This window comes from Salmo trutta, unplaced genomic scaffold (assembly GCF_901001165.1).
Source record: "Salmo trutta unplaced genomic scaffold, fSalTru1.1, whole genome shotgun sequence".
Taxonomy (NCBI): Eukaryota; Metazoa; Chordata; class Actinopteri; order Salmoniformes; family Salmonidae; genus Salmo; species Salmo trutta.
This window is the reverse complement of record NW_021822773.1, coordinates 85,372-139,798: the sequence shown is the minus strand read 5'-3', so window position 1 is coordinate 139,798 and position 54,427 is coordinate 85,372. Positions and strand designations below refer to the sequence as shown.

The 54,427-nt window shown below is 46.1% G+C and overlaps 2 protein-coding genes and 1 long non-coding RNA gene across 3 annotated transcripts; 1 reads left to right on the top strand and 2 right to left on the bottom strand.

The window, feature by feature from the left end:
• Positions 1-6,538: 6,538 nt before the first annotated feature.
• LOC115184291 (alpha-1,3/1,6-mannosyltransferase ALG2) lies at positions 6,539-9,559 on the bottom strand. Its single transcript, XM_029745324.1, has 5 exons — positions 9,457-9,559; positions 8,887-9,058; positions 8,653-8,790; positions 8,323-8,490; positions 6,539-8,151 (listed from the first exon to the last, which is right to left on the bottom strand). Exons 2-5 carry the CDS (start codon positions 9,055-9,057, stop codon positions 7,405-7,407), a joined length of 1,224 nt encoding a protein of 407 aa, XP_029601184.1. The 5' UTR covers position 9,058; positions 9,457-9,559; the 3' UTR covers positions 6,539-7,404.
• A 336-nt stretch (positions 9,560-9,895) lies between these two features.
• Positions 9,896-22,171, top strand: LOC115184289 (protein transport protein Sec61 subunit beta). Its single transcript, XM_029745322.1, has 4 exons — positions 9,896-10,038; positions 10,687-10,784; positions 12,920-13,027; positions 21,607-22,171. Exons 1-4 carry the CDS (start codon positions 10,036-10,038, stop codon positions 21,692-21,694), a joined length of 297 nt encoding a protein of 98 aa, XP_029601182.1. The 5' UTR covers positions 9,896-10,035; the 3' UTR covers positions 21,695-22,171.
• Positions 21,344-21,570, bottom strand: LOC115184290 (uncharacterized). The gene is made up of 2 exons (XR_003874262.1): positions 21,531-21,570; positions 21,344-21,491 (listed from the first exon to the last, which is right to left on the bottom strand). It is a non-coding gene; the product is annotated as an uncharacterized LOC115184290 (long non-coding RNA).
• Positions 22,172-54,427: the final 32,256 nt, after the last annotated feature.

The window sequence follows — 54,427 nt, the reverse complement described above, 5'->3', positions numbered from 1 at the left end:
TCATCATTACCCTCCTACCTCCATCCCTACCCTCCTCCCCTCTCCCTTCTCTCCCCTGTTCTGCCTGCCACTCTGGGAGACAGCCTGTGAGTGGAGACCACCAGTAGGACACCCAGAACACGTCAAGATTCAAGACTAGATAAATATGACCAGTTCTATTCACAGTAAAGATAACTCCTATTCTACAATACAGTATTACATCTGTCTCACTGTCTCTCTGTCTACGCCATCTTTTCAGCAGCAGCCCCTACAGCCTACTGTAGACTGGGTAGAATTAGTCCTATAATGTCTCTCCTTGCAGAGCCATAAACATAGAGTTTTATTGAGGCTATCTATAACACACCACTATCAGACATTGTTGATAGCTTTATTAAAACCTCCCAGAGATGGTTATTTTATGTCACTGGACTAAATCACTTTTACACAAAGTTTGTGTGTGTGTGCATGAAGGTGCACATGTGTGTTTGTGCGTGTATCACTCTGAAGGCTCTGCAGAGTTAACAGTTACGAGGTACAGTATATGCTAATATATTTGAATACTTTATAGAAGCAGTAAAATCAGAAATCCATAATTTGTTAACGTGTTCCAAGTAAAACAGCGCTGAAAGACGTCCCATGAATATCAATGCAGATTTGCTTTGTTTAAACAATCTATCAATGACACTCTACAGGCCTACAGCGTTCTCTCTTCTCTGCATTAACCCTTTACACTGACGATGACAGTACTCATCCCAACAAGGGACATTTGGAGGACAGTTACCATAACTACCAACATCCTAGACCAGTGGTTCCTAACCTCTTTACGTTACTGTACCACCAACTGAATTTAGCTCTGCCCAGAGTAGCCCAGAAGTACCCTCCATTTGCATTTTACCAGTAAGCCTATGTTCTCATGAGTCTTCAAGTACACCCTGTGGATAGGCCAAGTACCCCCAGGTCCTAACCAGAGGTCCTAGTACCCCCTGTGGATAGGCCAAGTACCCCCCGGTCCTAACCAGGGTCCTAGTACCCCCTGTGGATAGGCCAACCCCCAGGTCCTAACCAGGGGTCCTAGTACCCCCTGTGGATAGGCCAAGTACCCCCAGGTCCTAACCAGGGGTCCTAGTACCCCCTGTGGACAGGCCAAGTACCCCCAGGTCCTAACCAGGGGTCCTAGTATCCCCCTGTGGACAGGCCAAGTACCCCCAGGTCCTAACCAGGGGTCCTAGTACCCCCTGTGGATAGGCCAAGTACCCCCAGGTCCTAACCAGGTGTCCTAGTACCCCCTGTGGATAGGCCAAGTACCCCCAGGTCCTAACCAGGGGTCCTAGTACCCCCTGTGGATAGGCCAAGTACCCCCAGGTCCTAACCAGGGGTCCTAGTACCCCCTGTGGATAGGCCAAGTACCCCCAGGTCCTAACCAGGGGTCCTAGTATCCCCCTGTGGACAGGCCAAGTACCCCCAGGTCCTAACCAGGGGTCCTAGTACCCCCCTGTGGATAGGCCAAGTACCCCCAGGTCCTAACCAGGGGTCCTAGTACCCCCTGTGGATAGGCCAAGTACCCCCAGGTCCTAACCAGGGGTCCTAGTACCCCCTGTGGATAGGCCAAGTACCCCCAGGTCCTAACCAGGGGTCCTAGTACCCCCTGTGGATAGGCCAAGTACCCCCAGGTCCTAACCAGGGGTCCTAGTACCCCTGGTTGGGAACCACTGTCCTAGACAATAGACAAATTCAGCTGACTTTTGATAAGTGCACATTCCCTCTCTGAGTTGGATCAATCCTCATGACTTGTCTTCACTCTGGGTTGGAGGTGATGGTGAGATGTATAGGTGTGTGTTCTCTCAGGGCTCCAGCCCAGCAGTCTGTGACCAGGTGAAGGCTTGTAGTGATTAACTTGTTTGTGATTCCCTCATCATCTCCATTTAGCCCATGATTAACACCCAATCAGAAAGCATGATTAACACCCAATCAGAAAGCATGATTAACATCCAATAAGAGAGCAGGTTTAAAAAAACAGAGTTCATCTTTAATGTTGTAATAATAAGGGTACACGCTCCCAAACTGCCAACAAAACAGATATACACACAAACTGATACATCTCACCTCCCCTTCCCCCCAGCACACATTCACATCGATAAAAACCCAGCACACATACGCACACACACCTATACATCTCTCCACCAACACCCCAATCTCTCCTGGTGTCTGTGTGTGGAATTAGAGCCTATTTAAAACCAACCCCGCGGTCTCATTAATGAATTAAGCCTGAGTGCCGGTGGCTCCTGGGCAGTGGTTATCACTGCAGCTCAGGACACATCGTGTCCCAATAACACAATTACACTACCCCCCCACAGGGCTCAGAGGAGGAGGGAGGGGAGGTGGGAAGGGATGAGGGGGGACTGACTGACTTGACAGCTTTTTTATTTATTTAACCAGGTAGGCAAGTTGAGAACAAGTTCTCATTTACAATTGCGACCTGGCCAAGATAAAGCAAAGCAGTTCGACAACATACAACAACACAGAATTACACATGGAGTAAAACAAACATACAGTCAATAATACAGCAGAAAAATAAGTCTTTATACAATGTGAGCAAATGAGGTGAGATAAGGGAGGTAAAGGCAAAAAAGGCCATGGTGGCAAAGTAAATACAATATAGCAAGTAAAACACTGGAATGGTAGATTTGCAGTGGAAGAAAGTGCAAAGTAGAAATAGAAATAATGGGGTGCATCTTGTAGATGACCTGGAGCCAGTGGGTTTGGCAACGAGTATGAAGCGAGGGCCAGCCAACGAGAGTGTACAGGTCGCAGTGGTGGGTAGTATATGGGGCTTTGGTGACAAAACGGATGGCACTGTGATAGACAACATCCAATTTATTGAGTAGGGTATTGGAGGCTATTTTGTAAATGACATCGCCGAAGTCGAGGATCGGTAGGATGGTCAGTTTTACTAGGGTATGCTTGGCAGCATGAGTGAAGGATGCTTTGTTGCGAAATAGGAAGCCAATTCTAGATTTAACTTTGGATTGGAGATGTTTGATGTGAGTCTGGAAGGAGAGTTTACAGTCTAACCAGACACCTAGGTATTTGTAGTTGTCCACCTATTCTAAGTCAGAACCGTCCAGAGTAGTGATGCTGGACGGGCGGACAGGTGCAGGCAGCGATTGGTTGAAGAGCATGCATTTAGTTTTACTTGTATTTAAGAGCAGTTGGAGGCCACGGAAGGAGAGTTGTATGGCATTGAAGCTCGTCTGGAGGGTTGTTAACACAGTGTTCAAAGAAGGGCCAGAAGTATACAGAATGGTGTTGTCTGCGTAGAGGTGGATCAGAGACTCACCAGCAGCAAGAGCGACATCATTGATGTATACAGAGAAAAGAGTTGGCCCAAGAATTGAACCCTGTGGCACCCCCATAGAGACTGCCAGAGGCACGGACAACAGGCCATCCGATTTGACACATTGAACTCTATCAGAGAAGTAGTTGGTGAACCAGGCGAGGTAATCATTTGAGAAACCAAGGCTATTGAGTCTGCCGATGAGGATGTGGTGATTGACAGAGTCGAAAGCCTTGGCCAGGTCAATGAATGCGACTGCACAGTATTGTTTCTTATCGATGGCGGTTACGATATCGTTTAGGACCTTGAGCGTGGCTGAGGTGCACCCATGACCAGCTCTGAAACCAGATTGCATAGCGGAGAAGGTGCGGTGGGATTCGAAATGGTCGGTAATCTGTTTGTTGACTTGGCTTTCGAAGACCTTAGAAAGGCAGGGTAGGATAGATATAGGTCTGTAGCAGTTTGGGTCGAGTGTCCCCCCCTTTGAAGAGGGGGATGACTGCAGCTGCTTTCCAATATTTGGGAATCTCAGACGACACGAAAGAGAGGTTGAACAGGCTAGTAATAGGGGTTGCAACAATTTCGGCAGATAATTTTAGAAAGAAAGGGTCTAGATTGTCTAGCCCGGCTGATTTGTAGGGGTCCAGATTCTGCAGCTCTTTCAGAACATCAGCTGACTGGATTTGGGAGAAGGAGAAATGGGGAAGGCTTGGGCAAGTAGCTGTGGGGGGTGCAGTGCTGTTGACCGCAGTAGGGGTAGCCAGGTGGAAAGCATGGGCAGCCGTAGAAAAATGCTTATTAAAATTCTCAATTATAGTGGATTTATCGGTGGTGACAGAGTTTCCTATCCTCAGTGCAGTGGGCAGCTGGGAGGAGGTGCTCTTATTCTCCATGGACTTTACAGTGTCCCAGAACTTTTTTGAGTTTGAGATGCAGGAAGCAAATTTCTGCTTGAAAAAGATAGCCTTGGCTTTTCTAACTGCCTGTGTATATAGGTTTCGAACTTCCCTGAAAAGTTGCATATCACGGGGGCTGTTCGATGCTAATGCAGAACGCCACAGGATGTTTTTGTATTGGTTAAGGGCAGTCAGGTCTGGAGAGAACCAAGGGCTATATCTGTTCCTGGTTCTAAATTTCTTGAATTGGGCATGCTTATTTAAGATGGTGAGGAATGCATTTAAAAAAAATAAGCAGGCATCCTCTACTGACGGGATGAGGTCAATATCCATCCAGGATACCCGGGCCAGGTCGATTAGAAAGGCCTGCTCGCTGAAGTGTTTTAGGGAGCGTTTGACAGTGATGAGTGGTGGTCGTTTGACCGCAGACCCATTACGGATGCAGGCAATGAGGCAGTGATCGCTGAGATCCTGGTTGAAAACAGCAGAGGTGTATTTAGAGGGCAAGTTGGTTAGGATGATATCTATGAGTGTGCCCGTGTTTACGGCTTTGGGGTGGTACCTGGTAGGTTCATTGATAATTTGTGTGAGATTGAGGGCATCAAGCTTAGATTGTAGGATAGCTGGGGTGTTAAGCATGTCCCAGTTTAGGTCACCAAGCAGCACGTGCTCTGAAGATAGATGGGGGGCAATCAGTTCACATATGGTGTCCAGAGCACAGCTGGGGGCAGATCGAGGTCTATGGCAGGCGGCAACGAAGAGAGACTTGTTTTTAGAGAGGTGGATTTTTAAAAGTAGAAGTTCAAATTGTTTGGATAGTAGGACAAAACTCTGCAGGCTATCTCTGCAGTAGATTGCAACCCTGCCCCCTTTGGCCGTTCTGTCTTGTCTGAAAATGTTGTAGTTAGGGATGAAGATTTCAGGGTTTTTGGTGGCCTTCCTAAGCCAGGATTCAGAAACAGCTAGGAAATCCGGGTTGGCAGAGTGTGCTAAAGCAGTGAATAAAACAAACTTAGGGAGGAGGCTTCGAATGTTAACATGCATGAAACCAAGGCTATTACAGTTACAGAAGTCATCAAAAGAGTGTGCCTGGGGAATAGGAGTGGAGCTAGGCACTGCAGGGCCTGGATTCACCTCTACATCACCAGAGGTTCAGAGGAGGAGTAGGATAAGGGTACAGCTAAAAGCTATGAGGATTGGTCGTCTATGACGTCCGGAACAGAGAGTAAAAGGAGCAGGTTTCTGGGGGCGATAAAATAGCTTCAAGGTATAATGTACAGACAAAGGTAAGGTAGGATGTGAATACCGTGGAGGTAAACCTAGGCATTGAGTGATGATGAGAGAGATATTGTCTCTGGAGACATCATTGAAACCAGGTGATGTCATCGCATGTGTGGGTGGAGGAACTGAAAGGTTGGATAAGGTATAATGAGCAGGGTTAGAGGCTCTACAGTGAAATAAGCCAATAAACACTAACCAGAACAGCAATGGACAAGGCATATTGACATTAAGGAGAGGCATGCTTAGCCGAGTGATCATAAGGGTCCAGTGAGATTCAGACAGCTAGCCGGGCCATAGGTAGCAAGCTGGCAGAAGATGGAGGGAGCTCTGTTTTTAGCCACCTCGTGCGTTTCCGTCTGTAGATTAGTGGGGTTCCGTGTGGTAGAGGGGACCAGTCCAATTGGCAAAATAGTTATAGTGGCCCAAGAAAACTGTCCGATAGACCTATTCAGATAGCAGCCGATAAGACAACTAACGATTAGCGGGCCGCAGATGGGCGTTCAGGTTACGTCGCGACGGAGGGGCCAGTTGGATAAGCTTTGAGGAACAGACAGACTGTCATACAGACAGATGGGGAGACAGAAGAACAGTCCTCCTGTGTGTCCAGAAGCCTGATAGTCTCCTGCTTTAAATCACTGTGTTTATGAGCTGCGGAGAGCCCAGGTGGTGGATGGGGGGAGTCTCCCACCTCCTCAGCCCACCCTCCTCTCCCCGTGGCTCCAGTGTGTGTGTGTTCTCTCCCTGGTGGTTCCAGAGGGCCTCTTTATCTTCCCCTCCTAGCAGGGTCTCTAAATCACCGTGGTAACAGCCCTCCTCATCTCCTGCTAATTCCTCTGCTCACTGAAACATTGACTGAACACACACACGCGTATTCACAAACACGCCCCTCTACTTTTCCGCTCCTCTCCTCTCTCGGTGGCATTGCATTTGCAGTGGGTAGATACGAGTTGGATTTGGAGTGTGTGTGCGTGTGTTGGATACCTGGCCTGATACACAACAGTCTGGTACAAAAGAGAAAAAGAAAGAACTTGACAACAAAACAAGCAGACTTGGTAAACTAGATATGTGTCCTCTGTTTTATTAAGACTTGAGGAATGTCAATAAGAGCGCTTCTAGAGGCCAGTAAGACTGACCAGCAGACAGCATGACCTTCTATACTGCACACACATTCACCCACCCACCCACACACACACAGACAGACAGCATCATCTCCTAATAACCCAGAGACAGACAGCAACAGCAATGTACAGGCCAAACATTCCCTCATTGTGAAAAGTAACTAAGGTCTGAAAGGACAGAGGAAGTGGCAAACATCCTGCTGATCGATCTGTGGCTGCCAACTGGCTAATGGCGCTCGGTGGCATGCGCAAACACACAGCAGCACGTCTATCACACTACAGATCCATCCTAGTGGTTTTGAAGCTCTTGTTCATTAAGCCCTTGGTCACCCCCTCACACACACACACTTCTAGAACCAAGGGCCGGTGCTGGTATTGTTACGAGAGGCCCCGGGGCAGTATGGGTAAAGTCGTTACTCTTTTGTTAATTGGAGCTGAGATTCCATCCCTCCATTCCCTCAGCAACCTCTCCTGGGGGAACAATAAGTAATTGTCCAGAGCCCTCCTCAGTCAGCGCACCTCTACATTACACCCCCCTCCCCAGTCTGTCCTCCAGTCCTCAGTAACCGTATTTCATCCCTACATACCTAGCCCATCCACCTCTACCTGGCTACAGCTGCAGTAGGATGAAGTTGCACCAATGAGATGCTGATCTCAGGTCAGTTTTCCATTCTTTGGTTAGGATTTAGGCTGGGATTGAGAGAAGGTAAGCTGATCTAGATGTGTCTAAGGGCGACTTCTACCGAAAGCTGCTCCGCTAACGCACCCCAGCCCAGTCTCTGCCCCAGTAGAGGTGTCACTGGGTCAGCCTGAGGATGTACCCGTGCAGCTGGTCTGAGAAGGCCTCCAGGGAGAACTTCTCCTGAACCCGCCTCCTGCCGGCCTGGCCCATGTCCCTGCGGAGCTGGGGGTCTCTGAACAGCTTCTCCATGGCCAGGGAGAAGGCCTCAGCCGTGGGCTCACACAGGAAGCCCGTCTCCCCGTCACCTACACTCTCCAGAGGCCCTCCAGACCTCACAGCAATGACGGGACAGCAGCAATACATGGCCTCCACTGGCACTATCCCAAAGTGCTCTCTGCTGGGCGTGTAGAGAATGCCTGCGCTGCCCCGCAACAGCGCCACCTTCTGGCTGTCTGAGGGAGAGCGCAGGAAGGTGACAGAGTCCTCTACTCCCAGCCGTGCTGCTAGCTCCTTCAGCTCAGCGTAGTGCTGGACGTTCTCAGCAACACGGCCGTCGTACCCCCCTGCCACCACCAGGTGGAGTCCTGCCTGGTCCCCCGGGGAGAGGCGGGTCTTCAGGGAGGAGAGGCCCTCCAGGGCCAGACCCAGGCTCTTCTTCCTCTCATAGCGGTTCAGAGACAGGAAGAGGCAGGACACGCCTTCAGGGATCAAGCCCCCCAGACCCTGCTCTAGCTGCTCCTCAGGGGGCCGGTCGAAGCTGTGTGTGTTGAGGGAGGGGTAGAGGACGTCAGTCTGGACCCCATCCAGGGTACGGAACGTCTCCCTGAAGACCCCTGCGGTGAAACAACTGTTTACCAGCACCTGGGACAAGAAACAAGAAGGATCAGTCAGTGATATCTCATCAACAAGGTCAGAGGAGAGAGATCAATTGGGAAAATCAAAACTAGTTTCCATTGAAATTAAATGAATGAAACTGTTGATATTTTGTACTCTTAAGATCTAATTCTTCTTTCTCTGGTTCTATACTCTCACCGTATCAGCCATGCCAGTGGTGAGTTCCTCCAGTCTGTCTATGGGGGCGCGGTAGAGCTTTTTCAGAGCTGAGCCTCTCTGGGTCAGGAGCTGGTCTGGGAAATGACAGTAGAACAGAACCTTTTTCCTCTGACGAGACAACCTCAGGACTGGGATACACACGGACACCTGTAAGAGGAGAGACTAGGGTTGTATCTACTACAATCACAACTACAGAAAAGTCAAGGCAAAAAAGACTAGTGTGAAGGTGAGAGTCAACATGAAAAGGTAATGGACTGAGTTATGCTGAAGTGAAGAGAAAAAAATATATGTTGACGGTGTGTCACCAACCTGATCACAGAAGACCACGTCGTACTCTGCTCCACTGAGGAAGACCAGGTAGAGAGCTACGTAGATCATCCTGAGGTAGGCACACAGGGCATGCAGGTACCCAAACACACTGGTGGGCAACCAGTCACCCACACACACCTGGAGATGACAAACAGGGTCAGATAGGAAAACAGTGCGAGTGTGTTTGTGTGTGTTATAACACTGTTATTAGATTACACTGTTATTGACACCCACCACGTTCAGGTCTGGGTCCAGTGTCTCTGAGAAGCAGTGTGTGGGGTCATGGTGGGCCGTCCAGATCTGAACACTGCAGCCGCGAGAGCGTAGAGCTACAGCTGCATCCACCACCAGCCTCTCTGCACCACCTATACCCAGGTCTGGGTGGAGAAACACCACCCGCACCATCCTGGAGGAGACAGACAACATGCTTAAAGAAGCCTGATGACACTGACAGGTTGACAGGTGCGTCATCAACATGGGGCTTGTTCAGAAGGTTCAGACAGCATTAATACATTCAATACAACGTTACAGAATGGAGGACATTATTGACATGGCAGAGAGGTGGATTGTTTAGTCTACAATGCCACAACCCATAGAACGTTCTCCAGTTGAATTGGCTAAGGTCCATAACATCAGCTAACCGTGATGTTGTTGAAACAGACAATAGATATCTCTAGCCGACAGCTACACTAAACACAGTGAACATAGAGCTTATATCAACCTGAGAGTAGCTAGTATCACAGAGACCTGCTAGTATGCATTCGTTACTAATTCAGTGTGGACGTTGTCTGTCATAAACTTTACCTTTCACTCCTTGATAATACAGTCTGTCCAACTTGCGTCCAGGAAACAGTGGTCAATTTACGAACACTAATATGCAACTGTGCCTTTTAATCGACATGATGGCTCAAATGTTCAATTTATTTCCAACAGCAAATCCCCCTGTGTTGAACCAAAATGGCGTCAGATGCCACCCTCTGGCGCACGTCACTTCCTATGAGACACGTCACCTATCTCGGCACGCACACTTTTCATTTGCCTTTCGTTCAAACTCCAAAATTAGATTAAACAAATTAGAAATTAAAGTACATTTTTTTAAATAAATCATTTTTACCATGAGATTATATATTAATCTATAATTTGTAATAAATTGAATCCGTTAGATGTCAATTATGAGCTGTCTTGGATCAGGCTTGACATAGGACACCTAAAATGGTCTTTCGTTCTGTGATCGTGTCCTTTTTAGACAAGCGTCATCTTTCTTGGATTCTTTCTGAAGTTGTGGCGATTTATGTACATCACTGCAGCCCATTTGACGTGGACTTCAGTTAGACGAACAGTTGAGGTTTTCTTCTTTAGCTGAACTATAAAGTGCAACTTAAAATGGTAAGAATTCTATAATTTTTCAAAATAATTTATATTGTTGTACACCCCTAACTTGGCTTTAGCCAACTGACTAACTACCTTACTTTAGCTAGCTAGCTCTTATTCAATTTAGCTAGGCATAACCGAGACATTCAATTAGCCTCTGTTAGCAAGCTAACCTAGTACAATTACAGGCATGATGTTATAGATTAGTCTTATTTAACATTGCTGTTTTATATTAGAAGCATTCTTTACCGTCGAGGTGACTCAGGTTTAGAAGCCATCTAAGGTAGCCAGCTAGCTAAAGTTAGGTTAGTTAGTATGATGATCCATGATCTATTTGTAGACGTGGCTATTTTTCGAATCAGCGAATCTTTATTCTGTTATGTGTAAGACAGCCAGACTATCACAAACAATCATTGCAATGACATGATAATTTAGAAATTACATTTGAGTACGCTGTTCATGGCGCTTAAGGGTACTCATCGCTGGTATAGAGGGCCTCTAGTAGTAGCTAGAGTGATCTCCTATATATTATGAGGAAGTTATTTGTGATTATCTTTTCAGAGAACCCCAAATCCAAAGTGGGTCAAATCCAATGGTTACATTTCTGTTTTCTTCTGTTATCTTAGTATTTTGTGTGTTTTAATGTAACTGTCTCTTCCTCAGCCTGGACCAGCATCAAGTGCAACTAATGTCGGTGCAGGGAGCCGATCCCCCAGCAAGACAGTGGCCCCCCGCGCAGCAGGATCCACAGTCCGACAGAGGTAATAATTTATTACATTTCTATAATCTCAAAGCGCTTCAAAAACAAAATACCAATACATCATCATGGTGCATGGCAGCAAGAGCCACACAAAACCCCACCCAACACAGAAGGATCTACAACAAACACACACCAAGACTCCAGTCAGACTCAAGACATTACATACTGGTACCCTTAACCACCCCCAAGCATCAACATTACCACCTAGCTCCAACCTATAACACATGAGTACATTATTAAAATAAACTACATTTTAGGTAGACTAGAGGATGTAAAATGATTTGGGACCCTCCCCTTCCCCCTGTCTCTCTGATGACATAATACTGTAGGGTCAGTGATGGTGTTTAGATATCCCTCTGTGTAGATACCACGAGATAGATGTTGGTGCTTTAGGCTTAATCAGTATGTAATCAGAGCCTCGCTATCATCATCATTACCCATTACTACCTTATCCCTCATTCACTCATTACCTCATTTAGCCCCCTTTAATCTCAGCTGATGAATCACTACATCAGGACATTAACTACTGGAGCTATTCTGAACACAAACTGCTGTAGTAGAGGGAGTTAGGTACTGTAGTACTTCTACCTCAGACAGCAGTGTTTCCCCTACATTCATTTAGCAGCGGTGGCCCACTGCTGCTAACTTGTTGCCATGGCTGGGGGGGGAAAGTATCTATTTTTTTATGTGTATATCCAGGGGTCACATTAGCTTTCAGAAATCTGCATTTTCAAAAAGCGGACTAACAAAGAATCAGCGTTTCTTTAAACCATTTCACCTGTTTTGTATTGAAAGTCGACTGTTTTCTTTGGATTAGGGGCGTGCAACTACTTTTACTTCACACAAAATGCATTGGTTCAACACATTCGGCAGAAAATCGTTTATCAGATGTCAACAGAAGTGCAACACTATTTGGCTAGCAGCCACGCGTAAATTGGTTTACAGTGAAAAAGCAAGGTATTTTTTGCAAAAACTATGCATGGCCATATTTCTAATGTTTATAGGAAATGTAGCTGGCTGGATTGTTTCTAATGCTTTGTTTTGAAGTTAATCTTGCATTTTAACTGGCTACCGGAGAAAAAACACACCGGAGAAAAGTATCCTACACATCAGTCAGAGCTGTCTGGTGATCCAATTTATTTTATTTATTTATTTATTTCACCTTTATTTAACCAGGTAGGCAAGTTGAGAACAAGTTCTCATTTACAATTGCGACCTGGCCAAGATGAAGCAAAGCAGTTCGACAACATACAACAACAGAGTTACACATGGAGTAAAACAAACATACAGTCAATAATACAGTAGAAAAATAAGTTTATATACAATGTGAGCAAATGAGGTGAGATAAGGGAGGTAAAGGCAAAAAAGGCCACGGTGGCAAAGTAAATACAATATAGCAAGTAAAACACTGGAATGGTAGATTTGTAGTAGAAGAAAGTGCAAAGTAGAAATAATGGGGTTCAAAGGAGCTAAATAAATAAATACAGTAGGGGAAGAGGTGGTTGTTTGGGCTAAATTATAGATGGGCTATGCGCAGTGATCTGTGAGCTGCTCTGACAGCTGGTGCTTAAAGCTAGTGAGGGAGATGAGTGTTTCCAATGACGAGAGCAAAGATATTTCATCAGTGGAGTGCAACTGAAGCACGAAAATGATCCTTTTACATTGCTGATTTGGAGCGAACCCTGACTGAAGCAGGGAAGAATTTACAATAAGCATTTAAGATCTGCGTTTACAAAATGCAATAAGAAATATATTTTTTTCTGCATTTAAAAAAAAAAAAAAACATCTGTGTAAAACCCCCCAGAATCCTCCGTCACCCCCCGCTACCCTTGCCACTACTGCTGGAAAAAAATCCTGCGGGAAGCACTGGACAGTGTCTGATTTTTGTCATTTCACACAATAATGTTATGGGTTCAGATGGCTTAGAACTGCAGTCACTGCAGAGGCAAAATTTCCTACAGCCTCTGTGTTTTTACATCTAACCATCTGAGTCAAAACTGGAGCAAATGAAGGTTCGTTGTTTCAGTGTGCAGGCAACTCTGTAAAGGTGTGACTGACAACCTCATGTAAATAGCTTGTTGTCTCTTGTATATGATGTTATAGCTCACATGTTGTCTCGTATGTGTGATGTCACAGGAAAGCAACGAGCAGTGGCACACGCAGTGCAGGCAGGACCACAGCATCAGCGGGCGGCACAGGGGGCATGTGGCGCTTCTACACGGAGGACTCACCAGGACTCAAAGTGTGAGTGTATATACACACAACCATACACACTCACACAAAGGCACTAGGATTCCTTCACATGCACACACACATGCATCTCACTCACACACACACACACACACACACACACAGAGTAGGTATGTACAGTGTTTATGAGGAAGAGCATGAATGTTTAATGGCAGTAAATGAGACTTGGGGGACTGAGGCTAAATGCTGATCAGACCCCAGGGTGTGTATGTTCCTGGAGCCCCCCGTCCCCTTACAGACACGTCAGTTCAGCTCCACACTGTTCCTAAACACTGTTCCTAAACACTGATCAACACTCCAGCTTTCTAAGTCTGGCTGCTTTCTGACGGTCAGGCTGCTGTTCTGACTCCTGGTCACAGTTCTAGACTGAGACCACTACTGACAACGGTTAGAGATCTCCTCTACTCCACACAGTTCCAGTTGTCCTGCTGTAGTTACTGAGGGTGTTGCTCCTGTAGTCCAGGACAGACGGTTGTACGGTGGTGTGTATCGAGCGTGTGTGTGTTGAACGCTGGTCTCAGAGCTTCATTAAGATCTACTCAGAAAGGTCAAGTCAATTACAGCCTTCAGAGAAGAGGGGGGTGGGGTTGGTATGGTAACACTCTCTCCCCCTAGCTTTCCACTTCAGGGATGGCGCACCTCTTCTCATCAAATCCTCATCAATGAATGCAGAAACATAATAGGACCACATCTCTACTGGCTCCCAGGCAATGTTTCCCCTAGAATTGATCTAGATGGGGTGCAGAGGCACCCACATCTGCCAGAATGGAGATTTTCAATGAAAGCAATTTGACCAGTTGAGAGCAGAGGGTATCAGTGCTAGACAGTTATGGGAGGCCTGCCCCACCTCAGTAATGCTAGGAGAAACACTGGTCCCAGTTCAATGGTGGTAATTAAGCAATAAGCCACGACGGGGTGTGGATCATGGCCAATATACCGCGACTAAGGGCTGGTCTTACCCACGACGCAATGCGGAGTGCCTGGACACAGCCCTTAGCCATGATATATTGCCCATATACCACAAACCCTGAGGTGCCTTATTGCTATTATAGACTGGTTACCAATGTAATTAAAGCAGTAAAAATAAATGTTTTGTCATACCTGTGTTATACGTTCTGATACACCACGCCTGTCAGCCAATCAGCATTCAGGGCCTGAACCACCCAGTTTATAAGGCTGGTTTGAGCTCCATATAAACCACCTACCTGTCTGACAGACAGACCACAGCCAAACTACTACACCACCAGGGTTTCTGTTAGCTGGTAGTAGCTGACCTTTTGGCTACTTTAAGTCCAGAAATAAAATTGGCACCGGCCAATTGTCCAGGAGAAGAAAAAATCCCATTACGAAATAATGCTTTTTAGCCTATTTATTGATGGAAATACCAGTCGATAGAAATACATTTGACTCGTCAGTCTATAGGTTAATTTGCATAATTTAGTGGAATAAAATTGCCGCGTGTACAGTATATTCATTGTCCTTATCACGCGTGTAGGCTTACAGTATACTGACTGCCATTATCACGCGTGTAGGCTTACAGTATACTGACGGACTTTATCACGCGTGTAGGCTTACAGTATACTGACTGCCATTATCACGCGTGTAGGCTTACAGTATACTGGCGGCCTTTATTACGCGTGTAGGCTTACAGTATACTGACGGCCTTTATCACGCGTGTAGGCTTACTGACGGCCTTTATCACGCGTGTAGGCTTACAGTATACTGATGGCCTTTACCACGCGTGTAGGCTTACTGACGGCCTTTATCACGTGTGTAGGCTTACAGTATACTGGTGGCCTTTACCACGCGTGTAGGCTTACAGTATACTGGTGGCCTTTACCACGCGTGTAGGCTTACAGTATACTGGTGGCCTTTATTACGCGTGTAGGCTTACAGTATACTGGCGGCCTTTATCACGCGTGTAGGCTTACAGTATACTGGTGGCCTTTATTACGCGTGTAGGCTTACAGTATACTGGCGGCCTTTATTACGCGTGTAGGCTTACAGTATACTGGCGGCCTTTATTACGTGTGTAGGCTTACAGTATACTGGCGGCCTTTATTACGCGTGTAGGCTTACAGTATACTGGCGGCCTTTACCACGGGTGTAGGCTTACAGTATACTGGCGGCCTTTACCACGGGTGTAGGCTTACAGTATACTGGCGGCCTTTATCACACGTGTAGGCTTACAGTATACTGACGGCCTTTACCACGCGTGTAGGCTTACTGACGGCCTTTACCACGCGTGTAGGCTTACAGTATACTGACGTCCTTTACCACGCGTGTAGGCTTACTGACGTTCTTTACCACGCGTGTAGGCTTACTGACGTTCTTTACCACGCGTGTAGGCTTACTGACGTTCTTTACCACGCGTGTAGGCTTACTGACGTTCTTTACCACGCGTGTAGGCTTACTGACGTTCTTTACCACGCGTGTAGGCTTACTGACGTTCTTTACCACGCGTGTAGGCTTACAGTATACTGATGGCCTTTATCATGCGTGTAGGCTTACAGTATACTGATGGCCTTTATCATGCGTGTAGGCTTACAGTATACTGACGGCCTTTATCACGCGTGTAGGCTTACAGTATACTGGCGGTCTTTATCACACGTGTAGGCTTACAGTATACTGACGGCCTTTACCACGCGTGTAGGCTTACTGACGGCCTTTACCACGCATGTAGGCTTACAGTATACTGACGTTCTTTACCACGCGTGTAGGCTTACTGACGTTCTTTACCACGCGTGTAGGCTTACTGACGTTCTTTACCACGCGTGTAGGCTTACTGACGTTCTTTACCACGCGTGTAGGCTTACAGTATACTGACGGTCTTTATCACACATGTAGGCTTACAGTATACTGGTGGCCTTTATTACGCGTGTAGGCTTACAGTATACTGGCGGCCTTTATCACGCGTGTAGGCTTACTGACGGCCTTTATCACGCGTGTAGGCTTACTGACGGCCTTTATCACGCGTGTAGGCTTACAGTATACTGGCGGCCTTTATAACGCGTGTAGGCTTACAGTATACTGGCGGCCTTTATCACGCGTGTAGGCTTACAGTATACTGACGGCCTTTATCACGCGTGTAGGCTTACAGTATACTGACGGCCTTTATCACGCGTGTAGGCTTACAGTATACTGGTGGCCTTTACCACGCGTGTAGGCTTACAGTATACTGGCGGCCTTTATTACGCGTGTAGGCTTACAGTATACTGGTGGCCTTTATCACGCGTGTAGGCTTACAGTATACTGGCGGCCTTTATTACGCGTGTAGGCTTACAGTATACTGGTGGCCTTTATCACGCGTGTAGGCTTACAGTATACTGGCGGCCTTTATCACGCGTGTAGGCTTACAGTATACTGGCGGCCTTTACCACGCGTGTAGGCTTACAGTATACTGGCGGCCTTTATCACGCGTGTAGGCTTACAGTATACTGGCGGCCTTTATCACGCGTGTAGGCTTACAGTATACTGGCGGCCTTTACCACGCGTGTAGGCTTACAGTATACTGGCGGCCTTTATCACGCGTGTAGGCTTACAGTATACTGACGGCCTTTATCACGCGTGTAGGCTTACAGTATACTGGCGGCCTTTACCACGCGTGTAGGCTTACAGTATACTGATGGCCTTTATCACGCGTGTAGGCTTACAGTATACTGACGGCCTTTACCACGCGTGTAGGCTTACTGACGGCCTTTACCACGCGTGTAGGCTTACTGACGTCCTTTACCACGCGTGTAGGCTTACTGACGTTCTTTACCACGCGTGTAGGCTTACTGACGTTCTTTACCACGCGTGTAGGCTTACTGACGTTCTTTACCACGCGTGTAGGCTTACTGACGTTCTTTACCACGCGTGTAGGCTTACTGACGTTCTTTACCACGCGTGTAGGCTTACTGACGTTCTTTACCACGCGTGTAGGCTTACTGACGTTCTTTACCACGCGTGTAGGCTTACAGTATACTGACGGTCTTTATCACACATGTAGGCTTACAGTATACTGGTGGCCTTTATTACGCGTGTAGGCTTACAGTATACTGGCGGCCTTTATTACGCGTGTAGGCTTACAGTATACTGGCGGCCTTTACCACGCGTGTAGGCTTACAGTATACTGGAGGCCTTTATCACGCGTGTAGGCTTACAGTATACTGGTGGCCTTTATCACGCGTGTAGGCTTCCAGTATACTGGCGGCCTTTATCACGCGTGTAGGCTTACTGACGGCCTTTATCACGCGTGTAGGCTTACTGACGGCCTTTATCACGCGTGTAGGCTTACAGTATACTGGCGGCCTTTATAACGCGTGTAGGCTTACAGTATACTGGCGGCCTTTATCACGCGTGTAGGCTTACAGTATACTGACGGCCTTTATAACGCGTGTATGCTTACAGTATACTGGCGGCCTTTATCACGCGTGTAGGCTTACAGTATACTGGCGGCCTTTACCACGCGTGTAGGCTTACAGTATACTGGCGGCCTTTACCACGCGTGTAGGCTTACAGTATACTGGCGGCCTTTATCACGCGTGTAGGCTTACAGTATACTGACGGCCTTTATCACGCGTGTAGGCTTACAGTATACTGACGGCCTTTATCACGCGTGTAGGCTTACAGTATACTGGTGGCCTTTATCACGCGTGTAGGCTTACAGTATACTGGCGGCCTTTATCACGCGTGTAGGCTTACAGTATACTGGTGGCCTTTACCACGCGTGTAGGCTTACAGTATACTGATGGCCTTTATCACGCGTGTAGGCTTACAGTATACTGATGGCCTTTATCACGCGTGTAGGCTTACAGTATACTGGTGGCCTTTACCACGCGTGTAGGCTTACAGTATACTGACGGCCTTTACCACGCGTGTAGGCTTACAGTATACTGGCGGCCTTTATCACGCGTGTAGGCTTACAGTATACTGACGGTCTTTATCACACATGTAGGCTTACAGTATACTGGCGGCCTTTATTACGCGTGTAGGCTTACAGTATACTGGCGGCCTTTATTACGCGTGTAGGCTTACAGTATACTGGCGGCCTTTACCACGCGTGTAGGCTTACAGTATACTGGCGGCCTTTATCACGCGTGTAGGCTTACAGTATACTGACGGCCTTTACCACGCGTGTAGGCTTACAGTATACTGACGGCCTTTATCACGCGTGTAGGCTTACAGTATACTGGCGGCCTTTATCACGCGTGTAGGCTTACAGTATACTGGCGGCCTTTACCACGCGTGTAGGCTTACAGTATACTGGTGGCCTTTACCACGCGTGTAGGCTTACAGTATACTGACGGCCTTTATCACGCGTGTAGGCTTACAGTATACTGACGGCCTTTATCACGCGTGTAGGCTTACAGTATACTGGTGGCCTTTATCACGCGTGTAGGCTTACAGTATACTGGCGGCCTTTATCACGCGTGTAGGCTTACAGTATACTGGTGGCCTTTACCACGCGTGTAGGCTTACAGTATACTGATGGCCTTTATCACGCGTGTAGGCTTACAGTATACTGATGGCCTTTATCACGCGTGTAGGCTTACAGTATACTGGTGGCCTTTACCACGCGTGTAGGCTTACAGTATACTGACGGCCTTTACCACGCGTGTAGGCTTACAGTATACTGGCGGCCTTTATCACGCGTGTAGGCTTACAGTATACTGACGGTCTTTATCACACATGTAGGCTTACAGTATACTGGTGGCCTTTATTACGCGTGTAGGCTTACAGTATACTGGCGGCCTTTATTACGCGTGTAGGCTTACAGTATACTGGCGGCCTTTACCACGCGTGTAGGCTTACAGTATACTGGCGGCCTTTATCACGCGTGTAGGCTTACAGTATACTGACGGCCTTTACCACGCGTGTAGGCTTACAGTATACTGGCGGCCTTTATCACGCGTGTAGGCTTACAGTATACTGGTGGCCTTTACCACGCGTGTAGACTTACTGACGGCCTTTACCACGCGTGGCAGGCTTCAGCACGTCACACACCACTTTGCAATGAGCTGGAGATAGTATGCATTTTCAAAACATTTACTTAATTGTTTGAAACCTGAACGTTTTAATATATATGAGGCATGTTTTACCTTGCTTCAAAGTAGCCTAGTCAAAATCAGACCATATCTGTGGAGGCAATTCCTTTATATCAACTTTCTTTCGTTGTCCAGTAGCCAAAGACACAATCCTAGTCATATTATCAACCCATGTAGTTGTTATATATTAAATCTCCTCTCTACATTTCTACTGGAATATTTTCATCTGTCACATGAAACCGCTGCATTTGACAATGGTGTTCTCATGCTGATTGAATTCTGGAATGAACATTTGTGCGCAGCCTACTGCCGTGTGTGCATTGCTGCGCTGTAGCCTATGTCTACTGGTTGTATGAGTTTGGGATCTATCTTTCCACAACTGTCTGGAAGAGTGTTTCTCCACAAGCTGACCAATAGAATGGGTAAACTAATAGATTGACAGGCTAGTGATGTTGCTGTTGGTTACTCGTCTTGTCTGAGGAAAGTCAGTGTGGACAGTTATTCTAACATCTTCAAAGTGCACATCAACATTAGGTAAGAAGGAGTGCACGTTGTTGCTCTGTTAATATGAATGACCATATTTTAAATGGGATTCCAGTCATTCTGAGCACCGTGGGTGGACGCCCTAATCCACTTACTCACCCAATGCATATGGGTCCAGTAAATTTCAAATGCTATCGGTCAAATGTTTCCTAATGGAAACCCTGTACAACGCTAAGTCCCAGGCTACTTCTCTCTCTCCTGCTCTCTCACTATATATACAAAAGTATGTGGACACCCCTTCAAATTAGGGGATTTGTCCAGCAGGCAGCCATGCTATCATAGACAGACATTGGCAGTAGAACGGCCTTACTGAAGAGCTCAGTGACTTTCAACATGGCACCGTCATAGGATGTCACCTTTTCAACAAGTCAGTTCATCAAATTTCTGCCCTGCTAGAGCTGCCCCTGTCAACTGTAAGTGCTGTTATTATGAAGTGGAAACGTCTAGGAAAGCCACATAAGCTCACAGAACGGGACCGCCGAGTGCTGAACCGCTTGCAACACTCACTACCGAGTTCCAAACTTCAACACAATAACTGTTTCTCGAGAGCGTCATGAAATGGGTTTCCATGGCCGACTAGCCGCACACAACCCTAAGATCACCATGCGCTATGCCAAGTGTGGCTGGAGTGGTGTAAAACTCACCACCATTGGACTGGAGCAGTGGAAACGCCTTCTCTGGAGTGATGAATCACGCTTCACCATCATCTGGCAGTCCAACAGACCAAATCTGGGTTTGGCGGATGCCAGGAGAATGCTACCTGCCCGAATGCATGATTCCAACTGTAAAGTTTGGTGGTGGAGGAATAATGGTCTCAGGCTGTTTTTCATGGTTTGGGCTAGGTCCCTTAGTTCCAGAGAAGGGAAGTCTTAACTTCTAGATGATTCTGTGCTTCCAACTTTGTGGCAACAGTTTGAGGAAGGCACTTTCCTGTTTCAGCATGACCATAACCTCATGCACAAAGTGAGGTAGATACAAAAATGATTTGTCAAGATCAGTGTGGAAGAACTTGACTGGCTTGCACAGAGCCCTGACCTCAACCCCATCGAACTTCATTGGGATAAATTGGAACGCCTATTGCGAGCCAGGCCTAATCAACCAACATCATTGCCTGACCTGTTTGGAAGCAAGTTCCCGCAGTAATGTTCCAACATCTGGTGGAAAGCCTTCCCAGAAGAGTGGAGGCTGTTGTAGCATCAAAGGAAGCGACCAACTCTTAATTTTCATGATATTGGAATGAGATGTTTGACGAAAAGGTGTCCACATACTTTTGGTCATGTAGTGTATAGCTCCACAAGTGCATACTGGAGAACCCTCAAACTCAACTCTGGACCTGGAAGCCAGTTCCATTGCATTTATTTCATTGTTCCCCTCTAATCAGGGACTGACTTTAGACCTGGCACACCAGGTGTGTGTAATTAATGATCAGGTAGCACAGAAGCAGCAGGCTCTGTACCTCGTAGGGTGAGAGTTGAATACCACTGCTGTAGAGGATTGGGCCAGTTTGGGATTGTGCCACTGTTTTCCGTCTGTGTGTCGTCTCTCCTCTGTGTAGGGGTGGTAACCTGTGTGTGTCGTCTCTCCTCAGAGGTCCGGGTGGTAACCTGTGTGTGTCGTCTCTCCTCTGTGTAGGGGTGGTAACCTGTGTGTGTCGTCTCTCCTCTGTGTAGGGGTGGTAACCTGTGTGTGTCGTCTCTCCTCTGTGTAGGGGTGGTAACCTGTGTGTGTGTGTCGTCTCTCCTCAGAGGTCCGGGTGGTAACCTGTGTGTGTGTGTCGTCTCTCCTCAGAGGTCCGGGTGGTAACCTGTGTGTGTGTGTCGTCTCTCCTCAGAGGTCCGGGTGGTAACCTGTGTGTGTCGTCTCTCCTCAGAGGTCCGGGTGGTAACCTGTGTGTGTCGTCTCTCCTCAGAGGTCCGGGTGGTAACCTGTGTGTGTGTGTGTGTCGTCTCTCTTCAGAGGTCCGGGTGGTAACCTGTGTGTGTGTGTGTCGTCTCTCCTCAGAGGTCCAGTACCAGTGCTGGTGATGAGTTTGCTGTTCATCGCGTCGGTCTTCATGCTGCACATCTGGGGGAAGTACACCCGCTCTTAAACCCCGCCCCATGACCCTTCACCCTCAATCCCTGACCCTGCGGCGCAGCTTCTTAACACATCAGACCTGGACCAAACAACCAACCAACCTGAATCCCCTACAACACTACTCGCCTTGCCCGGCGGGCGGTACAGCCCCAACCTGTCTGGTGTTCTCTCAGAGCAGGGCCGCAGTCCAGTGTCCAGCTCCACCTGAACTGCAGACCAGCACCAGTGTGTTGACCCTGAGCACAGATCATCCAGGACTGAATCCTGACATGACTCCTACTCCTCTCCTACTGGCTGCTGTAGGTCCTATTGTAGGTCCTATTGATGACAATGGGGGATTCATCTCCAGTAAGGGTCGGGAACCTGGTCCCCTCATCAGGACTTCAGTCAGCATCTATATTTTTCAGCCTGAATTGGAACCTGTAGATGTTAATATCATTTGGACAACGTTTTTATTGTGATATTGTACAATAAATGGACTCAAACAGAATTTGTTGTGTGTTGGATGTCCATATTAGCCTTTACACTGTCTGTAAAACTGCTTCATGCAAATTCCTGATCCTTGAGTGCCTCTCGGGATACGTTGTCTGCTGCCAATCATGGTCTCTAGTGTTGCACTATATTGGACCATGTCCCAGAACTCATGTACTGTACACTGCCTTTGGCAAAGTGGAGCTAATTTAGGGTGGATCAATCAAAATATCCATACCAGACAATTACATGGCACCGTATACCTTTTGTGCACATACTGTATGTACCAAGGGAAGGCTTAGGTTTCATAGACATCTTTTATATTAGGCTTCTATTCAAATGAGCTATTAATTGAAGCGTTACCCATGGTATGTCTATGTGACAGGTGGGTAGGTTTCCTGCCAGGTACAGGCTGTATCAGGTATGTTCAGGGGAGCACCAACCTTTTTCAAACCGCTCCTCAGGGACCCCCAGACATTTCACCATGTTGTAGCCCTGAACTAGCACACCTCATTAGTTAGTCAAGGGCTTGAGGATTAGTTGACTCCGGTGTGCTAGCTCTGGAACACTTCAAGGTATGGAAAGGCCTGGGGGTCCCTGAGGAGGAGTTTGACAAAGCTTGTCTTACACCAGGGTTTCCCAAACTCGGGCCTGGGGTCCCCCTGGGTGAACCTTTTAGTTTTCTGCTGGCCCAACACAGCTGACTCAAATAACCAACTCATCAAGCTTTAGTATTTGAATCTGCTGTGTTGTGCTGGGGCAAAAAATAATACATGCCCCCAGGGGGGCCCCAGGACCTAGTTTGGGAAACCTTGCCTCGGCCGCATTAGAATAGCATCAACCTAAGTCTCTCACACACACAGGAAAAGAGGATATACTGTAGGTCACTGTATAGTAACAATATAATAGCCATAAGCTATGGCTGACCATAAACGTGATATATTCAAAGCACTGTACGGTCCATTAGAACTGACTTTATTACAGTGGTGAAGAACCCTTCATCCTCCTCTACCTCTTTCTCTGGGAGGACAGGCTCATACTAATAGATGGAATAGTATTGACACACATTTGTATTAGATAGCATTTCGTTCACTTAATTCCAGTCATTATGAGCCGTCCTCCCCTCACCAGCCTCCTGTGGAGAGGAGAATAAACATAATATGCTATTTAGACGACGTTTTTCTCCAAAGATGATGTGCATTTAATTTGTTTATTTAACATACGGATGGTCCCGGTTATCAAACCCACTATCCTGGCTTTGCAAGTGCCTTGCTCTACCAAATGATCTGCAGAGGACTACACAGGAGAGGGAAATATAAAGTGACTATGATCTCTCATCCTTTCTTCTCTTTGGTTCCTCTCATCCTCTCCTCTCTCTTCTCTTTGGTTCCTGTCATCCTCTCCCCTCTCTTCTCTTTGGTTCCTGTCCTCTCTCTTCTCTTTGGTTCCTCCCATCCTCTCTTCTCTTTGGTTCCTCTCTTTTCTTTGGTTCCTCTCCTCTCTCTTCTCTTTGGTTCCTGTCCTCTCTTCTCTTTGGTTCCTCTCATCCTCTCTTCTCTGGTTCCTCCCATCCTCTCTTCTCTTTGGTTCCTCTCCTCTCTCTTCTCTTTGGTTCCTCTCCTCTCTCTTCTCTTTGGTTCCTCTCATCCTCTCTTCTCTTTGGTTCCTCTCATCCTCTCTTCTCTTTGGTTCCTCTCATCCTCTCTTCTCTTTGGTTCCTCTCCTCTCTCTTCTCTTTGGTTCCTCTCCTCTCTCTTCTCTTTGGTTCCTCTCTCTTCTCTTTGGTTCCTCTCCTCTCTCTTCTCTTTGGTTCCTCTCATCCTCTCTTCTCTTTGGTTCCTCTCATCCTCTCTTCTCTTTGGTTCCTCTCCTCTCTCTTCTCTTTGGTTCCTCTCCTCTCTCTTCTCTTTGGTTCCTCTCTCTTCTCTTTGGTTCCTCTCCTCTCTCTTCTCTTTGGTTCCTCTCCTCTCTCTTCTCTTTGGTTCCTCTCTCTTCTCTTTGGTTCCTCTCATCCTCTCTTCTCTTTGGTTCCTCTCCTCTCTCTTCTCTTTGGTTCCTCTCCTCTCTCTTCTCTTTGGTTCCTCTCCTCTCTCTTCTCTTTGGTTCCTCTCTCTTCTCTTTGGTTCCTCTCATCCTCTCTTCTCTTTGGTTCCTCTCCTCTCTCTTCTCTTTGGTTGTATTTGATACCATTCCACCTACTCCGCTTCAGCCATTACCACGAGCCCCTCCCCAATTAAGTTCCACTAATCTCCTGTGGTGGCTTCATACACACGCTATATATTCACACTGAATAGGATGCTGTCTATCAACTCAAAGCTGTGAGATCTGTTGCTCTTTGCTCGAGACACTAATACAAACAGAACAGAAAGACCATAAGGACCACTCACTTCTAGAACAAAGACCACTCAACTCTCCAGGCACGCCAAGACTATGCACTCACACAAAAAAGACAGCTCACTCCCTCACACAAAGACCACTTACCACTAGGATGGCTGAAACCACTCGTACTATTTGTTGTGTGCAAGTCAGATGGTACGTTGGACTTGTGTTATGAATGTCGTCCTACCAGAGGAAGCTGGTGGGAGGAGACATAGGAGGACGGGTTCATTGTAATGGCTGCAATGGGAATAAATGGTTTCCATGTTTGTGTTTGATACCGTTCCGTTGATTCCATTCCAGCTATTACAATGAGCCCTTCCTCCTATAGCTGCTCCCACCAGCCTCCACTGAGTCCTACCTAGTTAGTCATATCTGTCATGTCTGTGCCTGTGAGTCTGGTGATTGTCTTCTCTTGATAGAGAGAGAGGTCTTGGTTAGCCAGGTGTCCATTCGGTCTCTGCTTCTTTATTCTCATTCCCAGCTAGACGAGGTCTTGCTCTGCCTGCTGCAGTGACATTACCAGCCTGAAGGGGGCGCTCCAGACTACTGTGTGAACCTCGGTCACGGGAGGGAGACAGATGGAGCCGTCTCTCCGCTCCTCACAGAGCTCTGCTACTGTAGAAGTCTTGCCACTGGGCACACACTGGTTGAATCAACATTGTTTACACATAATCTCAATGAAATTACGTTGAACCAACATGTAATCAACGTTCAATTGAGTCTATTTAGAGTCAATCATCCCATATTGCATTCCTGCTATTAACTTCTCATAAACAAGCTTCTCACTGGTCTGAAGGACTTTTGCCAGTTTATTCTGTCTCTCATTGCATCCTCCCTGTAATTGCACTAGTAACTGACTGCATTTGACTAGAGCTTTTGATACATACAAACAAGATGAAGTGAGACTGTATGGCTGTTTCTCTGTGTCCACCTCTCTGTTCAGTTCTGGACTTCTGAGGACAGCATTCCCTAGATGACCATGCTAGAAAAGGACAAACATGGCTGTAATAGTGTAGCGTGGTGCTACAAACCTGTTTATCATGAATTACTTTTCTAATGAGTGTGGTTTAACTATGCACATGTTTCACTTCCTTCTCTTGACTGTTTTCATATTTTGAATTGTTGGCACGTGTGAGAATTCTGCACTTGACAATCAATCTATCGTCAGGGGCAGAATTCTCACACGTGCCAATAATTCAAAATATGATAACAGTTGTCATGTACACAGTAGCTGTCCAACCTCTTGTAGCTGCTGCTGAAGATAACGCTGATGTGTGTTTCTGCCAGCCTGAATGCTGCTTCCTTGTGTTTAGTGTAGCATCTGAATGCTGCTTCCTTGTGTTTAGTGTAGCATCTGAATGCTGCTTCCTTGTGTTTAGTGTAGCATCTGAATGCTGCTTCCTTGTGTTTAGTGTAGCATCTGAATGCTGTTCATTAATTCATCCTGTCAACCGACTCCAGGTTCACATGAGCTCCCAGAGATCCCGGCACCGGCCTTACACACACACACAGACACTGTCACAACGTCCACAGAAGGTGGCGCCTCTCCCCGGTCGGGCGGCGGTCGTCGTCGCCGGCCTACTAGCTGCCACCGATCTGTGTTTCTGTGTCATTTGGTGATGTCTGTTTAGGTTAGCACCTGTTTTGTGTTAGGTCATTAGTGGGGTATTCATTCTGTCTGTTTTAGTTGGGGTTTGTGTGGGATTATCTTCGTGTCGTCCTTTTAGTAGGTTGGGGATTTGTTTTCCTCTGCCGCTGTCATTTTGGGCATTAGGGTTGCTGGGCTGCGTCCCAACTCTTTCCAGGATTCATTTTTCCTGTTGTTTGGAGTTTTGTTACCCTGCCTTGTTTTGGCTATTGTGGACTTATTCATTAAACGTGTGTTTCACGTACCTCGGTCTCCTGCGCCTGACTTCACCCTCCTGCTATTTAAAGTGGTTCCTGACAGACACACACACACACACACTCCCCCCACACCGGCCCAACACACTGTGGCCCAACACGGCACCATGCCAGAACTACTCAACAGAGCGATTAAATATGGAACACACACCGACGCTCCCACAGCGTTACAACACCCAAACACGGCCGTCAACATGTGGAGCTCAGAACTCTCTGTGTGTCTGTATAGACCTCTTTCATTGTGGACCTCTTTCATTGTGTGTGCACGTGTTTGTGTGTTTGCGCATGCACCCACACGCGTGTGTGTATCCATGGGGACCCATGTCACAAAGTAGGACTGAGAGCCAGGGTTTATTTTTGGTTGGTTGAACCCAACTCTATAGCTAAAGGTATTTGTAGTCAAGTATATAGGAATACTCTATAGCTAAAGGTATTTGTAGTCAAGTATATAGGAATACTCTATAGCTAAAGGTATTTATAGTCAAGTATTCACGAAGACTCTATACCTAAAAGTATTTGTAGTCGAGTATTCAGGAAGACTCTATACCTAAAGGTATTTGTAGTCGAGTATTCAGGAAGACTATACCTAAAGGTATTTGTAGTCGAGTATTCAGGAAGACTATACCTAAAGGTATTTGTAGTCGAGTATTCAAGAAGACTCTATACCTAAAGGTATTTGTTGTCAGGTATTCAGGAAGACTCTATACCTAAAAGTATTTGTTGTCAGGTATTCAGGAAGACTCTATACCTAAAAGTATTTGTTGTCAGTATTCAGGAAGACTCTAAACCTAAAGGTATTTGTAGTCAGGTATTCAGGAATATTTGTTGTCAGGTATTCAGGAAGACTCTATACCTAAAGGTATTAGTAGTTGAGTATTCAGGAAGACTCTATACCTAAAGGTATTTGTAATCAAGTATTCAGGAAGACTCTATACCTAAAGGTATTTGTTGTCAGGTATTCAGGAATATTTGTTGTCAGGTTTTCAGGAAGACTCTATACCTAAAGGTATTTGTAGTCAAGTATATAGGAAGACTCTATACCAAAATGTATTTGTAGTCAAGTATTCAGGAAGACTCGGTACCTAAAGGTATTTGTAGTCGAGTATTCAGGAAGACTCTATACCTAAAGCTATTTGTTGTCAGGTATTCAGGAATATTTGTTGTCAGGTTTTCAGGAAGACTCTATACCTAAAGGTATTTGTAGTCAAGTATATAGGAAGACTCTATACCAAAATGTATTTGTAGTCAAGTATTCAGGAAGACTCGGTACCTAAAGGTATTTGTAGTCGAGTATTCAGGAAGACTCTATACCTAAAGCTATTTGTTGTCAGCTATTCAGGTAGAATGCAATGTACATTTTTGTGTAATTGGTTTACTCTTTAGCTGAGATTATTAAATGGTCTGAATTTGATTGAGTTAAAAAAAAAAATTGAGAGAGGTCAGGTTTCCTCTTCCTTTCTTGTTATTTCTCGCTGTCTGTGATAGGGGACAGTCCCTAAGAAACACACAACACACACAACACAGACACACAACACACACGATGGAGGTAAGTTGTAAATAGGTCAGATGGGTTTTCTATCCTGTGTGACACACACTGCCTCTGTGGTCTCCACATTGGGAATAAATGCTGTTGAAGACTTGCCATTTCTTCCCTAACAGACACACACACTCACACACAAACACTCACACACACACAAACATACGCATCCCTGCCCAGAGCTGTTGCACAGGGTATACACGCAGACACACCCTCCCCCAGCCCTGGGGATTCCATGTCACTGTCCAACGCACCAATAGAAAAACAGACACAGTGGAGATGAGGGGGATCTGTACCAGTCATTCCATCAGACAGGAGCAGGAAAACCTGAGACAGTATTTTGCCACGTGTGTGTATGTGTGTGTGTGTGTGTCACTAACCCTTGTGCGTATTAAGGGATCATATGGTTGGTAAAGCGTGGAATGGCGAGGCGGCTGGCCGGCTGCTATTGATTCAGCTCTCTGATCAACAAACTCCTCAGGGACATGAGAGAGAGAGACAGAGATATATATATATATAGAGAGAGACAGATATATATATATATATATATAGAGAGAGAGAGAGAGAGAGAGAGACAGAGAGACAAAGAGACCAGAGTGTGTGATAGTTCAAGCGTTGTAGAAGAGTGGGTTGTTCATTCAGGCGGTTGGTCAGTCACTCAGTCAGTCAATCACTCAGTCAGTCAATCAGTCAGTCAATCAATCACTCAGTCAGTCAATCAGTCAGTCAATCACTCAGTCAGTCAATCCGTCAGCCAGTCAGTCAGTCAGTAGTCAGTCACTCAGTCAGTCAGTCAACCAGTCACTCAGTCAGTCAATCCGTCAGCCAGTCAGTCAGTCAGTCAATCACTCAGTCAGTCAATCACTCAGTCAGTCAATCACTCAGTCAGTCAATCAGTCAGTCAATCACTCAGTCAGTCAATCACTCAGTCAGTCAATCAGTCAGTCAATCAATCACTCAGTCAGTCAATCAGTCAGTCAATCACTCAGTCAGTCAATCCGTCAGCCAGTCAGTCAGTCAGTAGTCAGTCACTCAGTCAGTCAGTCAACCAGTCACTCAGTCAACCAGTAACTCAGTCAGTCAGTCAACCAGTCACTCAGTCAACCAGTCACTCAGTCAGTCAGTCAGTCAACCAGTCACTCAGTCAACCAGTCACTCAGTCAACCAGTCACTCAGTCAGTCAGTCAACCAGTCAGTCAGTAGTCTCTTAGTAGTCTCTCTCAAACAGGTGTCAGGTCTCTTCTCCTAGTGTGTGTACTGTAAGGTACTGTTTCCAGAGAGAATATGTGTCTGGTATTTGGCCTGTTTGAGTTTGTTTACTGTAAAATAATATACCATCAGGCTGGCCCTGGGGTCACAGTCACATAGATATGGTCAGTGGGGGTGCAGAGTGTGTGTGTGTGTGTGAGAACCCCAAATCCTTCTGATCCGGTCCCCTCCTGTTCTCAGGGAGCGGTGTGAGATGCAGACTCAGCTTTGGCCCTCTCTACTCTCAGAGTGTGTTTGTGTTATTCCTGTCTGCTGGAGGGTCCAGAAAACACCAGCAGTATGAGGAGTGTCCAGCTGGCAAAAAACACACGCGTACACACACTTAGCTTTCTGAGAGCACAAACACACTCAGATTTCTGAGAATGATACCAGAACAGATCAGCACACTGTGCATGGCTTTTATTTCTTCTTTATATAACTGCTTTAATATCAGACAACACAAGACAGGCACCTGATCCACTACGGTGATTGACAATTACTATTTGTCTTGTTATTCCTTCCGCTCTTCTCATGGGTTGATGTGATGTCTCATGGCAGACTCAGGGCTGGATTTAATCCATAGCGCCAAAGATCAGCATTGCAGCGCGGTTTAAATTTAAAGGGAAGTTTTGATTGAGCCGACATATGCAGCGTTTGCTGTAAATGCATTTTCTAAGAACGCTTAACCATTGTCTTAAAAATGTAAATCACGCTACAATGCTGAATTCAGGGCTACCAGTGGTGTAGTGGAGGGTAAACACAAGTCAACGCAGTTTACCTAAACTTTTTTCTTTTTGCACATGATGTCACACCTGATATACACACATGATGTCACAACCCTCCCAGCAGTAGTATGGTAACATGTCTCTCCCAGCAGTAGTATGGTAACATGTCCCTCCCAGCAGTAGTATGGTAACATGTCTCTCCCAGCAGTAGTATGGTAACATGTCCCTCCCAGCAGCAGTATGGTAACATGTCTATCCCAGCAGTAGTATGTTAACATGTCCCTCCCAGCAGTAGTATGGTAACATGTCTATCCCAGCAGTAGTATGGTAACATGTCTCTCCCAGCAGTAGTATGGTAACATGTCCCTCCCAGCAGCAGTATGGTAACATGTCTATCCCAGCAGTAGTATGGTAACATGTCTCTCCCAGCAGTAGTATGGTAACATGTCCCTCCCAGCAGTAGTATGGTAACATGTTTCTCCCAGCAGTAGTATGGTAACATGTCCCTCCCAGCAGCAGTATGGTAACATGTCTATCCCAGCAGTAGTATGTTAACATGTCCCTCCCAGCAGTAGTATGGTAACATGTCTCTCCCAGCAGTAGTATGGTAACATGTCTCTCCCAGCAGTAGTATGGTAAGATGTCTCTCCCAGTAGTATGGTAACATGTCTCTACCAGCAATAGTATGGTAACATGTCTCTCCCAGTAGTATGGTAACATGTCTCTCCCAGCAGTAGTATGGTAACATGTCTCTCCCAGCAGTAGTATGGTAACATGTCTCTCCCAGTAGTATGGTAACATGTCTCTCCCAGCAGTAGTATGGTAACATGTCCCTCCCAGCAGTAGTATGGTAACAAATGACTTAAATGTAAATGTAAATGTCCCTCCCAGCAGTAGTAAGGTAACATGTCTCTCCCAGCAGTAGTATGGTAACATGTCCCTCCCAGCAGTAGTATGGTAACATGTCCCTCCCAGCAGTAGGATGGTAACATGTCTCTCCCATCAGTAGTATGGTAACATGTCCCTCCCAGCAGTAGTATGGTAACATGTCTCTACCAGTAGTAGTATGGTAACATGTCCCTCCCAGCAGTAGTATGGTAACATGTCCCTCCCAGCAGTAGTATGGTAACATGTCTCTACCAGCAGTAGTATGGTAACGTCTCTACCAGCAGTAATATGGTAATATGTCCCTCCCAGCAGTAGTATGGTAACATGTCTCTACCAGCAGTAGTATGGTAACATGTCTCTCCCAGCAGTAGTATGGTAACATGTCCCTCCCAGCAGTAGTATGGTAACATGTCCCTCCCAGCAGTAGTATGGTAACATGTCTCTCCCAGCAGTAGTATGGTAACATGTCCCTCCCAGCAGTAGTGTGGTAACATGTCTCTCCCAGCAGTAGTATGGTAACATGTCTCTCCCAGCAGTAGTATGGTAACGTGTCCCTCCCAGCAGTAATATGGTAACATGTCCCTCCAGCAGTAGTATGGTAACATGTCTCTCCCAGCAGTAGTATGGTAACATGTCCCTCCCAGCAGTAGTATGGTAACATGTCCCTCCCAGCAGTAGTATGGTAACATGTCCCTCCCAGCAGTAGTATGGTAACATTTCTCTCCCAGCAGTAGTATGGTAACATGTCTCTCCCAGCAGTAGTATGGTAACATTTCTCTCCCAGCAGTAGTATGGTAACATGTCCCTCCCAGCAGTAATATGGTAACATGTCCCTCCCAGCAGTAGTATGGTAACATGTCTCTCCCAGCAGTAGTATGGTAACGTGTCCCTCCCAGCAGTAGTATGGTAACATGTCCCTCCCAGCAGTAGTATGGTAACATGTCCCTCCCAGCAGTAATATGGTAACATGTCTCTACCAGCAGTAGTATGGTAACATGTCCCTCCCAGCAGTAATATGGTAACATGTCTCTACCAGCAGTAATATGGTAACATGTCCCTCCCAGCAGTAGTATGGTAACAGGTCCCTCCCAGCAGTAATATGGTAACATGTCCCTCCCAGCAGTAGTATGGTAACATGTCCCTCCCAGCAGTAGTATGGTAACATGTCTCTCCCAGCAGTAGTCTGGTAACATGTCCCTCCCAGCAGTAGTATGGTAACATGTCCCTCCCAGCAGTAGTATGGTAACATGTCCCTCCCAGCAGTAGTATGGTAACATGTCCCTCCCAGCAGTAGTATGGTAACATGTCTCTACCAGTAGTAGTATAGTAACATGTCCCTCCCAGCAGTAGTATGGTAACATGTCTCTACCAGTAGTAGTATGGTAACATGTCCCTCCCAGCAGTAGTATGGTAACATGTCTCTCCCAGCAGTAGTATGGTAACATGTCCCTCCCAGCAGTAGTACGGTAACATGTCCCTCCCAGCAGTAGTATGGTAACATGTACCTCCCAGTAGTAGTATGGTAACATGTCCCTCCCAGCAGTAGTATGGTAACATGTCCTTCCCAGCAGTAGTATGGTAACATGTCCCTCCCAGCAGTAGTATGGTAACATGTCCCTCCCAGCAGTAGTGTGGTAACATGTCCCTCCCAGCAGTAGTATGGTAACATGTCCCTCCCAGCAGTAGTATGGTAACATGTCCCTCCCAGCAGTAGTATGGTAACATGTCTCTCCCAGCAGTAGTATGGTAACATGTCCCTCCCAGCAGTAGTATGGTAACATGTCCCTCCCAGCAGTAGTATGGTAACATGTCCCTCCCAGCAGTAGTATGGTAACATGTCTCTACCAGTAGTAGTATAGTAACATGTCCCTCCCAGCAGTAGTATGGTAACATGTCTCTACCAGTAGTAGTATGGTAACATGTCCCTCCCAGCAGTAGTATGGTAACATGTCTCTCCCAGCAGTAGTATGGTAACATGTCCCTCACAGCAGTAGTATGGTAACATGTCCCTCCCAGCAGTAGTATGGTAACATGTACCTCCCAGCAGTAGTATGGTAACATGTCCCTCCCAGCAGTAGTATGGTAACATGTCCCTCCCAGCAGTAGTATGGTAACATGTCTGTCCCAGCAGTAGTATGGTAACATGTCCCTCCCAGCAGTAGTATGGTAACATGTCTCTCCCAGCAGTAATATGGTAACATGTCTCTCCCAGCAGTAGTATGGTAACATGTCCCTCCCAGCAGTAGTATGGTAACATGTCCCTCCCAGCAGTAGTATGGTAACATGTCCCTCCCAGCAGTAGTATGGTAACATGTCCCTCCCAGCAGTAGTATGGTAACATGTCCCTCCCAGCAGTAGTATGGTAACATATCTCTCCCAGCAGTAGTATGGTAACATGTCCCTCCCAGCAGTAGTATGGTAACATGTTCCTCCCAGCAGTAGTATGGTAACATGTCTCTACCAGTAGTAGTATGGTAACATGTCCCTCCCAGCAGTAGTATGGTAACATGTCCCTCCCAGCAGTATATGGTAACATGTCCCTCCCAGCAGTAGTATGGTAACATGTCCCTCCCAGCAGTAGTATGGTAACATGTCTCTACCAGTAGTAGTATGGTAACATGTCTCTCCCAGCAGTAGTATGGTAACATGTCCCTCCCAGCAGTAGTATGGTAACATGTCCCTCCCAGCAGTGGTATGGTAACATGTCCCTCCCAGCAGTAGTATGGTAACATGTCCCTCCCAGCAGTAGTATGGTAACATGTCTCTACCAGCAGTAGTATGGTAACATGTCCCTCCCAGCAGTAGTATGGTAACATGTCTCTCCCAGCAGTAGTATGGTAACATGTCCCTCCCAGCAGTAGTATGGTAACATGTCTCTACCAGTAGTAGTATGGTAACATGTCCCTCCCAGCAGTAGTATGGTAACATGTCTCTCCCAGCAGTAGTATGGTAACATGTCTCTCCCAGCAGTAGTATGGTAACATGTCCCTCCCACCAGTAGTATGGTAACATGTCCCTCCCAGCAGTAGTATGGTAACATGTCTCTCCCAGTAGTAGTATGGTAACATGTCCCTCCCAGCAATAGTATGGTAACATGTCTCTCCCAGCAGTAGTATGGTAACATGTCCCTCCCAGCAGCAGTATGGTAACATGTCCCTCCCAGCAGTAGTATGGTAACATGTCCCTCCCAGCAGTAGTATGGTAACATGTCCCTCACAGCAGTAGTATGGTAACATGTCTCTACCAGCAGTAGTATGGTAACATGTCTCTACCAGCAGTAGTATGGTAACATGTCTCTCCCAGCAGTAGTATGGTAACATGTCCCTCCCAGCAGTAGTATGGTAACATGTCCCTCCCAGCAGTCGTATGGTAACATGTCTCTCCCAGCAGTAGTATGGTAACATGTCCCTCCCAGCAGTAGTATGGTAACATGTCTCTCCCAGCAGTAGTATGGTAACATGTCTCTCCCAGCAGTAGTATGGTAACGTGTCCCTCCCAGCAGTAATATGGTAACATGTCCCTCCCAGCAGTAGTATGGTAAAATGTCTCTCCCAGCAGTAGTATGGTAACGTGTCCCTCCCAGCAGTAATATGGTAACATGTCCCTCCCAGCAGTAGTATGGTAACATGTCTCTCCCAGCAGTAGTATGGTAACGTGTCCCTCCCAGCAGTAGTATGGTAACATGTCCCTCCCAGCAGTAGTATGGTAACATGTCCCTCCCAGCAGTAATATGGTAACATGTCTCTACCAGCAGTAGTATGGTAACATGTCCCTCCCAGCAGTAGTATGGTAACATGTCCCTCCCAGCAGTAGTATGGTAACATGTCTCTACCAGCAGTAGTATGGTAACATGTCCCTCCCAGCAGTAGTATGGTAACATGTCCCTCCCAGCAGTAGTGTGGTAACATGTCCCTCCCAGCAGTAGTATGGTAACATGTCTCTACCAGTAGTAGTATGGTAACATGTCCCTCCCAGCAGTAGTATGGTAACATGTCCCTCCCAGCAGTAGTATGGTAACATGTCCCTCCCAGCAGTAGTATGGTAACATGTCTCTACCAGCAGTAGTATGGTAACGTCTCTACCAGCAGTAATATGGTAATATGTCCCTCCCAGCAGTAGTATGGTAACATGTCTCTACCAGCAGTAGTATGGTAACATGTCTCTCCCAGCAGTAGTATGGTAACATGTCCCTCCCAGCAGTAGTATGGTAACATGTCCCTCCCAGCAGTAGTATGGTAACATGTCTCTCCCAGCAGTAGTATGGTAACATGTCCCTCCCAGCAGTAGTATGGTAACATGTCTCTCCCAGCAGTAGTATGGTAACATGTCTCTCCCAGCAGTAGTATGGTAACGTGTCCCTCCCAGCAGTAATATGGTAACATGTCCCTCCCAGCAGTAGTATGGTAACATGTCTCTCCCAGCAGTAGTATGGTAACGTGTCCCTCCCAGCAGTAGTATGGTAACATGTCCCTCCCAGCAGTAGTATGGTAACATGTCCCTCCCAGCAGTAATATGGTAACATGTCTCTACCAGCAGTAGTATGGTAACATGTCCCTCCCAGCAGTAGTATGGTAACATGTCCCTCCCAGCAGTAGTATGGTAACATGTCTCTACCAGCAGTAGTATGGTAACATGTCCCTCCCAGCAGTAGTATGGTAACATGTCCCTCCCAGCAGTAGTATGGTAACATGTCCCTCCCAGCAGTAGTATGGTAACATGTCTCTACCAGTAGTAGTCTGGTAACATGTCCCTCCCAGCAGTAGTATGGTAACATGTCCCTCCCAGCAGTAGTATGGTAACATGTCCCTCCCAGCAGTAGTATGGTAACATGTCTCTACCAGCAGTAGTATGGTAACGTCTCTAACAGCAGTCATATGGTAATATGTCCCTCCCAGCAGTAGTATGGTAACATGTCTCTACCAGCAGTAGTATGGTAACATGTCTTTCCCAGCAGTAGTATGGTAACATGTCCCTCCCAGCAGTAGTATGGTAACATGTCTCTCCCAGCAGTAGTATGTTAACATGTCCCTCCCAGCAGTAGTATGGTAACATGTCTCTGCCAGCAGTAGTATGGTAACATGTCTCTCCCAGCAGTAGTATGGTAACGTGTCCCTCCCAGCAGTAATATGGTAACATGTCCCTCCCAGCAGTAGTATGGTAACATGTCTCTCCCAGCAGTAGTATGGTAACGTGTCCCTCCAAGCAGTAATATGGTAACATGTCCCTCCCAGCAGTAGTATGGTAACATGTCCCTCCCAGCAGTAGTATGGTAACATGTCCCTCCCAGCAGTAGTATGGTAACATGTCCCTCCCAGCAGTAGTATGGTAACATGTCTCTCCCAGCAGTAGTATGGTAACATTTCTCTCCCAGCAGTAGTATGGTAACATGTCCCTCCCAGCAGTAATATGGTAACATGTCCCTCCCAGCAGTAGTATGGTAACATGTCTCTCCCAGCAGTAGTATGGTAACGTGTCCCTCCCAGCAGTAGTATGGTAACATGTCCCTCCCAGCAGTAGTATGGTAACATGTCACTCCCAGCAGTAATATGGTAACATGTCTCTACCAGCAGTAGTATGGTAACATGTCCCTCCCAGCAGTAGTATGGTAACATGTCCCTCCCAGCAGTAGTATGGTAACATGTCCCTCCCAGCAGTAGTATGGTAACATGTCTCTCCCAGCAGTAGTATGGTAACATGTCCCTCCCAGCAGTATTATGGTAACATGTCTCTCCCAGCAGTAGTATGGTAACATGTCCCTCCCAGCAGTAGTATGGTAACATGTCCCTCCCAGCAGTAGTATGGTAACATGTCCCTCCCAGCAGTAGTATGGTAACATGTCCCTCCCAGCAGTAGTATGGTACATGTCCCTCCCAGCAGTAGTATGGTAACAGGTCCCTCCCAGCAGTAGTATGGTAACATGTCCCTCCCAGCAGTAGTATGGTAACATGTCTCTACCAGCAGTAGTATGGTAACATGTCCCTCCCAGCAGTAGTATGGTAACATGTCTCTCCCAGCAGTAGTATGGTAACATGTCCCTCCCAGCAGTAGTATGGTAACATGTCCCTCCCAGCAGTAGTATGGTAACATGCCCCTCCCAGCAGTAGTATGGTAACATGTCCCTCCCAGCAGTAGTATGGTAAAATGTCCCTCCCAGCAGTAGAATGGTAACATGTCTCTCCCAGCAGTAGTATGGTAACATGTCTCTCCCAGTAGTAGTATGGTAAAATGTCCCTCCCAGCAGTAGTATGGTAACATGTCCCTCCCAGCAGTAGTATGGTAACATGTCCCTCCCAGCAGTAGTATGGTAACATGTCTCTCCCAGCAGAAGTATGGTAACATGTCCCTTCCAGCAGTAGTATGGTAACATGTCCCTCCCAGCAGTAGTATGGTAACAAGTCCCTCCCAGCAGTAATATGGTAACATGTCCCTCCCAGCAGTAATATGGTAACATGTCCCTCCCAGCAGTAGTATGGTACCATGTCCCTCCCAGCAGTAATATGGTAACATGTCCCTCCCAGCAGTAGTGTGGTAACATGTCCCTCCCAGCAGTAGTATGGTAACATGTCTCTCCCAGCAGTAGTATGGTAACATGTCTCTCCCAGCAGTAGTCTGGTAACATGTCCCTCCCAGCAGTAGTATGGTAACATGTCCCTCCCAGCAGTATGGTAACATGTCCCTCCCAGCAGTAGTATGGTAACATGTCCCTCCCAGCAGTAGTATGGTAACATGTCCCTCCCAGCAGTAGTATGGTAACATGTCCCTCCCTTCAGTTGTATGGTAACATGTCTCTCCCAGCAGTAGTATGGTAACATGTCCCTCCCAGCAGTAGTATGGTAACATGTCCCTCCCAGCAGTAGTATGGTAACATGTCTCTACCAGTAGTAGTATGGTAACATGTCCCTCCCAGCAGTAGTATGGTAACAATTCTCTACCAGTAGTAGTATGGTAACATGTCCCTCCCAGCAGTAGTATGGTAACATGTCTCTCCCAGCAGTAGTATGGTAACATGTCCCTCCCAGCAGTAGTATGGTAACATGTCCCTCCCAGCAGTAGTATGGTAACATGTCCCTCCCAGCAGTAGTATGGTAACATGTCCCTCCCAGCAGTAGTATGGTAACATGTCCCTCCCAGCAGTAGTATGGTAACATGTCTCTCCCAGCAGTAGTATGGTAACATGTCCCTCCCAGCAGTAGTATGGTAACATGTCCCTCCCAGCAGTAGTATGGTAACATGTCTCTACCAGTAGTAGTATGGTAACATGTCCCTCCCAGCAGTAGTATGGTAACATGTCCCTCCCAGCAGTAATATGGTAACATGTCCCTCCCAGCAGTAGTATGGTAACATGTCCCTCCCAGCAGTAGTATGGTAACATGTCTCTACCAGTGGTAGTATGGTAACATGTCTCTCCCAGCAGTAGTATGGTAACATGTCCCTCCCGGCAGTAGTATGGTAACATGTCCCTCCCGTCAGTAGTATGGTAACATGTCCCTCCCAGCAGTAGTATGGTAACATGTCCCTCCCAGCAGTAGTATGGTAACATGTCCCTCCCAGCAGTAGTATGGTAACATGTCCCTCCCAGCAGTAGTATGGTAACATGTCTCTCCCAGCAGTAGTATGGTAACATGTCTCTCCCAGCAGAAGTATGGTAACATGTCCCTTCCAGCAGTAGTATGGTAACATGTCCCTCCCAGCAGTAGTATGGTAACAAGTCCCTCCCAGCAGTAATATGGTAACATGTCCCTCCCAGCAGTAATATGGTAACATGTCCCTCCCAGCAGTAGTATGGTACCATGTCCCTCCCAGCAGTAATATGGTAACATGTCCCTCCCAGCAGTAGTGTGGTAACATGTCCCTCCCAGCAGTAGTATGGTAACATGTCTCTCCCAGCAGTAGTATGGTAACATGTCTCTCCCAGCAGTAGTCTGGTAACATGTCCCTCCCAGCAGTAGTATGGTAACATGTCCCTCCCAGCAGTATGGTAACATGTCCCTCCCAGCAGTAGTATGGTAACATGTCCCTCCCAGCAGTAGTATGGTAACATGTCCCTCCCAGCAGTAGTATGGTAACATGTCCCTCCCTTCAGTTGTATGGTAACATGTCTCTCCCAGCAGTAGTATGGTAACATGTCCCTCCCAGCAGTAGTATGGTAACATGTCCCTCCCAGCAGTAGTATGGTAACATGTCTCTACCAGTGGTAGTATGGTAACATGTCTCTCCCAGCAGTAGTATGGTAACATGTCCCTCCCGGCAGTAGTATGGTAACATGTCCCTCCCGTCAGTAGTATGGTAACATGTCCCTCCCAGCAGTAGTATGGTAACATGTCCCTCCCAGCAGTAGTATGGTAACATGTCCCTCCCAGCAGTAGTATGGTAACATGTCCCTCCCAGCAGTAGTATGGTAACATGTCTCTCCCAGCAGTAGTATGGTAACATGTCCCTCCCAGCAGTAGTATGGTAACATGTCTCTCCCAGCAGTAGTATGGTAACATGTCTCTCCCAGCAGTAGTATGGTAACATGTCTCTCCCAGCAGTAATATGGTAACGTGTCCCTCCCAGCAGTAGTATGGTAACATGTCTCTCCCAGCAGTAGTATGGTAACATGTCCCTCCCAGCAGTAGTATGGTAACATGTCTCTCCCAGCAGTAGTATGGTAACATGTCCCTCCCAGCAGTAGTATGGTAACATGTCCCTCCCAGCAGTAGTATGGTAACATGTCCCTCCCAGCAGTAGTATGGTAACATGTCCCTCCCAGCAGTAGTATGGTAACATGTCCCTCCCAGCAGTAGTATGGTAACATGTCTCTCCCAGCAGTAGTATGGTAACATGTCCCTCCCAGCAGTAGTATGGTAACATGTCCCTCCCAGCAGTAGTATGGTAACATGTCTCTACCAGTAGTAGTATGGTAACATGTCCCTCCCAGCAGTAGTATGGTAACATGTCCCTCCCAGCAGTAATATGGTAACATGTCCCTCCCAGCAGTAGTATGGTAACATGTCCCTCCCAGCAGTAGTATGGTAACATGTCTCTACCAGTGGTAGTATGGTAACATGTCTCTCCCAGCAGTAGTATGGTAACATGTCCCTCCCGGCAGTAGTATGGTAACATGTCCCTCCCGTCAGTAGTATGGTAACATGTCCCTCCCAGCAGTAGTATGGTAACATGTCCCTCCCAGCAGTAGTATGGTAACATGTCCCTCCCAGCAGTAGTATGGTAACATGTCCCTCCCAGCAGTAGTATGGTAACATGTCTCTCCCAGCAGTAGTATGGTAACATGTCCCTCCCAGCAGTAGTATGGTAACATGTCTCTCCCAGCAGTAGTATGGTAACATGTCTCTCCCAGCAGTAGTATGGTAACATGTCTCTCCCAGCAGTAATATGGTAACGTGTCCCTCCCAGCAGTAGTATGGTAACATGTCTCTCCCAGCAGTAGTATGGTATCATGTCTCTCCCAGCAGTAGTATGGTAACATGCACACCAACTGGACTATGATGTCACAGATGTGTGTACATATCTCTTCCTCCTTCTCCCCCCAGGCAGGCTGATCTGACCGTACCCTCTGGGACACCCGGCACCGGGTCCCAAATTAGATCCCCCTGGCAGGGCAGTGGGAGGAGGGCGAGGACAGGGGCGGAGGGTGACATCGCTCTCTGCTGAGTGGCTCAGGTGTCAGTCTTGTGCTTTCTAATATTAAAGCAGTTGACCGGGCCTGTGTGAATGTGTTTGTGTGTATGAGAGAGGGATATATTAATGGACTTTATTTTCCACTCCTTGTGAGCGGAGTGACGATGAGGACAGGAGAGGGAGGAGGGGGAGGGAAGTACAGTGGATTCCCTCAGAGTGAGAGCCAACACTTGCGCTTTACACAGAGAACACAGAGGAGGGGGAGGGAAGAGGGTGAGGGTGTCCCTCTCGTGCTGCTATGATGCAGTGGGCAGGCACGTAGTGCACCCACACACTGAGTGGACAAAACATTAAGGACACCTGCTCTGTCCATGACATAGACTGACCAGGTGCATCCAGGTGAAAGCTATGATCCCTTGTTGATGTCACCTGTTAAATCCACTTCAATCAGTGAAGTTACAGGTTAAAGAAGGATTTTTAAGCCTTGAGACAATTAAGACGTGGATTGTGTTTGTGTGCCATTCAGAGGTTGAATGGGCAAGACAAAGTATTTAATTGCCTTTGACCGGGGTATGGTAGTAGATGCCAGGCACAACGGTTTGTGTCAAAAACTGCAATGCTGCTGGGTTTTTCATGCTCAACAGTTTCCCGTGTGTATCAAGAATGGTCCACCACCCAAAGTGCTAGCCACTGTGCTAGCCACTGCCATCATTCAATGCCATTTTGACTACGCTAGTACTTCCTGGTTTGGGGGCTTATCTAAACTTATGAAGGGGAAGCTCTAGATTGCCCAGAATAAGCTGATCAGGGTAGTATTGAGGGTGAGTCCACGTAGTCACATAGGCAGGAGCTGCTTTCAGGAACTAAACTGTCTGCCTGTTGAGGCTAGGGTGTCCCAGATTAGACTAGGTTTGGTTTACAGGAGTATTTATGGTCCTGCGCCCAGATAGTGATTACTTTCCTCGTGTTAGGGATGCACACAATCACAGCACCAGATCAGGTGTTGCTGATGTGTGCCTATACAGGTTCAGGAGTAATGCTGGGAAAGGTACTTTCTTGTATACTGGAGCCTCAGAATGGAATGAGTTGCCTCTGTCTATAAAAACAATGTCCTCCCTGGACAGCTTTAAAAATAAAGTAAAAATATGTTTGATGTCTTCTGTGCCATATGAATAACCCCTATGATGTAACTGGAATGATGAGATCTTCTCTGTTTTTGTTTTATTATTTCACTGCCATACTGTGTTTAATTGTGTTGGATCTTGTCTAGCCATCTTGGACCACAATGGAAGTAAGTCCAAGACTTTATTGTGTGTTATCCTCCATGATTTTACTCATGTGCATGTTTGGCTTTTTAAAGTTTTATGTGTGCTTGTTTTCTAAAATGGTCGAATGAATAAACTGATTTAAAGGACATCCAGCCAAATTGACACAGTTGTGGAAAGCGTTGGAGTCAACATGAGCCAGCATCCCAGTGGAACGCTTTCAACACCCAGAAGAGTCCATTTCCCAACAAATGTAGGCTGTTCTGATGGCAAAGGGGGGGGGGGGGGGGGGGGGGGGGGGGGGGGGGGGGGTGCAACTCAATATTAGGAAGGTGTCCTTAATGTTTTGTACACTCAGTGTCCATACAAACACACACACATGGGAGGTGCAAACTTGACCTTAGATCAGGGACAACAACACCTGTTCTATATTCAGGTCTGTCTTACAGTTAATGTGATTCTCACACCCAGTGCTATTCCACTACTGTTAGACTGGGTTAGACAGGGTTTATCCAGGGTTAGACTGATTTAGACTGGGTTAGACAGGGTTTATCCAAGGTTAAACTGGGTTAGACTAGGTTAAACAGGGTTAGACAGGGTTTATCCAGGGTTAGTCTGGGTTAGACTGGGTTAGACAGGGTTTATCCAGGGTTAGACTGGGTTAGACAGGGTAGACTGGGTTAGACAGGGTTTATCCAGGGTTAGACTGGGTTAGATTGGGTTAGACAGGGATTATCCAGGGTTAGACTGGGTTAGACAAGGTTTATCCAGAGTTAGACTGGGTTAGACAGGCTTTATCCAGTGTTAGATTGGTTTAGACAGGGATTATCCAGGGTTAGACTGGGTTAGACAAGGTTTATCCAGAGTTAGACTGGGTTAGACAGGCTTTATCCAGTGTTAGACTGGGTTACACAGGGATTATCAAGGATTTATCCAGGGTTTATCCAAGGTTTGACCGGGTTAGACAGGGTTCATCCAGAGTTAGACATGGTTTATCCAGTGTTAGACTGGGTTAGCCAGGGATTATCCCAGATTAGACTTGGTTAGACAAGGTTTATCCAGGGTTAGACTGGGTTAGACAGGGATTGTCCAGGGTTTGATAGGGTTTATGCAGGGTTAGACTGGGTTTATCCAGGGTTAGACTGGGTTTATCCAGGGTTGGACTGGGTTAGGCAGGGTTTATCCAGGCTGGTTGATTGTCATGTCCTGCAGCATATCATAACTGTCATTTTAGGAAGGTTACCAAACCATTTTCTGTCAATAAAACAGAGCTCATAATTCAATCTCTGTTTTCCAAAGAACGCTTGATTCAACCATATCGAATAAAACATATATATATATATTTTTAATTTAACTAGGCAAGTCAGTTAAGAACAAATTCTTATTTTCAAGACAGCCTACCCCAGCCAAACCCAGACAACGCTGGGCCAATTGTGCGCCTGGATTCAAACCAGGGACTGTAGTGACGCCTCTTGCACTGAGATGCAGTGCCTTAGACCACTGCGCCACTCGGGAGCCATGTTTGAAATTTAAAGGTAATTTCTGCTTGAGCCGACATATAGTGTTTACCGGGAATGCAGTCTTAGTGAACGCGGGAACATTGCCTTTAAATTTCAATCCGATATAGAGCGGATCTTTCACGATATGGCTAAATTCTAGGCCTCACTCTCTATTTTCTACTCCCCCTTTCTCTCATTCTCTTTCTATAACTGTATCTCTCCCTCTCTCTCTCTCTCTCTCTCTCTCTCTCTCTCTCTCTCTCTCTCTCTCTCTTTGCATTCTCACAGTACCAGTTAGATGAGTGTCTTTAATCGGGTGCCAGGATGTTGTAGGAAGGTCATATAAGGTCTTTGTAGTTAACAATAGTTGGACGAGATCCAGAAGGTTGGTTTCTTACGAAATTATATAGACAAAGACAGGGTTGCAACTTTCACTAGAGATGGGGAGGACATATCCCCCCCACATTCTGAAATTGTATTCCCCCCCAGTTTTATCATTGGAATGTGATACAAAACGAGACAACGGTGTGCTTTAGGGCCATGTGGTTACCTCCAAGCTGTCATGTAGGCTATTTGGAGAGTTTATCCGACTGGATAAAAAATAAATAATAATAATTATGTCCCCCCCACTTCTAAAACCAAAGTTACGCCTCTGGACAAAGAAGCATACACATACATGTATGCGCCGTGACTGAATATTTACATTTTGTCTTGCTGCTCAATGATTGGCTGAGCTCTTTAAGTGTTACAACACACACCACAACTGTAGATTTGCATTTTGGAGCTGATTTGCATATTGCTGTCCACTGGAGGTGGGGCACTAGGGCAGGTATGATCTGTGAGTGGGTCTGTATGTATGCATGCATGTGTTAGACTTGGTGTAAAGATACTTTGATCATACAAACCATGAGGCACGCAAAACAGATGATTCTACTGAACCCCATTTTTTATGCCCAATGCAAAGAAATATTATATTATAATAACATTCATGAATAAGCCTTTATAAATGCTTATAAATTCTTTATACATTACTATAACTGTTGTAAATGCTCCTGGACTGCTTCTAAACATTTCCAAGGTAGGAAAACAACAACAGGTAAACTTGAGTAAACTATCACTTTAAGCCCCTGTGTAAAACACGTGTGATTTGACCTATTAGAAGACTTGGGCATTAGCTATTGCAGCACTGACATGGTGCCTAGTCAAAAAGCCACGTGGCTCTAGGTCACGTGTAGTGTACTTCATACACTCTTAGCACCTTTCTTTCTATCTACAACCTAAGGGTTCTCCTATGGGAACAGCCAAAGAACCCTTTTGGAACCCTTTTTTCTAAGAGGGTATGGCTCCAGCCAGTGCTTCAGCCTGCAGCAGCAGTGTTTAGCTGTGTGTGACCAACAGATAACAGATAACACACTGCCATACAGTACACACATCCTCCAGTGGTATTTCATAACCTCCTCTCCCAGACAAACAGCTAGCAGCAGATTTGCCTATATTGGGCTGATTTGAATACTTTGAGGGAGGCCTTTGTAGTGGTAAATATATGTTCTAAGCCAGTGTGTGTGACGAGAGGGGCCTGAATCCATGCATGTCATCGTATAGGTACAAATATGTGTATTGTAAATGTGTGTGTGCGCGTGCCTGTGTATGTGAGTGCATGTCTCTGTGTGTGTGTGTGTGTGTGTGTGTGTGTGTGTGTGTATGTGAGTGCATGTCTCTGTGTGTGTGTGTGTGTGTGTGTGTGTGTGTGTGTGTGTGTGTGTGTGGGTGTGTGTGTGTGTGTGTGTGTGTGTGTGTGAGTGCATGTCTCTGTGTGTGTGTATGTGTGTGTGTGTGTGTGTATGTGAGTGCATGTCTCTGTGTGTGTGTGTGCACCAGACCTGGGTTCAAATACTTGTTTAAATATATCAATTCATTTGATATACATTTCAAAGTAAGTATTAGGAAATGATTTGAAAATACTAAATGCAATTATAAATAGTTGATTCGAGCCACATTATTTGAAAATACTAAAATGCACAGAAAATAGTATTCAAGCATTCAAATACTCAACAACAACAAAAGTACTCAGGTCTGGTTCGCACACATGCAGATGTGTGCGCAGGTGTGTGCCCAGGTGTGTGTGCAGGTGTGCGTGTGTGTGTGTGTGTGTGTGTGTGTGTGTGTGTGTGTGTGTGTGTGTGTGTGTGTGTGTGTGTGTGGGCGTGTGGGCGTGATGTTGTAATGACATCTTGGTTCTCCAGGAATCTTTGTCCTCTGGCCTGAAGTCTTGTGCTCTCTGCTCAAATAGCTCTTATGACATACATGTTCTCACCCATGTAAGGCATCCTGCCCTACCTCAAATACCAACACTGACAATGAACTAGCTGACAGTCAAATCTGATCATTATTTTGGGAGTGAGGTGAGGAAAGGTGAATAGGAGGAGAAGCCTGTTTTCTCTCGCTGCTCCCTACACACTCAGACATGAATAAATGAATGAATAAATAAAGGAGTAAAACAAACAAGTGAGAGAGTTACTGCAGGGGGAGAAAAGTGCTGACTTGCAGATTTCTCTCTCTGACATTTGTCTCAGTGAATGATTGATGAATGGGGAGAGACATGAGACGTGTGAGTGAGAGAGAGACAGAGAAAGAGAGAGAGACAGAGACGGAGAGAGAGAGACGGCGAGAGAGAGATCGAAAGTCGCTCTGGATAAGAGCGTCTGCTAAATGACTTAAATGTAAATGAAAGAGAGAGAGAGACATAGAGAGAGAGACAGAGAGAGAGACAGAGAAAGAGAGAGACACAGAGAGAGAGACAGAGAAAGATAAAGACAGAGAGAGAGAGAGAGACCGTGATTCTGTGATTAGTGGACACACATACAATACACACACACACTCTTGTCTCTGTGAATGTATTATTGAGAGGCTATGAAACAGAGGAACTCTTCTGTTTAGCAGGCAGCTCATTATAAATGAATGACCCTGTTGCATATTCATAAGTTAGTTGCTGTGCTTCTCTGTGATTTGCTGTCGAACAGAAATAACTTAGTTTTGACTAAACAGGAACACAGAGCATAGGATCGTCTTTTAAATGCTTTGATTTTTAAACAGGGTGTTTACTTTAACGAACCATGAAGTTTGTGTGTGTGTGTTTGTGTGTGTGTAGGTTTGAGTTAAGTTGCCTGAGGTTAGGAACACACATGCATGCACTCATGCATTTAAGTGTGTGTGTGTGTTGGGAACGGGTAGTCCGGGGTAGATGTCACTTCTCATAACATCACAACATGACTGAGACTCTATTATTCATGAGATCAATGCTGAGATTCAACCAGCCCTGATATAACCTGTCCTCCTCTGGCACTGTGCTTCTATCCCTCCATCTATCCCTCCATCCATCCATCCCTCTATCTATCTATCCCTCCATCCATCCATCCCTCCATCCATCTCTCCATCCATCCCTCTATCTATCCCTCCATCTATCCCTCCATCCATCCATCCATCCCTCTATCTATCCCTCCATCCATCCATCCCTCCATCCATCTCTCCATCCATCCCTCTATCTATCCCTCCATCCATCCATCCATCTCTCTATCTATCCCTCCATCCATCCATCCCTCTATCTATCCCTCCATCCATCCATCCATCCCTCCATCCATCTCTCCATCTATCCCTCCATCTATCCCTCCATCCATCCATCCCTCCATCCATCTCTCCATCTGTCCCTCCATCTATCCCTCCATCCATCTATCCATCCATCCATCCATCTATCCATCCATCCATCCATCCCTCCATCCATCTCTCCATCTGTCCCTCCATCTATCCCTCCATCCATCTATCCATCCATCCATCCATCTATCCCTCCATCCATCCCTCCATCCATCCCTCCCTCCATCCATCCATCCATCCATCCATCCATCCATCCATCCATCCATCCATCCCCTCATTCATTCATTCATTCATTCATTCATCGCATCCCCCTTCATTCATTCATTCATTCATTCATTCATTCATTCATTCATTCATTCATTCATTCCTCCCTCCCTCCCTCCCTCCCTCCCTCCCTCCCTCCCTCCCTCCCTCCCTCCCTCCCTCCCTCCCTCCCTCCCTCCCTCCCTCCCTCCATCTATCCCTCCATCCATCCATCCCTCCAAGGTTGGTCCAGTAAAGTGCTATTCCACTACTGTTAGACTGGGTTAGACAGGGTTGGTCCAGTAAAGTGCTATTCCACTACTGTTAGACTGGGTTAGACAGGGTTGGTCCAGTAAAGTGCTATTCCACTACTGGGTTAGACAGGGTTGGTCCTGTAAAGTGCTATTCCACTACTGGGTTAGACAGGGTTGGTCCAGTAAAGTGCTATTCCACTACTGGGTTAGACAGGGTTGGTCCAGTAAAGTGCTATTCCACTACTGTTAGACTGGGTTAGACAGGGTTGGTCCAGTAAAGTGCTATTCCACTACTGTTAGACTGGGTTAGACAGGGTTGGTCCAGGCTGGTTGTATGTTGATTGTCATGTTCTACAGGATATTATTACTGTCATTTTTGGAAGACTGATGAACTTGTTGCCATTTTATGAGGCCAACCTGCTGGATCACATTTTTATTATCAACTACAAAGACCTTACACTGAGACAGAGAGCACTTAACTCACTCTTTGTTTTTCACAGAACTTGCGCGGTCTCTTCTGAAATTCCAATGGAACTCAGTAACTGTTTTCTACAGAATGTACTCTCTGTTTCACAGTGTAAGCTCTTTGTAGTTGATAACAGTTGGATGAGATCCAGCAGTTTGGCCTGGGGACGAGGTTAGGAGGACAGCCACCGTGTCTGGTGGCAGTTGAACATCACTGACATGAGTTGTATTGATGGCAGTGTTTATAGTGTACCAGTAACATTAATTCAGTGTGGAACATACCCAGCAAACCGGGAACATTCCCAGAACAGTAGCTAAGATTCCCATTCAGTTTAGATAGGGTTGTATCGAACATTAGGATGATAACATTCCAAAAACAGTCAAAAAATGTATTTCATAACATCTTTTTTTTCTGAAATATCCTTGGAATGTGGTTCTCACATTGTAACAACCACCACAGAACATTCCCCAAAAGTTCTCATTAGGTTTCCAGGTAGTGTAATAACAATAATAATGTACCAGTAATGTTTTCCCAGCAAACCAAAATTGGTTCTGTGAAAGTTGCCAGAACATTCGTTAGGTTGCAGCCAATTTTCTAATAACACAAAAACTGTCCAGTCGTGCTGATGATTATACAATGTTTGTATAAAACAATCACCTGATGTTGCAAGAATGTTCCCAGAACACATTTATTTCTGTTCTTTAAAGGTTCCTAAAATTTTTCATTAGGTTGTGGGAACAATCTGGTGGGAACATTGTGGGGACATCACAAAAGATAGGTTCCCAAACCACAAAAAAATTTCCAGTTGTGTGGAAGATTATACAATGTTACTTTTAGGGTGCAAAAAACATTCACCTGATGGTACAAAAATGTTCCCAGAATACATATTGTCTGTCCTTTAAAGGTTCCCAGAGCAACTTACAGTATAGCTGAGCCTCAATTTCACAGTTTATTTAAAAGACACATGGTTAAAGAATATGTGGAATTGAACGTGAAATCTCTGCATCCAGATCAGTATCCCTCTCTGCCACCAGGTGATAACTGTGGCCTTGTGGTTTTTTCTCAGTCTAATATTGTCAATCAGGACACCGAACACAATTTCTGAGTTATTCAAATGTTCCCATCCTCTTCATATGCTCTTGTAACACTGGGTTTTTCATTTTGCTCTTTCCTATTGCGCAGAAATTATTTGATATTGAGCCAAAAACTGCAATATCAAATCATTTCAAGATTATTGCATTGAACCAGAATTTGTTTTTGGACATTTATTATGTTTCTTCATTTTTCAGAATGGATATTGCATGCATTTATTTGTATGTTTTGATTGAAATTGAGAAAAAGTACAAATGTTTTCTTGTTTAGTTTGAAGGTTCTGAGCCTGTATTTAAGAAGCTCTCTGATCACGTGATGAAGAAAGAAAATGATAAAACACAGTGTTATAAGTACACAGCATAAGAAGAGGAGGGAAACATTTGAATAACTCTGAAATTGTGTTCTGTGTCCTGATTGACTACATTAGAAGAACAAAACACAATAGGACAGTTATCACCTGGTGGCACAGAGGGTTACTGATCTGGCTGCAGAGCTGGAAATGGCAGATTCAATCCCACATATTCTTTAACCAAACTGTGAAATTGTGATCAAAGATTATTTAAAAAATCCTGATGAAAATCCTGTGTTTCTATGTCAATTTTTTGTTTGTTATATTTCAGTCTTCTGTGATATAAAGTGTAATATTGGGATGCAAACTCTAAATGTAATACATTTCAACTCTATATCTGACATGGTACAGGTGTCTTCTTTTTTAAAAGCCCATAACCATGTGTGTGAGGTGTATACTTTTGTTTCAAAGTAGATTTGTTTAAGACTAACAAGAATCACTCTGTGTGACCCTGATTTAGCCCACTGCAGTAATTAAGGAGCTACAAAAGTTCATGCTGAGACTGTTGTGGTAATATTAGGTCAAACTTAAATCGAAATGTTCTTGAAGTCTTTTGAGGACTTCCAAGACAAGGTAAAATGTATATTGTGTGAACATCAATGGAATATTATGTTGAACCACACACACACACACACACACACATTAGTTTAAATTTGCTAAGAACGTTATTTGGAAATTGTGCAACATTGTGGGAATGCTCTCTGCAACCTATGTGAATATCGCAAGAATATTCTTGCAACTCCCATAACTTAATGAAAAGTTCTGGAAACCTTTAAAGAACTTAGACCAGGTGTTCTGTCAACATTATATGAATGTCCTGTGCAACCTAACTTAAACATTGTATGAATGTCATCACAACTGAGCATATTTTGTGTTTTGGGAACCTATGTCTTTGTAACAATCGTCCAAAGGATTAGACCAAGGTGCAGCGTGGTAAGTATTCATCTTTATTTTAAATCGGAACACTTAAGCAAAATAATAAACAACTACAAACGACCGTCTCGTCTTACAGGCTAAATACCAGCAGTACAAAATCAAGATCCCACAAACACAGGTGGAAAAAGGCTGCCTAAGTATGGCTTCCAATCAGAGACAACGATAGACACCTGCCTCTGATTGGAAACCATACCCGGCCAAAACATAGAAAATAAAACAGAATGCCCACCCCACACCCTGACCTAACCACATAGAGAAACAAACCCACTCTCTCAGGTCAGGGCGTGACAGTCTTGTAATGTACCCACACTGTTCCCACAACCTAATAAAATGTTCTGGGAACCTATAAAGTCCTCAAAAAAGTATGTTCTGTCAACATTCTTCCAACATCCAAGGAATGCTTTGTGCACCCTGATACCAAATCTTTCTAAATGTCAGCACAACTGGACAGTTTTAGTGTTTTGGGAATCTCCTGGCACATCACCATAATGTTCCCCTAACCTAAACAAACATTCTGGGAGCCTTTAAGGAACAGATGAAATGTGTTCTGGAAACGTTCTTGTAACATCAGGTGAATGTTTTATACAAACATTCTAGAATCATCAGCATGACTGGACAGTTTTTGTGTTATTAGAACATTTGTAGCGACCTAAGGAATGTTCTGGGAACTTTCACAGAGGCAAGTAGCTGGTGTGTAGTGTGAGTGGTGAAGACTGTGATGGGAATGTTGAAACAGGAGCGGTGGGATGCCCAGGATGGCGGACAGCTTGGGAGAGAGGGAGAGAAAGTGAGATGGGAATGTTGAAACAGGAGCGGTGGGATGCCCAGGATGGCGGACAGCTTGGGAGAGAGGGAGAGAAAGTGAGATGGGAATGTTGAAACAGGAGCGGTGGGATGCCCAGGATGGCGGACAGCTTGGGAGAGAGGGAGAGAAAGTGAGATGGGAATGTTGAAACAGGAGCGGTGGGATGCCCAGGATGGCGGACAGCTTGGGAGAGAGGGAGAGAAAGTGAGATGGGAATGTTGAAACAGGAGCGGTGGGATGCCCAGGATGGCGGACAGCTTGGGAGAGAGGGAGAGAAAGTGAGATGGGAATGTTGAAACAGGAGCGGTGGGATGCCCAGGATGGCGGACAGCTTGGGAGAGAGGGAGAGAAAGTGAGATGGGAATGTTGAAACAGGAGCGGTGGGATGCCCAGGATGGCGGACAGCTTGGGAGAGAGGGAGAGAAAGTGAGATGGGAATGTTGAAACAGGAGCGGTGGGATGCCCAGGATGGCGGACAGCTTGGGAGAGAGGGAGAGAAAGTGAGATGGGAATGTTGAAACAGAAGCGGTGGGATGCCCAGGATGGCGGACAGCTTGGGAGAGAGGGAGAGAAAGTGAGATGGGAATGTTGAAACAGGAGCGGTGGGATGCCCAGGATGGCGGACAGCTTGGGAGAGAGGGAGAGAAAGTGAGATGGGAAGAGATGGAGGGAGGGGGTGAAGAGACATTCCGTTTCTCTGTCACCTCTCCGGGGCAGTCCTGCTGGGGAGAGAGGGGGTTGGGTGCTTAGGGGAGAGGGGTAGGGTGCTTGGGGAAGAGGGGTAGGGAGTTTGGGGAGAAGGGGTAGGGGGTTTGGGAAGAGGGGCACTGACCTCCTGGGGATTTGAACTGGTATGGTGCTGCGTCTGGAGATCTGTCTGAATCCCATCTCAACATGATGAGAAAATCAGCCCGTTTTACACATGCACGCACACACACACACGCACGCACATGTTTTGACCAACAAAATGTCCCCAGTTTGTCAAATTCTTGTTTGTTTACTATTCTTGTGGGGACTTCTGGTTAACCTGTTATGGATAGGGGGCAGTATTTTCACGGCCGGATAAAAAACGTACCCGATTTAATCTGATTATTACTCCTGCCGAATATGCATATAATTATTAGCTTTGGATAGAAAACACTCCAAAGTTTCTAAAACTGTTTGAATGGTGTCTGTGAGTATAACAGAACTCATTTGGCAGGCCTAAACCTGAGAAGATTCCTTACAGGAGGTGCCCTCTCTGACCATTTCTTGGCCTTCTACACTCTCTTTATTGAAAACTGAGGATCTCTGCTGTAACGTGACACTTCCTACGGCTCCCATAGGCTCTCAGAAGGCGGCAAAACGGTGAATGATGACTCTGCTGTCTCTGGCTGAAAAACAGTAGAGCATTTGGATAGTGGTCGATCTGAGAACAATGAGACTGGAGGCGTGTGCACGAGCCGACACCATGTTTTTATTTTTAGTCTTTGAACGAAAACAACGACTCCCGGTCGGAATATTATCGCTTTTTAAAAAAAATGGATTTTAAACAGCGTTTGACATGCTTCGAAGTACGGTAATGGAATATTTTGACATTTTTGGCCACGAAACGCGTCGGTCGCGTAACCCTTCGTCACCCTTCAGTAGTGTCTTGAACGCACAACAAAACGCCGCTATTTGGATATAACTATGGATTATTTTGAACCAAACCAACATTTGTTATTGAAGTAGAACCCGGGAGTGCATTCTGACGAAGAACAGCAAAGGTAATCCAATTTTTATTATAGTAAATCGGAGTTTGGTGAGTACCAAACTTGGTGGGTGTCAAAATAGCTAGCCATGATGGCCAGGCTATCTACTCAGAATATTGCAAAATGTGCTTTCACCGAAAAGCTATTTTAAAATCGGACATAGCGATTGCATAAAGGCGTTCTGTATCTATAATTCTTAAAATAATTGTTATGTTTTTTGTGAACGTTTATCGTGAGTCATTTTGTAAATTCACCGGAAGTGTTCGGTGGGAATGCTAGTTTTGAACGTCACATGCTAATGTAAAAAGCTGTTTTTTGATATAAATATGAACTTGATTGAACAAAACATGCATGTATTGTATAACATAATGTCCTAGGAGTGTCATCTGATGAAGATCATCAAAGGTTAGTGCTGCATTTAGCTGTGGTTTTGGTTTTTGTGACATTATATGCTAGCTTGAAAAATGGGTGTCTGATTATTTCTGGCTGGGTACTCTGCTGACATAATCTAATGTTTTGCTTTCGCTGTAAAGCCTTTTTGAAATCTGACAGTGTGGTTAGATAAAGGAGAGTCTTGTCTTTAAAATGGTGTTAAATAGTCATATATTTGAAAAATTGAAGTTTTTGGATTTTTGAGGAATTTGTAATTCGCGCCACGCCTATCATTGGATATTGGAGCAGGTGTTCCGCTAGCAGAACGTCTAGATGTAAGAGGTTAAACATGTCCACCCCCCCCCCCCAGCTATCGGTCACTAGTTTACACTCGGTCACTAGTTTACACACACTCACACACAACCAATCACAATCTGTTAACTCCAGATTTTAGCAAGCTGCTTGTACGCTCGACTGATCAGATGGCAGCCAGAAACATGCTGTCAGACCTCATAGCCTCTACCTGCCTGTTCATCTCTCAGAAACACAGGGCAGCCCTGGCGCTAACAACAAGTCTCTGTCTTCTTCTTCCACCTCTTCCTCCTCCTCCTCGACGCCCTCCCCCCGGTGTTCCTGGTGCTCCTATGCTCCGTGTTCCTCCATGTGGAAAAGCGTTGCAGCGTGCGGAGCATCGTAGCGACAGAGCTGGGATTATCCGTGCAGGCTCCCGGAACCAGGATCCTGGCCTCGCGCTGCTCTCTCCCAGGAACATGAAATATGCACCTGCTACACGGATAAACAGCACACTGGAACACTGGAGTAAGGAACACAGCCTGAGAGTCACACCACACACACGCCTGCACACCAGACACTCACCACACACACATGTACACACACACACACACTCACCACACACACACACACCAGACACTCACATACCACTCAACACACACACACACACACCACACACTCACCACACACTCACCACACAGACACACACACACCACACACACACCAGACACTCACCAGACTCTACACACAAAAGTACACACACTCACCACACACACACACACCAGACACTCACCAGACACTCACCACACACACACATGTACACACACTCACCACACAGACACATACACACACAATTATAGTTGAGGGAGAGGACTCCAGCCCCTCTGCTCTCTGATTGTCACCTTGTCTCAAACACAAAATCTCCCTATTTGTCTGTATGTCCATCTCAATGTGTGTAAGCAAGCTCCAGTCTTCCTGTGTTCCTGTGTGTGTCAACTTGTTATGGAAAAACTCCCAGAGAT

Excerpts from the sequence above, each read along its gene's own strand:
- LOC115184289 (XM_029745322.1), top strand. Across the intron at positions 10,785-12,919 it reads GGATCCACAGTCCGACAGAG|GAAAGCAACGAGCAGTGGCA; the intron begins GTAATAATTTAT and ends GTGATGTCACAG. Across the intron at positions 13,028-21,606 it reads GACTCACCAGGACTCAAAGT|AGGTCCAGTACCAGTGCTGG; the intron begins GTGAGTGTATAT and ends GTCTCTCCTCAG.
- LOC115184291 (XM_029745324.1), bottom strand. The coding sequence starts at position 9,057 with ATGGTGCGGGTGGTGTTTCTCCACCCAGACCTGGGTATAGGTGGTGCA. Across the intron at positions 8,491-8,652 it reads ACGTGGTCTTCTGTGATCAG|GTGTCCGTGTGTATCCCAGT; the intron begins GTTGGTGACACA and ends CTCCTCTTACAG. Across the intron at positions 8,152-8,322 it reads CCACTGGCATGGCTGATACG|GTGCTGGTAAACAGTTGTTT; the intron begins GTGAGAGTATAG and ends TTCTTGTCCCAG.